The sequence below is a fragment of the Canis aureus genome, chromosome 22 (genome assembly GCF_053574225.1).
Source record: "Canis aureus isolate CA01 chromosome 22, VMU_Caureus_v.1.0, whole genome shotgun sequence".
In the NCBI taxonomy this organism is placed as follows: Eukaryota; Metazoa; Chordata; class Mammalia; order Carnivora; family Canidae; genus Canis; species Canis aureus.
In genome coordinates, this window is record NC_135632.1 from 7,651,386 (window position 1) to 7,723,474 (window position 72,089).

Sequence of the window (72,089 nt, forward strand, 5' to 3'; positions counted from 1 at the left end):
GGAGGGCAAAGTGAAGGCTTTGGAAATGGCTTTGGGTTGGTGTCTTCCACACACAAAAAGAGCAGGTTTTCCTGCCCTTGAACAGCCTCACTCCTGGGTGTTCTTAAAAGGAGGATACTGTCTGGCACCTCAGCTGATGCCCTAAGCATAAACCCCTGCAGTAAATGCGCCAAGAATTTCCATCATGTTCCATGGAACTTAATTTTTCTCTTTTTAGGCTAATGGCTTAGGCTTAAGGCACAAATTTGGAAAAAAAGGAAGTCTACAAGGAATTAAAACAACAAGTCAAGTTCACAGCCCTATTATGACCTGGTTTAATCCAAGAGTAGCATTTAGTCTACCTAGAATAATAAATGGGCAGCAATGCCCTGGAACCACTCCTTTGTAAATATTATTTCTCACAACTGGTTTTTGAATAAGAATGGATCCACAGGCATATATCCACAGCCTGTAATCTCCAGCACAAACCTACCTGGAGCACAAAAGTCTGCATGGCTGATAAGGGCAGGTACCTGCTTTCACAACCAACTAGCAACAGAGGAGGGCTAAGTGCTCCTTATGCAAATTCAGAGGCATAACAAAGACAAATGCCTGATGGATAAACCTCCATTGACTGGTGGAGATGAGCCCCCAAGAAGAGGTAATCATTCTTTCCATTGTATTCCCTTAGCACTTTGTCTATCTCTGTGATTGTATGTGCAACCCAGATTTATGTAATGCTATTGCTGGTTATGAGCCTACTCATTTTGTAGCCCCAGACCATGTTATTTTTCATATAACAGACTTATGTGTGTTTTTAGCAATAGTTAGAGGGAAAAAATTCTTCTAGTGAACAGCGGGTGGTGGTTTGCTTAGGTAATAATTGGAAGGGCAGCTTTGCACAAAGAAATCAGTGACAACTTACTTCATGCTATTTTCAATTATAATTACTTGAAATAAGCATTATTTGAACTCTTACCATTTGAAGACTGGAATACTAGATGCCATGGTCTAGGCACTCGAGGACCAAGGGTCACAGCACATAGCTAAGAAAGGAAACCAGAACATTTACAAACACTTTTTTGCGAAGGGGGTGAAGCCTACGTTGGGCAAAAAGGGACTCTTTAATTACAATGCTTTTATATTGAATCCATGTTTGATAAAAAGGGTTAAGGTCTATGACTTGTTCTATAATTGGAGGCATTAATAAATGAAAAGAATTGGTAAATAGGTTACTTGCTGTGAAATCTTAAAATGTACCTGTGAGGGCTCCCTGGGTGGCGCAGCGGTTTGGCGCCTGCCTTTGGCCCAGGGCGCGATCCCGGAGACCCGGGATCGAATCCCACATCGGGCTCCCGGTGCATGGAGCCTGCTTCTCCCTCTGCCTGTGTCTCTGCCTCTCTCTCTCTCTGTGACTATCATAAATAAATAAAAAAATTAAAAAAAATGTACCTGTGAAATATATTCTTCATTTATAAATCAAAGCTACCACTTGTGCATTGTTGGCTTAGAGTAGAAACACAGAAACACAACTTGCTGTTTCTTAATGCTATAGACACTAAGGAGGCATTCCCATCTCCTTTGGGGTTTTGTAACACATGGAAAAAAACATCACACAAATTACACACTTAGTTACAAGAATACCAGAAAAATGAAATGAACAAGACATATAGGGAGAACAAAATGCTTATTTATTGTCACAGAAAATTAAAGAAGTAAGAGGTGGGATGTCAGTTGGGGAAGCATGAAATTCTGGGCAAAGAGGATCAGATTTCATATGCTAAGGAACAGAAACTGATGGTGCTTCTTAAATATTTTTCATTGTTAGATTATAAAATTTTTGAGTAATAACTGTCTTTGAGGTTTACATTTATTCACTTAAACACTATGGTACTATGGAGGATCAAAAAATAAATACAAAATAATCCTTGCTCCTCTAGGGCTCATGGTCTACTAGAGAAGAAGTGATGTTTATATAAAAAGCTGTAATAGAAGGTGGACTGTTTTAAATCCCATGGCAGAAATATAGATCAAGTTCCAGGGATTCTGATATGAAGGATTATCTCCAGCTGTAAGGTATCAAGAAAGGCTTCATAGGGGAGGTGACATTTGAGCTGGATGCTAAGGGATCAGCAGCACTTTGACACAGGGAGATGGAAAGAAGAACATTCTAGGGAAGAGAAACAGTGAGGCTAAATTGTTGGTGGCAGAAAAGAGAAACATATGTATAGAGAATAGAAAACAATCCGGTTTTTCTGGTCCATAAGTGTTCATTTAGTGGAAAAATAAGAGATAAAGTTTGAGAACATGAGTTGAGGTCAGATTCTAGAGAGTCTGTTAGGTTTAAATGAAGGCAGTTTAACTTTATTTGGCAGATAATGAGGAGCTACCGATGGTCTCTTGAGTACCTGCTGGATGCTGAACATATGTTTCCCGAGTGGAAGAGGTATCCGATGATAGGAACCGTGCTATCACTCCGCGCCCTCCGAAGCGCCTAACACAGTGTTCGCATGGAATAAGTGTTCAGTGATCTCTTTAAACCGTCTGTAGAGAAATTTATCAACAGGGAAGCCATCTGAGAAAGTTATTAAGAATGTCCGACACCTTAGAGGGAACCACCAAGGGATGGACCAGATGAGGTTGGCTGGCCCTCGGTATTCATATCCACCCCTTTTGCGCACAGGGGCTGGAAGGGTAGCAAGTGGGCTTCTCAGGCTCTCTTCTGCTAGGGTCTAAAATGCCTCCTATGGGATTTAGAAGGTGAAATGCCAGTGGACGTCATTTTTATTTCTACAGCAGTGGGAGGTTCTGGCAGAAATGAGTTTTTGCTGTGGACAGACTTCCCATCCCACTGTCTAGTGACCAGCTTCATGAATGTGGGGCAACTGTGAAATTGGCAGCAGTTCCTTGACCTCGGGGTGTTGACAGTGATTTCCTAACCTCTGGCTCACAGATACCAGGTTATATACTGGGTGACAGGAGCAGCATGCTCTTTCCATCTAGCAGGGCACCATCACATTTCCGTAGCTCTTCCAGTGATGTTGTAGCATCCAATTCCTTGTATTGAATTCCTTTCTACTCGAAATACCTAAAATGGTTTCTGTTTCCTGCAGTGACCACCAACGGGAACAGGGGACAAGGAAACTTGCAAAGCAGAGAGACATAGTCTTTCAAGGACAACTCCTTATGGGATGGAAGGAAAGAAATTCAAGTCAGAGGTCCTTTTGCACTACCAAGGGGCATCCATGTGCCTTTTTGTCTGTGTAGGCCCCTGTTCTGGGCCTTCTCTTACATCTATCCTAAAAAACACACACTTCACCTGATTACAAAAATAATGTGTATTCCTTGTCAAAAAGCTTGGGAAACATGCAAACTTAGAAAGGAGGACATAAAAATCACCTGTCATTGTACTCGAGCTACTTCTTGAATCAATACGGGTGAGATTCAGCTTTTACAAAAAATTCACTCTAGCAGTAGCTTAAGTAAAGTAGACGCATATTTCTTTCTCTCTCACATAAATAAATTCATGGGTAAGCAATCTGGGGATGGTCTGGGGGCTCCATGACCACCAGGAACCAGAGCTTTTTTCTCTTGTCCTTACTCTTTTTTTGGTACGTTCCCACTTAATTGTCCAAGCTGAATGCTCTAGCTTGCCCTCTCATATCTGCATTTCAGGCAGCAGGAAGGGAGAAGGAAGATTAAGAGCCTGCTCTTTAAGGAAACCATATGTGACATTTTGCTCGTGTTCCTTTGTTCCCAATGGTCACATCTACTTGAAGAGGAAGGTGTGAAATGTAATCTTTATTCTGTGCAGCTGTGTACTCAGCTAAAAATGGGGAGGTGGGGGGTAGGGTGGGGAGGTTCCATCTTAGGGGAGGAGGCAAAAAAGGATATGGGAGGACACTTAGCACTCCAGGTCACATCGCCATAACTATCCCCTCTCCCTCCTAAAAGCTTGCTGTTTTCCTTCTCTTTTATTCTCAGGTCCCAGCACCACCCCCATCCCATGTGATAATCTTGATCCTACTGATGTCATGTTTTTTGTCACTTTGCCCCACTTTGCCAGGATCATTTTGCTTGGAGTACTTCTCTTAGCATTAGCTACTTTACTTTTAAGATTCTTTCTCTATCAGCTTACCCCTGACCACCTGACTCCCCCCCACCCCCATCTTTATGACTCCCTGAAAATGTAACACTCACTGGGCCCCTCAGGCCAAGCTTCCATAATGCCTCTTGTAAAGTCACCTTGACCTGGCTTCTAGATCCTTGTTCAAGAAGGGCTTCAGACTGTATTGCCCTTCTCCTGACCCACCATTCTAGTTTTCTCTCTAAAAGTCCAGTAGTTCCTGAAAACAACATCTTCCTTGAAACTTCTCTGGACTAACTACAGCTCTTTTTATAGTTTGCGCAAAGCTCCAACCAATGTCCCTTATGTGCCTTACCAGGGCTATCAATTATGTTCTGTAGTGTAAACTGCATCGCTTCTGGTTTTCAGCCAGTATTCTTTCGGGGCTCTTTGTAGTTTGTGAGTTTTCTCCAACCATATTTTTCTTTTCTTTTCTTTCTTTCTTTCTTTCTTTCTTTCTTTCTTTCTTTCTTTCTTTCTTTCTTTCTTTTTTTTTTTTCTCCCACTTTCGCATTAAAACCTGCTCAGGGACTGAAGTCCTCTGACCACAGAAATATATGAAAACAGACACTTGATTCATACATTATAGTTGATGAAGTTTCTCTCTTGGCTCCCTTTAGGCTAAGCCAGTCTCAATGAACATCTTCCTGCATCTTCTGGGACTGTCATGGCTCTCAGCTGTAACACCTTGGGCTCCTCAAAGCTTGAGGCTCTGAGATGCAGTGGTAGTCACTCAACCTCAGGGCGACTCCATAGAGAAATTCCCTGCTGTGAAAGCTCCCATTGCCTCAATAAGGTGGGGATGCTTTCCCAAGGAAGTTGAGGATTCTCTTCAATATAATTCAATATTTAATCTCTATGAGCATATCAGGACAAGGGAAGGGGAGTCTTCTGGGCCTTCAGCAATTATAATAGTCTAGGTTATGTTCCTGTAAGCTGGCAAATCATAGGGGCTTTAAACCAAAAAGTTGACTTCTTGCTCATGCTACTTACCTCCTATGGGTTGGCAGGAGGAGTCTGACAAATATAGGTACTTGAAGACTCAGGCTGATGGTGAAGCTACCATCTCAAATGTTGGCGGTCCCCATTCCAAAGAGGCAAGAAAGCTCTGGAGGGTTTTGCATTGGTAATTCAATACTCCAGTCTGGAAGAGATCCTTATCACTTCCACTCTTTGGCTAGAATTAGTCACATGGTCCTATCCAACCACAAGGAGACCCAGAAATGCATTCCGCCTTGTGCTTGCTTGAAAGGGCAGAGAACTGGAAACATATAGAGAACAGCATTAATAGTATCTACAGAACCTAAGACAAGTCAAGCCAATTGTGATAATTAACATTCGTAGGTCTCTGTTTGGCCCAGACCAACTTGAGGCAATTGCGATCTGTATTTCTAAACCTCAATCCAAGGAAATAACTCTCAAGATTTTTCTCCTAATTACTCCACATCCCTCTCAAACTGTTCCTACTTTAAGGTAAAATGTTTTAAGAACCGTGGTGCAAACTCCCAGGACTGTCTCAGTTTCCTTGTTAACATCCTTGGCACTTGGGCTCTCCTTGAGCTCCCCACCCCCACCACCAAGCCCAGCTTCTCCCCTCCCTCCCTCCTCCCCTGTCACCCTGGGAGTTGCTTGCATGCATCTCTGTTTCAGTGGATGGCAGCAATACACAAGGGCACCTCACTGTTGGACAGGAACTGCCTTCTGGCTGCCAAGGACAAATGCAGACACACAAAGCAGTATCAAGCAAGACTTCACATCAAAGGGAACCCTGCCTGGGCTTGCCAAGAGCAGGGCTGCCTCTGGGCCTCTCCCTTCAGCCTTGTTAGTATTCTTAGGGCCCCAGGGGCCCATGGTGTTCCTGCGAGGCCCCTTCATTTACCCAGCACTCCTGTTCACTCTGACACCTGAAGCTCAGGCTCTCCCTGAGTCTGGCCTTGACTGCCTGAACAGAGCAGACTGCCAAGTGTTTAACAGTGTTGGGTGATTAGGAAGGAAAATTCATAGAAATATTTACCCCATAAACTCCATTTGAGTAGGAGAATAGAATACTCCACTTCTTCGGTGCAACAACACATAGGAAGTTCAGAAGTTCCTGCCTCAGGCCTCAGGGGAAAAAAAGCCCATGAAGGAAAAGCTCACCTCCTGAGGAAGCAAGGATGCTTTAGGAACAGAGGTTGGGGAACATTCAAACCAAGGCTGAAATGTAGACCGGTTGTCCTAGGCATTTAGACCTGGTGAAGAAATTGAAGATCCAGACAAACTTGGAGGTTTTTTTTTTTTTTTTTTTTTTTAAGATTTTCTTTATTTACTCATGAGAGACAGACACATAGGCAGAGGGAGAAGCAGGCTCCCCATGGAGAGCCCAATGTGGGACTGGATCCCAGGACCCCAAGATAACAACCTGAGTCAAAGGCAGAGGCTCAACCCCTGAGCCATCCAGGAGTCCCTGGAGTTCTTCTTTAAAATCAACATAATTCACATTCTGTTGCTTTAAGGAAAAGACAAAGTCTTTGTTTTAAAAGAAGAATGAGGGGAAATAATGGAGAAAGGGACAACAGTGACAGAGAAAGGGATAAAAACTTTTAGAGAACAAAAAAAATAAAAGAAAAAAAAAACTTTTAGAGAACAGTTAAGGCTTTCTGTTCTGGATGCTAAAGAACTCTTTTGGAAAGATACATTAATCGTCAAAACACAATGGAAGTTTTAAAGTCACCTATTGTGAGAGCTGGAAGAGGAACTTAAGGACTGTCTTTTCTGAATGATGTTTTTGAATTAAGAAAATCAGAGGGGGATCTCAAGAGGTTTTTTCATAATCACACGGCTGGTTAGTGGCAAAGCTGTGGTCAGAGCCGACTCGCAGGCACGGGGAAGAGAGCAGTGCTGGGCATGGCCTGTGATCAGAGTACACAGGTCTACAACTCCATCAAGTACAGTATTTTTAACTCAGTGGCTTCAACTCTTTGACTAAGATCTTCCACTGTGGCCAACCCTACCACCCTGTTCCAACAGCTTCCCAGAACAGTAGTAATTAGAGCAAGAAAAATAATGGATAGGGCCCAGAGAAAATGTCACATTTCTAGAAGTGGGAGGAGGTGGAGATAGTGCATTTACATAATTTCCAACTTTCAGAGCACTTCATGTGACCATAGGTCCACGGAGAGAGCTCGGGCATTCCACGATGGGGAAAAAAGCTGCGTCTTTTATCAACCTCCCATTGAAAGGGAGCATTTCCTTCATTACAAATGTAGGCAACAAACCACAACAGTTTTTGCAGTACTTGGACTTTGTCACTAATAGAAGGAATAAGTATTCTCATATTATATTAGTTGTGGTAGATATCTTGAAATATCTTTACTCTCATTACCACTCTGCAGTTATGGTAGTTAGATCTCCCACTAGATCTTGTGATTTAGTGTTTAATAAATATAAGCACATATATTACCATGCCACAGATTCTTGTAAATATTTTGATAACAAAATTTCAATGTAATTAGATTCCTTTATAATTATGCATTTTCTTGTATGCAGTTAAAGGTATTATTCTGAGACGGGATCTGTAGCCTCCGCCTGACTGTCAAAGGGGTAATTGGCACAAAGATTAGGAACCCCTGACATGTGAGGGGTGAACAAGTGTCAGGTTGCTGTTGGATACCCGTGACACTTGGTCTCATGTCCCCGTTCCATCACCCTGTGGGCTCGGAGTGACAGAGATGCTCACTTGTCATACTGGGCTGGAGAATTGCCAGTGTCTCCTGCCACAGACTGTGTTTGTAATTTCAGGGCACACCAGCCTTTGAAAGCTGGTATGACTGTATTATAAAATGTGACAGGAGAGAATTCATTGTGGCATTATTATTAAAATTAAGGCTGATGGGGATTTTGTGACATTTATTTTAAGAGGGTGTATTCCCATGTCCCATGGAAGTTGACTTTTCTCAGGGAACTGGCAGTCCAAGGTCTACTTACAAGGAAGCTAGTTTTTTTTTTTTTTTTTCAAAGATAGCTAAGCTGGTTTGGCACGGCAAGTAAATACTGAGAGAGAAAATGAAATTTTAAAATATCAAGGAGCCACTTTCCACCTCTCAAATATGTAAAGAATTTTAAAGATGATAATTCTCAGGATTGGTGGAGTGTAACGAAATGGGTATTTTCATAATGCTCCCACAAGACCAAGAGTTGGCATTACTTTCCGAGATGGCAGTTTGAGACCTATGTTTTAAGTGTTTGTCACCCAGTAATTTCCCTTCTAGGAATTTATCCCACGGACAGAATTATAAAGATATTCTTACAAATAATATTTTGATGGATAGCCTTGAAACAGTAAAAAATTGGAAACAACACGAATGCCAACAATATGAGGTTGGGGAAATAAACCACGCTACATCTGTAGGACAGCTATGATGTAGCAAATTAAAAAAAGAGTCATTCCAAGAATATTTAAAGATATGGAAAAATGCATAAATATAACATTAGGCTTAAAATGCAAGGCATAAAACTGGAGGGGTAAAATAACCCTTTTTTCTTTAGTTTGAAAAATATTCTTCGTATCTCTTTGCGATCTTACATATATATATGATCATATACACACACACACACACACACACACACACACACAGAACATGTACATGTTTTAAAAAACCAGCAGGAAATGTGTCAAAGTGTTAGTACTGGCAGTCTTTGGGTAGCAATATTTTGATTATTTGTATTTACTTCTTTCTACTTTTTTGTATAATCTAACATTAGCTGAAGCAGTAAGACATTGTTTCTAAAAAGATGAGCTGGTGCCACATGAGCCCTGATCCACGTTTGCAGTGCCTTCTTGTCGTCCCAGACAAAAGTTTGTTTTGCTGGTTGCTACCGAGTGTTATTTTTCTCCTAACCTTTGCTCTCTTTCTCCACCATTGGCTTCCAGATGTCTGCTTTAACCAAGTTCAGGGCTCTCGACTCCCGTCCTTCTCTCCCCTAGCTTGGACAGAAAATTCAGAAACGACACCAAGGCTGCCAGTCTGATAGAGTCTGCCCCAACACAAGTGTCAGTCAGAAACCCCTTGGCATAATGAAAAATCACACGACGGGGAATTTGAAGCTTTCGTAAACAACACTGAGGATTGAGCTTAAGATCGGTGAGACTTTGGGGAGGCATCTGTCCCTCTACCCTCTCCACCTGGGACTGCATCTGCCCTAGTGCTTTGTGAACCTCACGGCCTAGGAGGGAGAGGACAAAACAATTCTTGCAGAACCACTTCACTTTTTGGTGCTGTTTGGTTGAAAGTGATAGATTTTCAACTTCCAGGAGAAACTACATTCAGCATGTAATCTATATAAATAGGCTGGAAAAAAACCCAAAAAACAAAAACCACGTAAGACAAACATTTGCATACATATGAAACTATGCATATTTCTTTTTTAATTTTACCTGGGAAGTGAGAATTATGACGGTGGTTTTTCATATGCAAATATTTGTCTGAAGGTTCTACTGTTTGCCATGCCATTTAGAATTTTGAAAACACTAGAGCCTATATTCCACTCCTTCCTTCTTTCTTAAACTTGGATCAATTTTCTCCTGGGTGAAGTTTAAAATAATAAAAACCGAGACACCATTTGCTCAATGCCTCCTGTTGCATAGCAATCTAAACAAACAAGCCCCTTTCCTCTGTTAAGAACTTCCAATAAAACACATCACAAAGGTTGTGTTTTAAAAAGACGATTTCCAAGCCTCCTTTAAAAAAAAAAAAAAAAAAGAGGCCAAAGATTGCAGGCAAAAAAACTCAATTGGCTTTTTCAGTGAGTCACTTCACTTCTCATGCTACTGAAGGGATTTGAGAACGTTTTTTGATTGTGGTGAGGCCAGAGGGGCTGAGCTGGATACATGAATATCAAGCCAACCAAAGCAGAGAAAACACCAAGAAATCATCATCACCCTCAAGTCTTCAGGATCTTCTGTGTGCCAGGCTCTGGGTCATGTCAGTTATCTAAGCCCGTAACAAACCTTCTATGTTGGGGGTCTTCCATTTGCACCCCTAGGTCGCCTCTCGACTCTTCTCCACCCTGTCCTCTGCCCAGGAACGATGACCTATATGCACTGAACAGAGGGCTCCCTTGCCCAGGGCACTGGCAGGAGAGAGGAGGGAGGAGGGAAGACGGGGTATTTATTTTCCTGGCTACCTCCCTGCTGGTTACGGCAGGTTGGCTGTGTGGCTCCATCCAGAGTCACAGCTCCTGCCAAGCAGCCCTGTGCTTCCAGCTCCCCTCCCTGAATCCAGGAACCGCACCTCCCTCCCTGCCCCCTTGGGGCTTGCATCCCCAAGAGCTGCAGAGGTTGATTCTGTCCCTGACGGCAGAGTCCAGCCCCACTGAGACCTCTGGGAAGGGCCTCTCTGTTCATGTTTTTCAGGCACCCTTGTGTCTAGGTCATTGGTTTGCTGTTTATCTGTTTTCCCTGCCGCCACCCTCAAGGAGACCGGTGATAGTTGTGGTGAAGAGGGCTGCACTGGGCCCTCACTGACTCTCACTCTCCAGCTTATTATTCCAGCAGAGCAAACCTTTCACAGGCACCACCGAGGCACCCGGTTCACCCCCAGTGGAAAAGTGTGCAAAAACCTGCCATCTTTAGACTCTCCAGAGCCCTTGGCTTTGGTCAACCAGTTTGGGCTCTGTCTCTGAGAGATGGTGCAATTTTCTCCTTCCACAGGATTGCTCACTTGGTCAGCGGGCCTTTGCTACCCTTCCAAAATCACACTCATCCCTCAGGACCATCTTCCAACCCCACCTTTTCCAGTCAGCCTTCCTTTCCCTGACGTTCCATTTGGAAGTGAACTCTCACAGCAACGCCTTCCTGTGTGATACGTTGGGGCTCAATCAGCTGCCTCCTTGCTACACATCTTCCAGTGTCCTGGAAACATTAATTAAATTTGGAATTCTTTGTCTTTTCAAACTCATGGGCTTTGGCACCCAGGGGTTTTGGCCTGAACTGTGAGCTCTGTCAACACTGGAAACTCATACAAGTTATTCACCTAGCAGAGTCTTCCTTACTCAAAAATGAAAGGGTAATAGTAAGAGCTGCCTTCTACTATAGTGGGAGCATTATGTGTACATATATAAAACTCTTATTCCGGGGTATGGCAGTCACATATTAATTTACTTCTCTTTTTTTCCCCTTTTTCTTCCAACTAGGGCTCACAACTAGCTAAAATTCATTGAGTGCCTATGACGTGCCCTGTACTATTCTAAGCATTTTACACACATTATTTTTTTTTCACACATTAATTTATATACAGCAACCCTCTGTCCTATTATTCTCCCGACCTTACAGATGGAAAAACTGAAGTTACAAAGGGGTTAAGACCCTCGTCCAGGGCACGCCCAGGGTGTAAGATGGGAGCATTGATTCACAACTAGGTCGCAGGTTTTAGGAGGCAAAGATCTGTTTTATTGCAAATTTCTTGCTGTCTTTTCACGGGGCCTAGCACCATGTCTAATATAGAATACAGTCGGTGTTCCGTAAGTGTTGATTTCATCCCAAGAGCCAGAAGCAGTTAAGCTAGTGTCGCCATGGGTAGGGGGCTAGAAACACACTTGGTCAAAGCAGCAGCTGCTTGCACAAAGCGGGGGGTCCCGTGTGCAGCTGGGAAAGGCTGGGATGCCAGGTTCTGGCAACTGAGGAATGTGGCTGCTGCTGGAAGTCGGAGAGTGGCCAGCCAGGGGCCGGGCAACAAAGAACCTGAGTCAGGTTGGGGGGGGGGTGGGCAACACCAGGGGAAGGTCTCCCCAGTGAAGGCTGAGCTCCTCTCTCAGCAGTCCTCCCGGGCTCGGAGGAGACAGCAAATCTCCCTCCATCCTGTGGGTCATACCACTGGAGCATCTTTAAAAATACTTAGCCCCACACTGATGAGCCCTTTCCTGCTGCTTTCCTACCTGAGCCAACAGCCTCAGAGCTTTCTGGGATTTCTGTTAAAAGCTACTCAGATCCCAGGACTCGTTCTCCACCAACACAGTCGTTGCTCCCGCCAAGCATGGGACATATGGCTGAGCATGTGGGAGGGGGGGCAGATTAGCCAGGAGTGCTGGCGAGCGGCACATGCTTTCATTAGGATGGATGTGTCACAGTAAATCATCTTGTAAATGTTCCCTCCCTTCCCTCTGCATAGCGAAACATAAAGGAAGATGAATTACCCAAAGCACCATAATGCGGTTGGAATATGCCAAAGCTTGTGCCTGAGACACTTACTGACATTTCCTTAAATATCTTTTTAATATCTTGGCCAGGTCAGGCATACCAATGGCATTACAGAGCTTGCAAATCAATGCCCCAGCTGTTTTGGTTTTTTAATAAAACTGAATGTGATCTCTTTAAAATGATTGCCTTCCGCACCCCTCACCCCCCCTAGCTTTTACAGGGCTTTCAGAGAGCAGGACTGTGGGAGCCCTGAAGTCAGGAGTTGGCTCTGAAAGAGTAGTTGTTCCTTTTGGGGTGGGGTGGGGGGAGCAGAAATCAACCATTTGCTGGATCATTGTCGTCATCTGTTCCTAGTCCCCTGCCTCACAAATCCCATCTACACGATTCACAAGACCAATGTGTGGTTCGCTGCTGTCTCTAAAGAGTGAATTTACCAAAAATCTCGCTGAGAAAGATCTAAAAGGTTTCAGCTTCTAAAAATCACGTTGGTTTCTCCATCTGGGCTCGGTCCAAATGATTTATTCATAATTTTATTAGAGATCTTTTTCTAGGGCAATTCTTTGTATCAGCATAATGAGAATGGAAAGAGCCCCTACTAAGAATCCAACCATATGCATGTGACTTTTGCCCCCTGAAAAAAAATACAATATGTAAAACTGTCATCAACGGGTCACCATCTTGGCCGCTGGATAGCCTCAGTCCCCAGTTACAACAGGAATTCCTCATGCAAATAAGGACATGGTCCTGTCAAATGTGAGGCCCCAGTAGGAGGAGAAATCCAATATAAGTGCCTATAAATCAGAGTTTTATAATGATATTAGTTGACTGCTACTTATGGGAGTCATAAATGTGACACCACAATAAACAGGCAAGTTTCTTGAGGATGTATCCGAGGACTCTTTTACTGGCTTTGAGGAACTGCAGTACCTGCATCAGGAAAGTCTCCTTTGCTGTTGCAGTTTATTGCTTTTATTTGCTGTAGTTTGTACAAAATGTCTAAATGTCCTTCCTTCCAATATTTTGCCTGGGCTATATTAGTGCAAGTTTGTGTTTTCCCTGGGCCTCCAGAACCACAAGCCAAATTAAGACAAATGGGGAGTTGGAGCCTCAGCTGGGCCCCCCGAGAGGCCTCCTCCCACTGCCTTCCCCTGCGCTGACTTTTCACAAACCAGCTTCGAAGCAACTGAAATTTCCCTTTTTGAATTTTTTTTTTTTTCCCCTGACCACAGGCAAAGTCCTGTCTCCTCAGTTCTCTGAAAGTTATCCATTCCTGAATTTTACCCCTAACCACAGTGGAGGAAAGGGAATGGCTGAGGTTAGGAAATATGGAAAGAATGTTAACAATTTACCACTAAAATATACATTAAGAATATTTTCAGCAAGTATAATCTCCACGTTGAACTTCTAAATCTAGAATTCTCTTGTCATGTGACCTTCTTCGCATTGATGTGTGCCCCTTACGGCCTCAGTTGATCTCTTCCTGAATGAACCCTCTGTAGAAGGTAGAGCTGATTAAAAATAGACAAATTCAGCCTCCAAGTTTTCCTCCCTATTCAACACTTGGCTGCACCGGTTATAAACATTCAAGTGGTTAGGTTAAAAGAGTTGTCTCTTGCAGGAGCCGGAGTGTAAGTATCATCAGAGATTTTAATGGGTGTAAAAACAGAAGTGAAAATCCACACCCAAGATAGGGCCTTCCATTGAACACAGCTATTTCTGTTCATAGAAATTCAGAGTCATAAGGCCTTTTGCCTTAAGACAGTCACAAAATGTCACTGTGAGAAGGGGACTTAGAGATCCTTTCATTCATTGCCACATTTTACAGAAGACACAATGGGCACCAGTGGCTCCGTATCATTTAATCCTAATGACCCCAGAATGTGGCATCCTGGGTTTGCAGATGGCAAACGAGGCCGGGAAAGGTGAAGTAACTTGCCCAAGTTGGAAGGGTAGAGGGAGGATCGCAGGTCCCTAATTCAAACGTCAGGCTTAGACAGCCTCCAAGGACTTGCACCCTTGTGTCCCACAGCTGGCCTCCATGCCCCGCTCTGGGGCAAGGGGGTGGCTGCGAGCTGCCTGGCTGCTTTATCAAGACTCCTTCCGTGTGGCCCGTGTCCCCCTCCTGCTGTTCCCAGGTCTGCCCGGAGTGGCTGTCAGGATCCGAGATGAATCAGCCTCCGTCCCAAGGGCCAGAGCCGGTGCCTCCGCAGACATGCATGCTGGGCTGCATCTGTCTCTAATGGCATTTCCAGATTTCTGCCTCTTGGGGAGCCCCCCCTCCTTTGGCAGCTTTGCATGTCCGTGAATCTAATGTGGATAGCGTGCTCCTCAGCTGTTCCAGGCTGGCAAGAAAGCAGGGGTGTCTGTGGCCAGGTTACCTCTGAGGCCAGATGCACCATGGAGGAGAGGGCCTCAGACAGGGTTTGGGTGTCTGGGTCGGTCTTTGCAGGCCTGAGGCTACCTTGGGAATGCAACGTGTTGATGAAGACCCTGGACGTGCCCACCACTCACCTCTTTAGTTACTAAGCACTTCATATATTATTTTGTCCTAAGTGAGTTTTCCTTAGAAGTGTTTTTTCCTTCCCCCTGCCCCCTGCCCCCTTTTTTATAACAACATAGGACAGTAACTTGAAAGTCATTGTCTTGTTCAACTTTGTTTCTCTGTCAGCTTGCATAGGGCATTCGACTTTGGAGACCAACAAATGGTTATTAAATGCAAAAAAAAAAAAAAAAGAAAAGAAAAGAAAGAAAGAAAAACCTGTCTCCCTCTTCTACTGTTTGATGTGTGTAGCAGGATTTTGGTATTTCTTGGCCACCTACAACCACTCTAGAGCCCAGCAGACCCACTTTTCTTTTAGAGAATTCTCCCTCACAGTGTGAGATCTTAGTTGTAAGTTCAAGCACCCACTCCTCACTCTGGGAGCTGAGGGCGGAGGTCCCTATCTCATAGGGTGATAACGAATGTTTCATGAGTTAATTCAGAAGAGCATCTCAGTAATGATGAGCTCTTCTATTGGCATTCCTCTCCTTCATCTTGATCCGGTTGGCCTTCTCAGTTTTGTTATGATTATTAGATTACTATTCCTGTGTCCGCCAGCAGTCTGAACTTGGCCACTCAGACTCTTTTCTCCTGGCACACTGAACGCTGTGTGATCAACACAGGACAGGAGGTATGGTCGTATTTTTTTTTTTAATTGTAAAATATAACAACACTTCGGGAGAGGGTATAAAACTACAGGAAAGATTTATAAATAATTGAAAGTGAGTGCCACTGTCATGATTATTGGCCTCCTAAAGCCTCCTATGTGCCCCTCACTGATTAACATTCCTTTCCTCATTTGGGGACAACTTCATGGGTGTGTGAGCTGGGCAGTCACATGGGACTCCATGCTTAGACGTGTCTGAGGCTTGGTTTAATGTTCTGTAGTTGCCGTCTCGAAACTCTACAGTCTTTGAACAAATGATGCTGCTTTTTGCACGAGGTGCTATAAATTAGGTAGCTGATCCTATCTTTACCTCTTGAAGGAACTATTATCCTAACTTTTGTGAAGATGATTTTCTTGCTTTCCTCTGTCATTTCACCAACTATGTGAACCTCTAGAGCTCTTTCATCCCAGTGTACGCTCAGACATGCTGTCCTGCTATAAGGCCTACCGGTCCTATGATTCCTGTTTCAAAGCCCCCAGAGATGCCCTGTTTCCTTTCATTATTCTCCCAATACATTTTACGTGGTTTAGATTTGCCAGGGTAGGGACGCCTGGGTGGCTCAGTGGCTGAACTTCTGCCTTTGACTCAGGGCATGATCTCGGAGTCCTGGGATCGAGTCCCATGTCGAGCTCCCTGCATGGAACTTACTTCTATAGATTTGATATTTATTTAAAAATCCAGCTGATACTCTGCTTGACAGATTCAAGTTTCACTTTCTTCTAGAAAATAAGAAATTGTGAAAGCATTTACCCATATTTAGGAAAATATCATCTTCAGGACAGGCCATGAAGCCCAAAGTACCTGCCAAAGACACTTCACTTTTTTCATTTTTGGAAAAATTACTTCAGTTTGCTGATGGATCATTAATGTCTTGGAGAACTTGTTCTTGCAACATGTGGCTGAGATAGGACTCCAAATCTCTGGTGATATGTGCGTCTCTAGCCCCCCCACCCCCATCACTCTCAGTGATTTGTGCAGGGAAAGGCACGTGACCTAAAAAGAACCAATAATAATCTTCTCCAGGAGTGTTCTGTGTGACCTATCAGGGAAGTTGATCTCTGGTCTTTGGAGATCCTGGAAAGATAGATGCTTAGGGCTGCCAAGGTGTGGAATCTGAGGCCAACACACAAAAGATGGTGAGCAGACACCACGAAGCAGTAAAAGCTATGAGGTCCTTGGGGGTTGGTAGTTGATTGTGGCAGAGCAATTCTGGCAGAGCAATTCTGCCAGAGCAGAGCAATTCTGGCTGCCAGGCTGCTCTGAGCCTCTGGGGTTGCTGTGGTGTCTACAGGAACACTTAGGTGCTCCACGAAGCTGTCAGGATGGTTTCCTCTGCTTCCTTACTTCCTGGTATGTCCTAAAATAAGCTTCTAACACCTCTAGCCTCGGCATTGGCGCCTATAATGAGATGTGTTTACAAACCCTGGACCTGGTCATTTGACTGGAGACCCTGAAAAGAAGCCTTCTGCAGACTCCCTTTGTGTGGCCAACCCCAGTGCTTACTAACTAGAGTGGGTCTTTTTGCTCAGGGCCTGCAGCTGAGGGAGGGGAGAACAGCTCAAAGCCAGCAACGTCCTGATTCAGGGCAGCTAGCAAGAGTGGCCCACAACACAGGGCCACTGACCTGAGGAGTCCTGAATTTTCTCTTCATCTCTAGCATACTTAGGTGATTCGAACCCCTTCACCTGGGTTAAGGCTGGCCTCCCTGCTTGCAGTTTGGTTCCCTTTAACTCCACAGAGAAGCCAGAGCAGAGCTTATACAATCAATGTTAGAGTGGCTACCCATTGCTCTCAGGATATGGCCCTACATTCTTAGTATGATATTGAGATTGTTTATGATCTTGGCCCTTACTCCCCCAGCTTTGTTCCCACTACACTTTTCCCACCTCCACCCCATAGCTTATATTCTCTGCTCCAGAGCCTCTCTCTCTTCCCTAAATCAACTCTTTTGCCTTCTCATCACTTTTTGTTGTAGGCTCCACACCATGCATGAAGGAAACCAATGCAGGGCTCAAACTCACAACCTTGACATCAAGACCTGAGCTGAGATCAAGAGTGGGACATTCAACCAAAGGAGCCACCCAGGTGCCCCTGCCTTCTCTCCTTTTACACAAGTTTCCTTGCTTCTTCCCTCTGCTTTCTCCTACTCTTCTTGAAAATTTTAGCTGAAATGTCTCTTCCTCCAGATTTTCCCTGAGCCCCAAAGACTGGGGTTCATAATCATGCACTGTGTAGAGTTTTTTGTTTTAATTAGAATGACCCTTTAACTTGTCTGTCCCTAAGTAGACTGTAAGTTCTTGAGGGTGACGGGCTTACAGTTGGTGCACAAATGCATGTACAAGATTAGAAGGAACATGGAACACTTCTGTTCTTGCAGAGCCAAAGCCCAAGGTTATGGTGTGGGTAAAGGGAGATCAGAGGATTTCACTAGCAGCTGGGACAAAATGTGGGCAAGAGTCCCAACCACTGGTTTAATAAGATTACTAGAAACCATGAATTACCTGGTCAACTACCACCTGAATCAGTTTCATTTAAGGCAATCCAGAAATCCCATCCATCTTCTTTTCTTGAGTATTTTGACTGGCAGAGACTAATTGCCCTTCCCAGCCAGTTGATACTTAAATGACAAATTGCTTATTTCATCATTTCTAATAAAAGCCAAAGACAAGCAAAAACAAAACAAGACAAAACAAAACAAAACAAAACGTAACAAAAATCACAAACTAGGATGCCTAGTGAGCTATCTAGAATCCTGGCTTGGGAGCCCATTATTGAAATTGGCTGGTAGAAGGATGAAGTGCAAATGCTTAAGCAGATTCCTTCTATTTTAGCAGAATTTAAAGAAAGAAGAAAACCACCTCTCGTCTGGCCAAAATGGGAAGAGTTGATATGTGGATGACAGTATATTTTGATCACAAAGGAATGATGGTTTGATTTTGCCTTTTAAAAGATTTGGGGCACCTGTGTAGCTCAGTCAGGTGACTGACTCCTCATCAGCTCCGATCATGATCTCAGACCTCAGGATCATGAGATTGAGCCCCGTGTTGGGCCCCGAGCTCAGTGCAGCCCCTCTCTCATTTGTGCGCATAAATAAATAAATAAATAAATAAATAAATAAATAAATTTTTAAAAGGAAATTTATTTAAGATGTATTTATTTATTCATGAGAGAGGGGGGCAGAGACACAGGCAGAGGGAGAAGCAGGCTCCCCAGAGGGAGACTGATACGGGACTCGAGCCAGGACCCCAGATCACGCCTCGAGCCAAGGGCAGATGCCCAACTGCTAAGCCACCCAGGCCTTTCTTTGGAAGGCCCTGATATAAGCAAGCAGATGCTGGAAGGCAACATCTTGTGGTTGAGAGAGCACTAAATGGACAATAAGATCCTGATTAAGTCACCTGACTTCTCAGAGCCCCAGTTTCTTTATCTGTAAAATGGGAATAATGAGGACAACCGAGCTTTCCTGTCTGCTGAGAGAAGTCTCAGGAGAGAGTGTTTTAAAAACTTAAGAACTGCTTCATAAAAGCCAGAGCCCTCTGTAAATGCACAGCAGCTTTAACTGCCTATCACGGCCAACATGAGAAACAAAGCCAAGAAACTGAGTCAGTAAGCATTAGATTTGGAAAAGTGTTTCAGAACAAAAGTCATGACATCATACTTCATGGGGAAGCAAAGAAATCACATGTTGTTTGTTCAAATTAATTGTGCTATATGATTTTGGGGCATCCCAGGCAGTTTTATACAATATCATGTTGTGTTTAATGCTCTTTGTTCATCAATTTAAATCAATTAGTTGCGGCAAGAGTCACAGGAACTGAGGCTCCTCTTTCTGTTCTGAGGCTCCTCTTTCTGTTCAGCACAGAGAGGGGACACCAAAGGAATGTTCAAGAATGTATTTTTGTCTGGGTCTCAAGTAGAGATGGCCATTGGTACCAGTTAGGGCTGGACTGAGGATAATCACAGGACATGCACAGAGCTACACCCCTTCGCCATAGCAGACATCAGCATTCAAACACAGCATCTTTCCCTCCTTAAGCCTAGAGATGGCCTCAGAACCCTTCCTCAGTGGGAACTTGATCAGATCAGGGTGAAATCCATCCGTCGTGCCTGCTCTAGATCAGAAGCACAACTCTTCATAATCAAAGTGCGAAACAGGTATTAGGTGATGCCCAAATTCCATATTGAGAAAATTAAAGCAACAACTTACGGGTTTGTGACTTATTCTTTCATTTTCAGACCACTTATTGGTTGCACTTAATTCTAGGGAAAGCAAACAAGTTCGCAGGGTTCAACCAAAATGCCTGGGTTGTGATTCCACAGAAGTTCCCCTCCCTTCATCCAGCCATACAGGATATTTGATCCTTCTAGTGCCATTAGCTGTTGGCTTCAAACAACTGTGAAGAAGAGGAGGAAACCTGACACTTGAGCTGGATAATGTTTATACAGATGCAGCTTCTTCCTTGGCATATTTGGTTAGGAAGAGCTCAATGAGCTAGAGGCTGAATCTCAGGAATGTGTAAATAAAGTGACATTGACACAGACCTTTAGGAACACTTACAAGCCCCATTCTAACCCCACTTAGAGCAGAAGTTCTTAATCTTTATTGGGCATGAACCCCTTTGGCAGTCTGGTGAAGTTAATGGACCCATCTCAGAATATGGATCTTTAAATAAAACTTCTAAAAGAAAATACATTGGGTTATAAAGAAATCTGATTATATTGAAATACAGTTATTGGGATATTCTTTTAAATCTGTGAAATAATAGGGGTGTCTGGGTGGCTCAGTGGTTGAGAGTCTGCCTTTGGCTCAGGTTGTGATCCTGGGGTCCTGGGATGGAGTCCAACATCAGTCTCCCCAAAGGGAGCCTGCTTCTCCCTCTGCCTAGGTCTCTGCCTATGTTTCTGTATCTCTCGTGAATAAATCTTTTTAAAAAAAATCTCATATAATAACATATATGCTTCTTTATTAAACATGAAATAACTAGGTCTTACTGCAGGTTGAATAACTACCATAATTCTGGAGTAGAGATGAGGGCAAATATTTTGAGATATCTGGGACAAGTGTCATGGTCTATAAAATTATCTGTGATTTCTACTGGTGACTAAATCACAGGTACTGACTGATAATACTACGTGGTTTGGGACCACATTTAAAGGAGAAAAGTTATCATATTTCAGAAAGAGTTTACTACAAATAAAGATGGATTTTTGTTCCTCACATCCAACTAATTCACGAGCCCTCTGAATTGTGTCCTAGGATCCCAGTGACAAACCTCCCACTTAGGCAAGTTTGGCCTTGGGGATCTCAGGGCCTGGGAGGGGCAGCAGTCTTTACCTCTAGTACTTCACTTAGAGAATCCTTCATGCAAAAGGAAACAGTTCTATGCGGATTGATTTGCTTTGGTGTGTGACTGCCAGGCTCTTCTCAAAAAGAGAATCTTCTGGACTTCCAGAGCTTTGCCCCAACCCCACAAGGGTCACACACAGCTTAAACACATTCTCTGGCATAGAAACTGTGTGGGTGTGCGGAAGTGGGGGCTTAAGCAGGTTAAGTGACCTGACCTCCAGAACGAAACAATGAGCAAAGCCCTCAAACCCTGCAGCCTCTGAGTTCCAGAGGCAGGATAAAGTTCTGTGACTTATGGTCATTTTCTATCCCTGGCAGGTTGAGACCCTAAAGACGTAGATGACCCTCTAAGCCCACGTGGTGTTGGTGCAAAGTGCTCTAACGGTAGATCATTGAAGCATTGTAGTGCTAGATACTTCTGTTTTGTGATTGGTTTTATACTAGATCCAGTGAAATCATGGATGTATGGGTGAGCTGGGGAACTGGGGAAGAGAAGACAGTTTAGAAAATATTACCTCTTGGTACAATAGCCTCTGACACAGTTATAATTTAAATTCATGTTAGAATTTAGATGATATTCCTTTTTTAAAAAAAGATTTTATTTATTCATGAGAGAAACACACAGAGGAGAGAGAGAGAGGCAGAGACAAAGGCAGAGAGAGAAGCAGGCTCCCCACGGGGAGCCTGATGTGGGACTTGATCCCAGGACCCTCGGATCAGGCCCTGAGCTAAAGGCAGCTGCTCAACCACTGAGCCACCCCGGCGTTCCTAGATGACAGTCTTTATGTCAGCATTAAAGTTGATTAACAATTTATTTTTATTGCAATATCACCTTTTTAATTTATCCATAGGTGACCACAAAGAGGCTCACTTGAATTAAATAATTAAGTAATTCATAAAATAATTAATAAAAATAACTCCCGAGAGTAAATCAAATAAACCATCTTTTTCCAACAATAGGGAAGCCCGCCAACAAGTCCAGTACGCCTAATATACCACTTTACTATGACTCTCTATGTGGGTATTATTCCTGAGGCCAGTTGCAGAGAGGATTTTCTGGGGCACCTCACTTTCTCCTGGACTTACGCAATTGCGAGGAGTGAAGGGAATGAGCAAAGACCACTCTCTAGGACTTCTTGGAAGATCTTTGTCTTTTGATTCAGTTGCTTTTTATCCCACTGGAAAAAAAAAATTACCCAAGTAATACATGCTCATGTAAAAATGTAAATAACGCACGAGTGAATTAAACAAAAGTTAGTCCCTTTTCCTTTGTCATCCTCCAACCTCTCAGCTTCTGGGGAGGAGGGTGTTTCTTTCTAGAACGTTTTTCTATGGGTTTGTATATGTGTAGGTACATAAATACACAGAAAATCCACAAATGCAAATAAAATACATACCACTTTACATAAAGGGCACATGTTATAATTATATGCATTTTTCTTTTACTTGCTTTTTAAATTAACAGTGTTTGTCAGATATCCGTGTTTGCACGAGTAGATCTATCTTATCCTTTGTAATGACTGCAGACTGCCCATAGATAGCTTGGTGCACCATATTTGAACTATTTCTCTACACGTGGACATTCATGTCGTTTGCAGGTTGGGTTTCTGTTGGTTTTCTTACTAGTGGGAACCGTACTCCAACATTATCCTACCTCCTTTAAGCCACTAAAAACCATCCTTCAGTGTGTCCTTGCTCTCTCTCTCTGCAGGAATCAGAGCCGGGTGGGAAGCAAAAGCAGAGGATGCAATCATTTTTCTTCCCCGTTGATTTCTTCCCTTCCAGCTACCACCTGACTTCCATGCAATGAGCACAAGGAGAGCTCCCCCTGCTGGGAATGCCCTTCCCTTCCTCCCTCTCACCTGGGTGACTGTTCTCACCCCGCAGCCTGACCTCACATTTATCTTCCCAGGCCCTGCCCCACCCCCGTTGTAAGTCAAGGGCCCCCCCTCCCAGCACCCATGGCTCTTTCTGCATCCCAGATCATTGTAGCGTCACCTGCCTTACACCGGGCCCGTGGGGAGAGGGAAGGGACCCCACTGTGTTCACCATGTGTCCCCAGCTTCTAGTACCTCGAGCATGTTGCCCCTTGACACACTGGTGACCCCAGGGAAGGGCCTCCAGGTGCTCGCAGCTCCTCCCACCATGTACACTTGGTCGCGTTACTTTTAAATCTGTGTCGAAGCCAATAACACTAGATTATGAATCATTTGGATAGCATCGGAGATGGAACAAGGTGTACAGCCTAAGAATAGTGTCGCAGAAAGTTAAAATAACACACATGTCGCCGGCTTGGGCCAGTCCCTGGCCTGGCCTTCCCCACACTCCTCACAGCCACGGGGATCACTCTGATCTTGGCAGCAGGCTCCAACAGACTGAAAAAGAGCAATACCTGTTCTGCAGTTTCTATTTTTAACTTCTATTAGCATTTTTTCCCGGGGCCCGGCCTGCTATCAGGCAGGTGGCTCTGATAGAACCGGTTGGGTCATTCTCTTTCCAGTTGCAGCCCTGCCCAAGCTGCCGGGGTCCGAAGGGCTTCCCCACACCACGTTCCTAACTATGTAAGGCAGAGGAGGACCGTGTGAGACCCTGGGGTGCCCAGGTGGCTCAGTGGTTGGGTGTCTGCCTTCAGCTCAGCTCGTGATCCCGGGGTCCTGGGATCGAGTCCCTCATCAGGGAGCCAGCCTGCTTCTCCCTCTGCCTCTCTCTGTCTCTCATGAATAAATAAACAAAAGCTTTTTTTTTTTTTTTTTTAAAGTATAAGCTCCTTGCCCCCGCTGTGAGCCTGCTGGGCCCAGAGGGGCCTGCATGTCTCCAGCCTGCTTGACCCGGGAGGGCAGAGCAGGCAAAGAGCGGAGGCAGAGAGCACGGACGGGCTGGAGAGGGAGTCCATCTGAGCCACCAAGTGGGTCAGACCCCAGAGCTGAGGCTGGCATTTTGAGTTCTAAAACCCTAGGCTGTGTGGTGAGTAGGAGAGCCAGAGTGGTGTGGGGTGGAGGCCGGGAGGACAGCATCCCACGTGAAACAGCGCAGGCCAGCACCACCCTTCTACCCCATTGCAGCTCCCTAACTCCACCCACATAGGAGTTCTGGGGTGACTGGCGACTGGCCACGATTTCCCACTGTGGCTTACACAGCTGGCCAGGAGTAAACCCTGTTATCAGGACGGTGGCCCCAACAGTGGGGGAGGAGGAGGAGGCGTGAGCCGAGGAGGTGGTGGAAGGAGCCGTGTGGCCTGCATCTTCCTTCTCTCCTTCCTTCAACAGAGAAGCAAACTGGTGCCCAGAAGCAGGTCAGGCCCCAGGCACTCGGCTGGTAAACCAGTGAGAAACCTCCACGCTAGTCTCTGCTCTTTCCTATGTCCCACATTTTTGTGAAGGTAGAACGGGCACCTGCCCCCCTTCTGGGATACCCTACGTCTAGGGGACGGATGTACTGCGGCTAACACGCCTCCGGCACCGCACTCGCCAATGCCTCGTGTTACAGGAGTTTTACTCTTTGACCTCCAGCTGGGTTCTCCAAGGGCAAATGTCCCCGGGAGAAGCAACAGAATCTCATTTAATTTTATTAAATCTCTTCTGTGAAGCAGATTGAGCTAAGTGAGTTGTAGACTAAATAAAGCCCCGGGGGGAGAGATGAGAGTGTGTGTTCCAACGCTCCAGAGGGAATACAGATGCCCAAGGGAAGAGATGCTTCTAGACTCACATTTTGCCCAGAGACTGGTCTGACATCGGGGACTCTCCCCCTGGGAGAGTGTGATGGTCACTCTGGCCACGGAGCGTAATACGGAGTCACCATAGTTGGTGTCTTGGGCTGGCCCCACCTGCGACTGTCAACTCCCGCTGACCCAGATGCTTCCTGGCAGCCCACGGGAAGGGGAGTCCTTGCTGATCAGCACACTCGTCCTCTGAAGTGGAAGATGGCCAAGGAGATGGGTCAGCAGCTCTGCTTGATGGCAGAAGGTCGGGGAGTCGCCTTTGAGCAAGGTGTATGTCGAGCCCGTAGCTCATTTCTGGGCTCCTGAAGTCACCTGCCCGTTCTCAGGCAGCCAAGGAGGAGCCCCTTCTCCTCCCTCACAGGTGGACATACAAGGTCATTGCTTTGCTCCAAAAGCAGGGGCGCCTCCAAACCCTGACAACTGCCCCCATTCTGGTGTCTCTACAGTTAACAGTTATTTTAGGTTCCTTCTAAGCTTTGTCAAGTCTCCATGTTTCTCCTTAAGTTAGGGAAGCCCAGGATGGACAATAAGGAATATGGTTCTATTGCTGCTGGGCATGCTGGGAGGATTGTTTAGAGAGTCTGGCCCCCTCTTTTTTCTTCGAGTCCCTTGTGAGGATGAATAAAAGAGTAATGTATCCAAAGCTCTCTGAGCTCCTTGGGGAGAGGGATTATGAATGCCCAGATTCTGTGGTTATCCAGGGCATTTAATAATATACTAACAGCTAGACTTTCCCCTCCTTGACAGAATTTGATTACATGAGTCTCCCAAAGGTCTCCTCTGAAATAGAATTTTCTAAAAGTCAACAAAAGTGGAAAACATTGCAGTCTTCCAATAATGACTGACCCCAGGCAAGGTTCTGCTAAGTCTGGGGGAGGGGCTGCATTTCCTATGGGACAGGCAAGATTCTTCCTCTCTGGAAAGTCTGGAAGACTGGAGCCGTAATGGAAAACACAAGAGCAAGTTTGACTACTGAGACTTAATAAGGCCTGACATTTCTATGCCTAATCCTCATATATATTCCATTATGGTGATTTCTCAGGACAGACCACTCAGACGAGGCCCTCTTTATGTATGTGGGGGGCAGGGGGGAAGGGGGAGGACACAAGGCAAGTGGTGAGGGAGGAGAAACTATAATCGCTATAAAAATGAGAACAATGACCCATAATCCCAACAAAATTTCTGGAAAAGCCAGCCCTGACTTCCCTCTTTCTCAAAACATTCTCCCTTTACATTATATGCCAGCCTTCCGCAACATCCTAAACTGTTCACACATGCTTAAAATACGATATCCAATGGGAAGCTCAACATCTTAGAAATAGAGACACGAAATAACATCATGAAAAGCTGGGGGAAGGAAGGCTTGGGAAGTCCACTCTTTCTAAAATATCTGAGCCTCCTCGGCCTGGACAGGGGAGGAGTTCAGAAGCCAGCTGTGCAGCTTCTCTCTGCAGCTGCTCAGACATCCTTTAGTGGCTCTGGAGGTAAAAGTAAATAAATAAATTAAATAAACCGGCTAACTGGCTTCACAAAAACTCAGCAGCTCCCATCCGTGACTGTTGGGACGCACAGAGAATCGGGATCGTATCCACACCTGCCCAATCAATGAAAGATTACACGTCTCTTGTAAAGGTTGCAGTACCATCTACCCTCGAACAGAATGAGTAATTTTGTGCTATTTTTGGATGGCGTGGTTCTTTAAAACAAAATGATAAATTAAAGTGGCCTCGGTAATGCAGCAAAAATGTTAAGCTGTTTTAAGGCAAATGGAAAATGTGGTCTTCGTGTACAAAGAAGGAGTCAGCAGATGGAAAGGTTTGGAGTCGGCTCTCCACTGAGTTCAAAAGAATTTCAGCCAGTCGGTCTGGTATTAAACTCTGGAAACTATGCTGTGCCCAGAGTTGTGCCTGGGCAAGAGGCGCTATTAAAGAGATTTTTTTCTTTCTTCTGAGATTCCCTGAGGGTAGGCACATCGTCTGTTTTTTTCCATGATAACACGACCCTGACTTGCCTAGCCACCTTAACATCCCACCTTCTACAGTTTTCCCAGAATACTCAAATGCCTGGTTTTGGTCACGGGAGGCATGCATCACCTCTTCCCATGCTCTCCAAATCCAGGCCCTATTTGTCTATGGTTCCCTTAGCTAAATCCTCCATCCCACACAACTCCAAAGGTCCAACATAAATCCCCTATCATTCCTTAATGACTTTGGCCTTTGCTAGCTCCTCCTTCTTTCCTCTCCTATTGCACTTAGGGTTCGACCACAAGGGGGGACTTAGCTGAGCAGCCACGAGAGGGGAACATCCAGGAAAGGCCTGAGCAAAGGCAAAGTGTGTGTGCTGCAGTGATGCTGGAGGTGGGAGAGAACAGGAGAAAATGAGAGGAGCAGGAAGGAGGAAGAAGATAGATCCCAGTTTAAATCCAGGTCCCTCCATGCCCAAGCTGGGTAATTAGGGGCAAATGATGTCCCGGAGCCTTGGGTTCCTCTGTAAGACACATAAATCATTTCAAGTTAAACCCATCGAACCCAAATCAAAGAGGTGCACTGGGGTGAGGAGGGTATGAATATGAAGTGAAGGGAGTTTCAGGAAAGCTTTTTGAATTAGGGGCTCCTCAGCGATCCCCTCTGCAACATCGAGTTCTTTTTTTGTTGCTGTATCAGTTTAAGCCTGGAGAGGTGTATGTATGTGTGGGTATCTGGCTCCCTCACTAGGCTGTATGCTCCCTGGACAGGCATGTGGGATTTCCCTCACTGTCGTATCCCCAGGGCCAAGCCCAGCGCCTCAATAACTATGTGTGGGATAAACAAATGAGTCCACCCCCAATGAGCTAGTATGTTAAAAAGCGCTTTAGAAAGAGTGTTCTGGGCAATGGTGTGCTGTGTAGATGAGAGAGAAGAGGTGCTCAGAACCTTCTGAACTTGAGAAATGTCCAGCATTTGCTGTTGCATTTTATTTCTTGCCAATGAGGGCACCCCTCTCCTCAGTCCTAGTAATGGTTTCTGCTCTCTATACTTACCCCCAAGGATCTTCCAAGGGACCCCTCCATGCAGAATTAACTTCACCGTGTTTGGTGTATCTTAACCATGTGATGTATCTTAACAACAAGATTTAGTGTGTGCCTGGTATGTGCTAGACACTATCCTAAGGACTTGACATAGTGTATCAGAGTTCTCCAGAGAAACAGAAACAATAGAATATAGTATAGTTCTAGTTCAAGTTAGGTCTGAAGGCAGGACAAGACTGATGTCCCAGCTTGAAGACGGGCAGAAAGAGAGAGAGAGAAGAGAGAGATCTTCAATGGAGAGGAGGAGATCCACCCCACATTAGGGAAAGCCATCTATCTGCTTTACACAGTTTACTGATTCAAATGTTAATCTCTTCCAGAATGCCCTCAGACACACCCAGAATAACGTTTGACCAAATACCTGGGTACCCTGTGGCTCAGTCAACTTGATTAATAAATTAGCCATTATATATATGTTAACTCAATTAATCCTCACAACAATCTGCTGAAGTAGTAGGACTATTATCCTCATTATTTGAGGGAGTCAGGATTTCAGCCCAGTTGACATTAGCGCCAACAGGTTTAACTAGTACTGGGTACCACCAGGCTTCACCCTCCCTTGGAAAACCATCCTCGGGCTTTCCTTCACACTTGCAAGTGACTTTCATTTCATTTTACCAAACAAGATAACTTAGCAGCATCAAATAAAAATTTAAAAATAGTTTATTATTTTTATCTGTTCCTTTCTGTTCCTCACTCACTTTTACATGTAATTTCAAAAAGAGCCTGGTTTGGGATCCCTGGGTGGCGCAGCGGTTTGGCGCCTGCCTTTGACCCAGGGCGCGATCCTGGAGACCCGGGATCGAATCCCACGTCGGGCTCCCGGTGCATGGAGCCTGCTTCTCCCTCTGCCTGTGTCTCTGCCTCTCTCTCTCTCTCACTGTGTGCCTATCATAAATAAATTAAAAAAAAAAAAAATTAAAAAAAAAAAAAAAAGAGCCTGGTTTGCCTCAATTTTATCCACAAAGTTAGAAGTGATCTGGCATAGAGTGTCGCCCTTTGCCCTGGTGGCTCAGTGGTTTAGTGTCGCCTTCAGCCCAGGGCGTGATCCTGGAGACCTGGGATCGAGTCCCGCGTCGGGCTCCCAGCAAGGAGCCTGCTTCTCCCTCTGCCTATGCCTCTGCTTCTCTCTTTCTGTGTCTTTCATGAGTAAATAAATTAAAAAAAAAAAAAAGGCTGTTGCCCTTATTTGGCTCTGGTTTGTCATGCGTGATACTAATGATAATAAAATAACACAAAATTATTATTAGTTGTATTAAATTATTATTTACTGACTACTTAATATATAACATGCTCTTGGTTTGTGGTTCAATTTCCTGAACATGAGCCAAAAAAAGTGAATCTGTTAGTTATCACAGAAGACATTTACACTAAATTCTCTTCAGATCAAGGGAATACAAGATATCAAATGTTGGATCTGAGCAATAGGAATACAGGTAATTTTGGGGGCACCTGGGTGGCTCAGTTGGTTAAGCATCCAACTCTTTTTTTTTTTAATTTTATTTATTTATTCATGAGAGAGAGAGAGAGAGAGAGACAGGCAGAGGGAGAAGCAGGTTCCGTGTAGGAAGCCTGATGTGGGACTCGACCCTGGGTCTCCAGGATCACACCCCGGGCTGAAGGCAGTGCTAAACCGCTGGACCACTGGGGCTGCCCAAGCATCCAACTCTTGAGATCAGTTCAGGTCATGATTTCCAGGGTGTGAGATCCAGCCCTGTGATGGGCTTAGTACTGGGCATGGAGCCTGATGAAGATTCTCTCCCTCTGCGCCTCCTCTCCATTCTTTAAAAAAAAAAAAAAAAAAAGAATACAGGTAATTTTCTTTTGGTCTCTCTTTTCTGCCCACCCCCCCCTTTTTTTTTAACATATCATAATGGAAAATTTTATAATTTACCTTATTTTGTTAATGTTGTGCAATTACAGCACTAATTAAAACAAGATAAAACTGGGCCAGGCTGTTTAAGAACCACTTCCAGTGGCTGCAGGAGCATCAGGGCTGCTCCATATTCCCCCCTCCACTTCCAAAGAGCCTTTAGCAGCCTTCCTTATCAGACCTCAGGCCACAACAGAGACAGAACAAATGGTCCCAACATCGACATCCCAATTTATTGATTTCCTCCATGATAGTTATTTAGTGATAGGCCAAAGAACAGAACCCGGGTATCCGGATCCCACTCTCTCATCTGCTAATTATATCCCAAATGAGCCAGCTTCCTGAAGTTTTCTTTTTCTAAGAAGTTTTCCTCAGATGCATTTTCCTGCTTTGTGTTGGGTTCCTGGGTTCATGGCTATAGGAACATAACTGTGGTGATTAGGTGCAAGGGTAGCAAAAACACGGTGTGCCCTCACCCCCTCACCCATGGCTGACATCATTCATGGGTCTGAGAACTCTCTTCCCTGAGCTCAGCTTTTCTTCAGATCCTTCTCAACCCAGCGTCCAGGCAGCCACCACAAAGAGCCACCTCCAGGGATGAGCCTACTTGCTCTGCCTGGACAGGGCATGGGTTCTTTCTCTTCCTTAAACTCGGCCTTGGCTCTGTACCAGTCATGGCTATCAACTTGCACTTCTTTCTCACTCTGCTTGAGAGAACAGATTTTGAAAATGAGTATTCAGGCTAGAAGCTACTTTCATCCCAAAGCCTGTTCCTGAGACAGGAGAGCTAGGGAGTCGCATCCAACCGGTTTATTTTGCCCACTTAGAAAGCCCTTAAATGACCAGGTCAAGCTCACACGGCTGGATTCAGGGCCCAACAGAAACAGCCCCCAGGCAAACCGACTCTTCATCCAGTGCTCTTCAGCACTGCCTATCTGACTCTGGCCTTTATCAGACAGAACAGAGAAAATGTTCCTGGGATCTGACATGTGTAAACACTCCTCCATCACCCTGGCCATGGCCGCTTGCCAAGACAGGATTGAGGCCAGATTTAGTGGGTCCTTCAGCCCGGTGACCTGATGGAAACAATCCCCTGATATAGAACAGAGAGAGCCAGAGAAAAATGTGCTGTCCTACAAAGAACAAAGCCTGCGATGATTCATTCTCCTGATCCTGGTGATTTACCACTGGATGCTGGTCACTCATATGGCTGTCAGCAACTTTGCAGGAATTCTAATCTGAATGCTTGTCCTGGACACATAATTCCCTAGTTATTTCCTCATAGTTCCCAAATGTTCAGAGGTTTCCTGGGAATGCTTTCCTACTTGTCCTCCTAGTACTTTGCAAGAGAGCTTTTGAAAATGCCAAACAGTCTGGTGGCCTTGGGTAACTTCCTTAGCTTCCCTGGACCTTAGCTTTCTCATCCTTAAAAATCAGGAATTGGACGAGCTGGCCCTAAAGTCTTATGACAAGACATACTTGAAGAAATCCTTTTAAACAGGAAACATTTGAGTTTTCTCTATCTTGAAACTTGGCCAGTTACCTACCTGTTAATGGGACCAGGTGGATAGGGTGGGCCAGAGCCTGGCTATGGGCATAGCCTCTGGGGAGGGACCCACCCACCATGTCCCCACTCCACTGTCTTTGGTTTCCTGCTGTGCCACAGGGGATCACTAAAGCTCAAGGCACTAATGATTTATCTCTTGCCAAATTTAGTAAACACTTAGAAAGTGAAAGAAAAGTGAATTATATAAGCACCATGAAGATATTAAGAAAAATCAACATAGCAGGATATGTGTATATACAAAGCGATACGTATATAAGTAAACAAAAATTATGCCATTTTTATTTTTATTTTTTTAAATTTTTATTTATTTATGATAGTCACAGAGAGAGAGAGAGAGAGAGAGAGAGAGAGAGAGAGGCAGAGGGAGAAGCAGGCTCCATGCACCGGGAGCCCGACGTGGGACTCGATCCCGGGTCTCCAGGATCGCGCCCTGGGCCAAAGGCAGGCGCCAAACCGCTGCGCCACCCAGGGATCCCAATTATGCCATTTTTAAAGGGACAAATTCTAGGTGTTTTTTCCCCCCAGGTGTATTAATTCACATCATGTTTTAACTACTTTTTGTTAACCACTTCTCCATTAATGGATATTTAGTTTGCTTCTAGGTGTTGCTATTTCAAAAAAATATATATATTGTACTAAGTAATCTTGTCCATATATTTGACCATTTCTTTAAGAGAGATACATCTAAAAAGCAACAGCTGTTGGGCTTACAGAAATGCACACTTTACATTTGAAAAACTCTGCCAAATTGTCCTTCAATATGGAAATACCATTGGGAATACTCATTTCCCCATAACCTCCTTGGTCTTCCACTGTTCTTTTATATTTGCATTTTCTTTATAACCAGCAAGGGTGAGCACATTTACATGTTCTTTTGGTCATACAGGCTTCTTTCATCCATTGCCTATCTATACCTTTTATTTTTCACTTAAGTTGCCTTTTTTCTTATCAATTTGTAGGAATGTTAAAAAGGTTTTTAATGAGCTCATGTACTCATCACCCAGCTTTGATATTATCAACTCATGGCCCATATATTCTCTCATCCACTCTACCCCATGCATCGATTATTTTGAAGCAAATCCCCAACATCATACCAATTCATCTGTTAATATTTTAAATATTAAAATATTAAATCTAAAATAGTGAATCTAAAAAGTCAAAACTCCTAAAAATATCCACAGTATTATCACAGCCAAAAAGAAAAATAATTTCCTGGGGGCACCTGGGTGGCTCAGTCAGTTGGGCGTCTGCCTTCAACTCAGGTCATGATCCCAGGTTCCCGGGTTTGAGTCCCACATCAGGCTCTCAGCTCAGTGGGGAGCCTGGTTCTCCCTCTCTCTCTGCTGCTCCCCCTGCTTGTGTTCTCTTGCATGCTCTTGGCCAAATAAATATATAAAATCTTAAAAAAAAAAAGAAAGAAAAGGAATTTCCTTAATATCAAACATCCAGTGTTCATATTTCCTTCACCAGCTCTTGAAAATTACCTCAATGTTATCAAATATCCAGGAAGTTTCCTCCGTTGTCGCATAAATCTTTTTCAACAATTCATTTGAATCTAGATCCAACAATTAATCTGAATCTAGATCCAACAATTCATTTGAATCTATATCCAAATAACCTGACTTCAGGTCAGGTTATTTTTCCTTGGAGTTTTCCACAGCCTGGATTTTGCTGATTGCATCTGATGGTGTTATTTGACACGTCCCTGGATCCTGTGTGTTTCTTGAACACTTATATCTAAGGCTTGCTTAGATTTAAGATTGATGTTTTGACAAGAATACCTTATAGGTGTGTTGTGTATTTCCTTTTTTAATTTTTAAAGATTTTATTTATTCATTCATGAGAAACACACAGAATGAGAGGCAGAGACACAGGCGGAGGGAGAAGCAGGCTCCTCACAAGGAGCCCCATGTGGGACTTGATCCCTGGACCTGGGATCACACCCTGAGCTGAAGGCAGACACTCAATCGCTAAGCCACCCAGGAGTCCCATGTTGTGTATTTCCAACGAGGCCACATGACTCTGGTTGTCTTTATGAGGTTAGCAGTCATTCCTGATCACATTGGTCTGGGTCCACCCAGGAAACTGAAATCACACAGCCGCGGGGGTAATAGAATTGTTCACTATGATAGGAGAGTAACAATAAAGAGGTATGGTATATAGTATTCAGTATCTAAGTAACTCAGGGAGAAACGAGCTTGGAAGGGGGGGGCGGGTTCCCTGAAGACAGAGGCTCCAACTTAGTTGGAACAGGTCTGGCTGTAGCACAGTCGATGAAGGCAGCTAAGTTCACTAGGCTTCTTGGCCAGACCTAGACCATAGTCACCAGGCAAGCAAGAAAGAACTCATGGATGCAGGCAAGCATGGGTGCAGGGTGCTCCTATGGCTGGACGGCCTGATGTGCAGCATTCACATCGGGAGGACAGGAGAGAATGAGGTCTCAGGTACAAGGCAGCTGATGCTGGAAAACAGTGCCCAGGAGGAGATGGGGCTCCACTGCCACCAAGAGGCCTGGAGCGCACCGTGTCCACATCACAGGTGCAGAGGCGAAGGTGGTGCCTGGGCCCAGGCTAGGACTCTAAGGTCTCTGAGGGACTGTGCATCCTAAGCACGTGGGTAGGGCAGGGCAGGCACTGTTGAGAGGCTATGCAGCCAGAGCAAGGAAAATAACGTGAACACCCACTGAGAAAAGCCCCCTTTCTCCAGCAAGGTCCCTCCTGTGCCCTCTACTGACAAAGCTCAACATTGCATGCATCATAAGAAACGCTTCAGGAGCCCAGTCCGTTATTACGGAGCAGGTACTGAAGGGTGGCTAGAGGAGGTTATACGTTGATGACTGACACAATGATCGGTAGCTACGTCCTCTATTGCCTTAGGGGTCACGAAATGGCTCAATTTTAATTCTCGCTATCTTCATTTACTAGCTGGAATGCTCCCAGAGGGAGAAACTTTTTAGCTCTCCTGGGTTGTCCTGAGGCACAGCATGTACAAGAACCCGGCTCTTTCTCCACCACTACCGTTTCTCCCCTTGTCACATAGTCTAGGTCCTTAGGGTCCCAGTTTTCTCTGCTCATTCACCTGGGCCAACGCGCACTCCACCTCTGGCTCCCTTGCATCCCCTTCTCTCTCTGGTCCAAGGCCTGACTTCAGGTCAAAGCTCTTTTCATAACACCTCCTGAATCCTGACTCTGCCAATCAATCCATGGAATAGAACAAACAGGAAGTGGAACTTTTCATGCACAAACCACGGAATTGTCGCAAACACCTGATGACATGGGTGCCCTCATCCAGGCTTGGGGTTCCTGAGGCTTAGAGAAGACAGCATGTCCAGGTCCCCCACTTAATGGGCAGAGCTGGGGCCAGCCTTAGGTCTGCTTAACTCAGTCTGGAGAGCTCGCCAGCCTTGGAAAGCTCCCAGCCTCCCGCTCACGTCTCTCCAGGTAACCTCAAATGCACCTGTCTCCTGACTTCTCACCAGTTCTCCCGTTGCTTCCGAACTTCCAGCTCATGAAAAATGTTCTTGCAGGATCATCACTAGAAATGCTCTTCCAGGATCACCTCCTCCAGCACCCAACCTCCTCCAGTCTCTCTAGCTTTCAAGATGCCGTCTGACCTCCACCGTCCTCCTCCCCCCCCCCCAGAAGGGAATGAGGATAGAGGTGAGAACTTCTCTTCCCCAAAGGCGGTTATGCGACTCAGGGGATTGTGAAGAAGGAAATAAACACCACCAAACTTGGCACCGGCATGAAGAGCAGCTCTCTTCATTCTCCACTCTCAGGAAACCACGGGCCAGCTGGGAAGTCCTGGCCATGCCAGCTGCGTAGGGAGCACTGAAAATCCGGCTGCAGTCCTTTCCCTCTCTTCCTTCTCCGGTTCACTTTTCTTCCTCAACAGCACACCTGCCACTTTTCCTTTTCTCCTGAGTCATCTCCTCCACCCCACGGTTATCGCTCCCACATCCTGGTCTTCCTTAGCCCTCTCCCCTGCATTCCTTCCTTTTGGGCCATGGCCCCCTGTCTTCCTCTCTTTCCTTCCTCCTACCCAAGCTTTACTGGCAAAATCAAGCAAAATAACAAAAGAATGGGGAATAAGTAAACAGCTGCCTACCCTCACTTGGAAGTCCCTGGAAGCGGCTTCCTTCACCTCCATTGATAGAGTGTCTGTGTGTTTCAAAGTGGTTGGCCGTCATTCAAGGCCAGTCACAGTGGCCATGGAGTCATTGTGTTGAGATGAAGGTAAATCCAGGCGGTTTCTATTTTTAGATGCAATTGTGTTTCTGGAAAAGGCTGCACATAATAGGAAATCCTGAGTGTGAAGACTGTTTCCTGCCAGTTGAAGCATTGTGGTCTTTGGCTGTTCTGACAATAGCAGAAGTCTTCAAGTAAGTGCACAAAAAGGTGCAGGGGCAGGGTGAGAAAGGAACCCAGGCGCGATGGGCAGAGGAGAAGCAGTTGGGTGTGGAAGATTGGGGAAAGTGGGAATTGCTGGGGGAGGTGATTTAAAACTCTTAAGTGAAAGCAAATAAGTTACAGAATCCTTCCAGAGGATGAAACAAAAAAAAAAAAAAAAGGTGGTTTACCTTATAAATATATCTGTGGAAGTAGGGTCAGCTAGGGCAAGGCATTGTCTGCTCCGTATGTACCGTCATAAAAATGGTCTATGATGAAGTGTCTACCCTACGGATGCTGCTCCATGGTGATAACGGGGACAGTCACAGCGACAAAGGGGTTGGTGACGATGGGGTTGTTGAAAGTTGGCTTATTCAGGCCTAAGAAACGGAAGACCCTTTCTGATGGGGTTTCTGGATAGTTCTGAAGCAGGGCTTCTCATCCTTAAATACGGATACAAATCACCTGGGATCTCATTAGAAACAGATGCGGATTCAGTGCTTGGGATGAGCCCGAGGTTCTGCATTTCTAACAATTCCCAGGTCAGTTCTGCTCGGTGATCGCTATGTCCACCTTGTTTGGGACCAGGAGAACATGCATGGAAATGCATCTTCAGAGAGTTGAGTCAGGGTTAGGGGGTCGGAAATAAGGTAGAACTTGATTTGCCCCCCCACCCCCTTTGAATCAGGACTCGCATCCCAGTGAAGGTATGGTAGGCACCTTCTTTGCCGGATAAGGAGCCCACTAGTTGGGGGGACTGACCCCACCATCGCTGAGCAGCTCCGCAGGGGCGGCCCTGTGCAGGCCAAGACTGGCTGAAGGAGGGTTTACTTTAGACTTGGGCTCTAGTCATGGGGGGGGGGGGGTGGGAGTGGGGAGGGGAGGCATTTGCCTGTCGGAGGCAAGGTGGAAGTAATTCCCATCAACCCTCCGAAGGGCTTGCTCAGGACTGCCGGGCCGCGGTGCACCTGCGGGCCAGGTCGGGGCAGCCAGCACGGGACCCTCTCGGCCCACGTAGGAGCAAGTAAGCAGACGCTGGTGTCAGCTGCCAAGTGAGGGATCGCGCGCCCTCACCCAGTTCCTAGAGGGCGGTCGTCAGGGCCTGAGCACACGAGGGCCCCTGCCCCATGCAACGTCCAGTATACTCGGTAGCTCCTCCCCTATGAAGGTTCCTGTGCCCCTTGACCCCGGTGATGACACACCGAGGAAAGAACTCCTAGAGCTCCCCAGGCCCTGAGCTGGAGACCTGCAACAAGGGACCCCAAGTGCCACCATGGCCCCGGATCGAAGGGACCACGACGGAACCACGAGCTCAGTGGCCCGAGTCAGGCTCCAAATGAGCCCTGGGGCCCCACGTGGACCGTTCCTTCTTCGTTCCAGTTGTTCCTGGAGCTGGGTTCTGGGGCCTGGCAACAACAACAACAACAACAACAACTAAAGGCAATTAGGCCGCTCTCCTGAGAGCCACAGACGCTTACTTTATACCAAGTGCCAGCGCAGGTTCCCACTCGGGTCCGATATGCTAATAAAGGAAAGGGGGGGTAGTGCTTCATCCTGATTGGTCAGAAAGGCTGCATCCTGATTGGTTGGAGAGGCTGCATCTGATTGCTTGGGAAAGCTGCATCCTGATTGGTTGGGACGGCGGCATCCTGATTGGTTGAGAAGGCTGCATCCTGATTGGTTGGGAGGGGTGCATCCTGATTGGCTGGACAGGCAGCATCCCGATTGCTCGGGAAGGCTGCACCCTGATTGGCTGGAGACGCTGCACCCTGATTGGTCGACATTGGCAGGCAACCCGGGCAGCTCATTGGTGCCTTCAGGAGCCCCGGGTCTTGTTTTAAGCCCGGCCTGCGCATGGGGAACCCCTCTCGCCGCAGCCTGCGTGGTTCTGCAAGGCGGGCTCGTAGGCGGCTGGCATTGTTAGGTGGCGGTGTGGGGGTGTGGGGGTGACTGGACGTGATGGACTTCGGTGTCCTTGCGTGTTAGCAGGTCAAAATGCAGATCTTTGTGAAAACCCTAACTGGCAAGACCATCACCCTGGAGGTGGAGCCCAGTGATACCATTGAAAACGTGAAGGTCGAGATCCAGGATAAAGAGGGCATCCCCCCACCCCCCCCGACCAGCAGAGGCTCATCTTTGCAGGCCAGCAGCTGGAAGAGGGCCGCACTCTTTCTGATTACAACATCCAGAAAGAGTCAACTCTCCACCTGGTTCTTCGCCTGAGGGGTGGCTCTTAATTCTTCAATCTTGAATTCTTAGTGCCCAATGATGGCATTGCTCGGCCTCTAGCCATTTGCCCCAATTTAAGTTTAGAAATTACCAGTTTCAGTAAGAGCTGAATCACTGGTTTTCTCAATAGCTGTTCAAAATGTTAATAAAAGTTTTGTTGCATGGTAGCATAAAAAAAAAATTAGAGAAGGGGAAGGGATGGGGGGACTGGGGAGCGGGAGGGGGAGGGGGAAGGAAAAAAAAGAAACCCTCTGATTTGAACACGCGGCATTTGCAGACTCTTGGTTTGTGCGGAACTTGCATGACGACGGCCCAGTTTCGAGCCACTAACGCGAAGCGTTGACCCCAGCGCCGGCACGAGAGGCGCAGTCCCTCGGGGTACACGCAGGGTGGGGTAGTGGCCGGCAGGCAGGCCTGCCCAGGGGCCCGAGGTGGAGTCCGGGGGGGGCCGGCCCCCGCTTCCCAGGCCTAAGACTCGACCCTAGTGGTTGATGGAGCTGCAGGAGCAAACGCTGAGGTACCTGGCCTGGGGGAGGCCCTCGTGTCCTCCCCAGGTAACAGGTGTCTGCTCTCCTCGCCAGAGCAGGGGCGCTGTTGCTCCCAGGCCCGTCCCCCCACGTTTCCCATCGCAGGGGCCCTCAGCTCCGCCTAGGAGGCCGCCAAGGCTGTGGCTGCAGCTCCTCTGGTTGTTGCAACGGCCTGCGGCCCATCCTAGGCCTGGTTTGCCTCGGGACTGGCCTCCAGCTGCAGTAGGTGGGGGTGTAGGGACCGGCCTCCAGCTGCAGTGGCTGGGGGTGTAAAGATGCGGCCTGAGAAGCCTCTGGCTTTCTTCTAGGTTGGTGGTTGGTGACCTGAGTCTGCAGGGTTTTTTCAACCACGAACCAACTCCGGAGTCTCCTGCCGCAGTACCTCTGACGCACAGTGCCAGGGCTATTGCAGAAGCTGCTGCGTCCCCTTCCAGCAGGCTCCATCACTCACTGCACATCAGTCTTACCAAGCTTATTCACAAGCTGAGAGGAGGCTCTTCTAGAATCTCGAAAGCCCCGCATAAGACTAACGGCAGGCATCCTTTACCATCGGGCTGGTGGTGGTTAGTTCCACAACTCCGTTGCAAGGGTCTGCTTCCCAGGAGAACTTCCAGCACCAACTGTCTTCGGTTGAGTTTTTCCTTCCCAGACCCGAGGATTTGGGTGCAAGTAGTGTATTTGTGAGGGGATCCCAGGAAGCACTGGTAGAGATAGGGAAGGGCAGGAAGCCAATGAACGGTATCTAAGCAAGAGCCTTCTGGGGGGACACTGGGCCCTAATCCCACTGGGAAACACTCCAGAACATTCCTCAGTTACTTGCTGCCCAAGGCATGAGAAAGTTGTAGTTACGCACCCACGCCTCCCCTGTCCTTGCCGGAGGGATGCATCTGGGGGCACTAACTCATCGGCATCCAGAAACCGCCCTGCGCACAAAGAAAAATCAGGTGTTTACAAAAACAGCTGTTGGTATTTAGAGATGGGGGCCAAGGAGATGCGGGCTGGGCATGTCAGCCTCTGCTACAAACTTGCATCAGAACTGAGCAAGGGTTAAGGGTTACCCCACTCTGGTAGCAATAGCGATATCCCCGAAATTTGACCCAGCCCAAATGGGGATGGTGCTTGGAAAGTCTTGGGGGAAGAGAGACCTGGTCGAGCCCGCGTGATCTTGGTGCTGGACCCACTGGGTAACACGATGCTCAGGAGTTCCAGTTAGGGTCCAGCACCCTGCCCTGCTGTGTGGGGTGAGTCACCGGGCCGGATCCCACTGAGCCTTCGCACTGGGATGCCAGGAGAGGGGTTCCTCTGACAGACTAGCTGCCGCACCTTGCCACCGGGCCCTCCAGCTACCATTGCCTTGCCCGGTTAGGAAAACCCTTTCAACAGTGACTCCTTGGGTAAGGATTTCAGGCACAAGCTGTAGGAGAGTATTCTGAGAAACCCAGCTTTTTGAAGGGCCAAATTATATTGAAAATAATAGCAGCATCTATCCGGCATCTGCGTGGGGTTTTCAGAGCACGTTCCCGTGTTACAGCTCAGCTGACCCTCACAGCGAGGCAGTGGAGAAAAATGAGGGGATACGTTTGTCCTCATTTCACAGATGAAAAAAATTTGAGCCTCAATGAGGCTAAGTGACTGTTTGTTTCAGGATTTTTTTTCCCCTCCATCGGGGCTTGTGGTTCTTGGTCACACCGCTTGGAAGAATGAAGAAGTCAACCAGACGCACTGGTGGGCAGCAAAGCAAAATCTATTGAGTGACAGTACAAAGCTCCCGAGGAGGGAGGGGACCCGAGAGGTTTACCACCAGAGTTCCTAACTCTAGGGGTTTCTATGGGCTCGTTGGCGGCCTGTTTTAATTTGGTTAACCCTCCCTGCACCTGTCACCCAGCAGGTTTTCATCACATGGGGAAGGATGGAGGGCTCCTTCCAGGGTGCTGTAAACCCCTTTTAAGGGTGCTCTCCTCTTAGGGCACAGCCCCGTTGGCCCTTTCTTCCGACTCTCCTGCATATTTCAAAGGTCACAAAGCTCGTGGTGGAGGAGCGGCCCAACCTCACATCTGGCTCTGTGACTCTCCTTGCTTGCTCCTAGGCCAGGCTTTCCTGTAAACTGTGTCTCCCGTGAGCCGTAAGAGAGGGCCTTGGTAGCAGGATCGTATCTGGTTCGCTCTGGCGTCCCCAGTGCTGGTGTATCCTGATGGCTTAATATCTGGAGGCAAAACAAATGAATTTTAACCCCCCCCCCGCCCAAGACCTGTAAAGAGACGCAGGAGCCTTTGTCACTCCTCTGTTTCCCTTCCCAGCTACATTTGCACACAGCACACACACACACTTCTCTGGTTCTCAGGTTCTCACCTAACCTCACACTCTGACCCCTAGGAATGTCAACCCTGCAGACCTTGCTCCCCCACCCAAGCTTTATTAATGCATAATTGACATATCAAATTGTAAAATATTTGGTGTGCTGCTACATTTAAAAAACGTTCCCTCCATCTAGTTAATGAACACCTCCCTCACCTCACGTGTGTAGGTATGTGGGTAGGTATGTATCTTCGTGTGAGAATGTTTAAGTTCTGCTCTCAGCAAATTTGCAATCACACAGAGCTCGGGGTATGCTCTTTTTGATACAACTTGGAAACCTTGAGGCCCACAGAAGCACCGAGACACCATGAGGGGGTCAGAGGAGACCCAAACCGCTCTCTGGGACTGTGCTTAGAGTTAGAAGATGGGACCTGGCCTGGCTGGCCCCTCCAGGCCCGTGCAGCGCCCCCCGCCCCCCCCAGGCCCTTGCAGCCCTCCGCCTCCAGGCCGGTGCAGCACCCCCCAAGCCCGGGGCCTCTGCAGAGGAGAGGGCCGCTCGGCGGTGTGCAGTGACCCCCGACGGCCACAGGAGGGAGCCCGTGGCGCAGGGAGTCGCGCTTAAAAGAGCCGCCGCGGCGGGAATGACCCCCCAGAGGAGGGACTGAACCCACAAAAGGAATCTGGATGGAAAACCAAAGTGGGAGAAGGCGGGGAGGCCTAGCAGGGTGGGGGGAGTGGGACAGAGAGAACATGCGAGGAAAACAGACCTACAGAGTTCAACCTGGGAGGGGGGGGAGCGTGTCAAAGGTTTAAAGATGTTTTATATATAAAAAAAAATGCATCACTGGGGCACTTGCATCTTTTACTTTGCAGGATTGTGATTTTTTCTTTCCTCCAAAGACGCATACGTTGTTTTCTAAATTAACAGGGCATAAATAAGCATGCTTAAAACAAATGGGAGACCCAGAACCAGCAGTGAGCAAAATGATGGAAAACATCCCAAAGATGCTCTGGGGGTCCCGGAAACCTCAGTGGCCGGCTGGGAGTTTTGCTTGGTCACGAGGCGCTGGCCCTCCTGCACCTGCGCTCGTTCCCACCCTCTCTTTTTATTTCATTGCTTCTCTTCTGGATTGGCCTTGCCGTGGAGCCCACCACCTCTGGCCTGAAAGTAGTGGAAATTACCAGCAGATCATGTTGACGTTTTGCAGTGATTCTTGGTAACTGAAGCTGTTGTCATTTCCACTTTTTTTTTTTTTTTTTAAATAAAGATAAACTCCAAATGACCGATGCCTTTCGACTGTTAGAGATTCGTTAGAAACAATAGTAAAGCTATTTCAGGTGCCTCTTGGAAGCCCCCGTTTAGAGAGATTGTTTTGCATATGCTAAGAGGCACAGCTGGGAGCGACGATGATTTTCATTAAACATCTTAGACCTTTTATATCCAGTTGACACTCTTCCTGCAAACCACGGGAACCTATAGTGTTGTGGCAGGCCTCAAAGCATTTGGCTTAAGAAATTGCCCTCAGAGTCAATTTGGGGAAATTAAAAAAAAAAAAAATTATGTCATGCTTCTTTGGGACTCCAGATGTTATTAGCCATCTTAAAAAGTGTTTTATGCATGTGAATTTAGCCTCAAGTGACTCAAAGCTTTTCTGGAAATCAATCCCCTTCCGAAGATAAGGACTCCCAACCCCCATAAGGGGCTGCCATTCTGGGACCAGGAGGGAGGAGTAAAGGGAATCTAGCCTTGGTGTTGGGGCTGCAGCTCTTGGATGAGAGAGGAGGTTGGATGAGCTACTTGTCCCATGTTCTTGTCATGCTCTGTTAGCCTCTCCCTGGTCCCTGCACAGCTGAGAGAAGCCTGGGGGCGGAGGGCAGACTCTACACACCCTCCACTCCTCCAAAGTTGGGTCTGAACTGGTACGGGCCCTGGAGAAGTGGACTGGACTCCTACTGTCCTAATGCTTCCCAACCATTTGTATATCACAAATACATAAGGAGGGCTAATTTTTTTTTAATTTATTTATTCATGATAGTCACAGAGAGAGAGAGAGAAAGGCAGAGACACAGGCAGAGGGAGAAGCAGGCTCCATGCACCGGGAGCCCAATGTAGGACTCGATCCCAGGTCTCCAGGATCGCGCCCTGGGCCAAAGGCAGGCACCAAACCGCTGCGCCACCCAGGGATCCCTAATTTTTTATTTTTTTTTTATAAAAAGCCAGAATTAAAGGGTGTCTGGAGGCATCCCCTTATATTACATAAGTATTGAATTTGAAACTCAAAGAAAATCTTTTAACACTTTTAATGAGAAGCTTTCATCAACAGACTTTTTAAATTGGATTTTTATGCTTAAGATGGCTCCTTGCAACGATTCCTCAAGGCTTTAATAATAACCTCTTCAGAGTTTTGACAGTCCCCGTCACTGGCTTTGTTTGCTATGGATGGTGATAAAATGTTTAAGGCCGGCTTTACAACCATTCAAAAATCTGCAACGTTTGAAATAACAAAAGAGAACCCAACTGCTCTTCCTCTTCTTTCATTGACAAAGGAAATGTTGGCATTTCCAGTAGACTATGAATTCAGTGGAATGTTTTGAGATCAAATATTTCAAAATAAGGTCTCTAATTTCCAGAGGCACACATGTCATGGGGGTGCTCACCTTGCTGCAAATGGCCAGAGGTATCCTAGGGATATGAAGACAGAGATTAGGGAGCTGTGAAGCCTAGAAGCTGGGGCTTTGTGTCTCATTTTCTCCACTGCCCACCCCATGGGCTTCATTCTTGCTTCTTGGGTCCCTCATCCAGATAGGCACCGGTGGTCTCTGTAGGAGATGTAGCTGCCCAGGTAGGAGGGTGCCTCCTTCACTGCCTTCAGCTCAACCATGCACAGCAACCAACACAGATTTCATTAGTGATGTCCCAGCTTCTCAAGCCTGGAGGCCTAAGAAGATCGGGGTCTTAGGGCACAGAGTAACCCACTCAGAGCACCCCACTACAAACCACTGTTGGGGAAACACTCTTCCACATTGAACTCAAGGAATCTTCACCTCACATCCAGCCTAGCCAGCTCCTCAGGGAGCAGAGCAGAAGGAAATCGCAGGCCATGGCCCTACTAGTATCAGAGTGCCCTCAGCTGACTTCGCACCCAGAGCCCAGCTCTCTTGGAGCTCACCAGGGTTAGCCATAGCCGCAGGAAGACGTTTTACGGTTCCCATCCTTGAGTATCCGTTAGATGCGACCAATCACCTTGCTGTTCAAAGTGGAATATCTAAGAGTTCTAGATGTGGTTGGAACAATTGTGTCCTTCGAATAAATGTACATCACTCAAAGTGACTATTTTGAAAGGCACGACACTTATTTGAATATTAAGCTGCTCACGTTGGCATAAGCTACCTCTTCCTATCCTTCTACGTAGTCCTCTTTCATCCATAGATCAAGAATTCTGCGTTTCTGAAGCCCTGTTCCAATGCTTCGGTGAGTCAGCGTGAAGTCAGCTCTGTGAGGGGGCCTCTCCTAATATTAATCAGTTGTAGCTGTGTGCCTCTCATATGTTTGTAGCCTGTCACTAAGTCATAAATCACCCCGCAAGTTAGCCAGCTTAAAATAACAAACATTTACTACCTCATAGTTTCTTGGTGTCAGGAATCAAGTGGGGCGCAGCTGGGTGCCTCTGGCTTTAGATGCCTCATGAGGTTGTGGTCACTCTGTTGGCTGGGGACCACGGTCTCATCTGATGCCTTGGCTCAGGGAAGATCAGCTTCTAAGCTCACTTATATGGCTGTTGGGAGGATTCAGTTCTTTGTAGGCTATTAAGGACTCGGTTCCTGACTGGCTTTTGGTTGGAGACTTCCCCAGTTCCTTGCCATAGGACTCTTCCCGTAGTGCACTTTTTCAACATGGCACCATGTTGCTTCAGAGTGAGCAGGTAGAGAGAGGAAAACGGCCCTAAGACAGAAGCCACTAGATTTGCAACCTAATCTTGGGAGTGATGTTCCATCACTTTAGCCATAATCTGTTTCCCTAAGTCCAGCCCATACTCAAGGGGAGGAAATTAAACAGGGGCATGAAGAACAGGAGGCAGAGGTCAATGCTGGTCATCATAGAAGCTACCACCACCTTCCCCCAAACATCCACACTTGCCCCCTCTCTCTAAGGCTCTGAGCTATATGCCGGATTCTCCATCCTTTTGGGATAGGAGCATTGCTTGGTTCTCGTTAGCTTCTCCATATCCATTCATTCACTCCTTCATTCCACAAGTATATAGTGAGGCCTACTACGTGCCAGATTCCATGCTAGGCACTGCAGTTGGGGGAGGAGTGGATGAGAGGCACCAAGCTTTTTTCCTTCTGATCTCTTGCCTAGAATCCTCAGAGGCCAGCTGGTGCCTGGAGAGCCCACATGGATTAGCCAGGTCGGAGATACTGGGCACCTGTCTGCTGGTGGGGCTCCTTCCTGAGGCTCCCTCTCCCTGGGCACCATGCTCCTCCACCAAGCCTGGTCCCTGTCCCTTCCTTCTGGCAGCCAGACTTTGTTTCTCCATCCTGGGCCTTCCTAGGTCAGCCCATCCTCCTGCCTTCCAGGACTGGCTCAGTTTCCTCATAGGGTCATGACTTGTAGAGCAAACTGAGTTAATAGAAAAAAAATTCTCAGCAGTAGCGGGCCACAGTACACATGTAAGCTCTGTCCTTCCCCCCGATTGTTAGTATCCTGCACACTTGTTCAGGCAGCTACAGAATTGGCCACGTTGCCACCAGAATCAAACCCACGCAGGTGTGTGAACGGGAACATGGGTAGAAAGGTTATGTTCCTTCATCTTCATCATCACTTTACGCATCTGATGGATCATTATGGAGACCTGGACATCGTCTCACCAACCCCGGTTCTTCCCCCACCCCCCGGGCCTGCTGGGTGCAAAGGCTGTGGGGTGACTCCGGGCAGGGGGTGGGGGCTCATGGCTCTCCTCCCACCTGGGGGGCCGTCTTCCTCCTGTGCTGGGGCTCCCGGGCTGCAGGCCGGAGGATGCGGGCCAACACGTCCTCTCCAGCTCACAGGAAGGAGTGGCCTGGCTGCACCTGCCGTACAGTCAACGGCACACCTGCTGCTGGGCAAGAAGCTCACGGCAGCCCTCGACTGTGCTGAAGCTGGGGTCCCCCCAGCTGTTGGTGAGCTCGGAGGAAGGGAGGGAGAGGTCCCCCGACGGGTGGTTGGTCCCCGCCTGCGCCCGGCCTCTCCCCTGGAGGATGGCACCAGCAGGTAAGTGGAGGCCGGCTCCAGGCCTCGGTCAGCCGCTACCCCTCCACGCAGCAAGTGTGGCTCGGAGGTGAGGAAGTGGCCTCCTCTCTGTCGGGCTACCCCCCAGCCCTGTGTTTCTGCTCCCCAGACTTAGCGTCGGGCAGCCTGGCTCACTTCTCGTCGGGGCAAGAAGCGTTTGCCTTCTCCTCTTAGCCCCCTGGACGCCGGGGTGGCTAAGTGGCTGAGCATCTGCCTTCAGCCCAGGGCGTGATCCCGGGGTCCCGGGATCGAGTCCCACATAAGGGTCCCCACAGGGAGCCTGCTTCTCCCTCTGTGTCTCTACCTCTCTCTGTGTGTCTCATGAATTAAAAAAAAAAAAAAAAAATCTCCTCTTAGCCCCCATCTGTGGCCTGGTGAATACACAATTAAGGAAGTTGGAAGGTTTATTGCTCACCACTGAGCCAAGCTTTCCACGAGCCAGGGAGGAGTGGGAGGAGAGGTGCCTGGGGCGAACTTAGGAGTGTGGTCAGTGCAACACGGAGGTCTGTGGCCCTCTCTTCCTGGAAGCCTTCCTCCCCTTGCTCTGGCTCTACCAGCTTGCCCCCTTCTGGTATTTTCCCCTCCTCCTCCTCTCATGGTTTTCCTTCTTATCCCTGCATCCCTCACCCCCCACCCCTCTGTCACTTCTTCCATAAACTCCTCTCCTCCTCACAGGTGTCCCCTCCTTACCCCTGGATCTTCCATCTGAGAGGAAGCACGCTGCCATGTGGCAAAGGCTCTGTTCTTCCTTTTCCCACCCAGAACCCTCCCCCTTCCAGTCCCTGCCCCTCTGCTGCAACTGTCGTGGGGCTGGAACAGAATGTGGGTGGAGGTCCCTGCATCCCTGTACTATGGGGCAGGCTCCTAGAGCTTCCGTGCTGGGATAACACTCAGCACTGACTAGCAGAATGCAAAGATTTTTGTGAATGGTACAGGGTGGCCGGCTTTAGAGCGGGGTAGGTGGGTACGGAGCGGTAGATGGCTTCTCAGTTCCCTCACCTCCTGCTCTCTTCTGCATCCGGGTTCAGGTCGTCTATCGAAGATGTGTCTGTATCTCCACCTGGATCTCTAAGACTTACCTGTCGGGTGAGGGACTGATGTTCAGCAGCTATCAGTCAAACAATCTCTAGAGGATTGAAAGAACTACAAGGCAACAACAAAAAGGCAAACTACCCAATTAGAAAATGGGAAAAGGACTTGACTAGACCTTTCTCCCAAGAACATATACATACCTATGGCCAATAAGCACATGAAAAAAGACGCTCAACATTGTCAGTCATTAAGGAAATGTAGATCCAAACTATAATGAGGTGCCATTTCACATCTAGTAAGAGGACTATTGTCAAAAAAAAAAAAAAAAAAAAAAAGAGGAAGGAAGGAAGGTAACAAGTGTGGGTGAGGATATGGAGAAATCAGAACCCTCATACATTGCTAGTGGGGATGTAAAATTGCATAGAGGCCGTAGAAAACAATTTGGTGACTCCCCAAAATCTAAACATACAATTATCATATGGTCCAGCAGTTCCACTCCTACGTATATAGCCCCAAAGAATTAAAACCAGGGAGCCAGATCCAGGCAGTTCGGGGTTCATTGCAGCATTACTCACAAAAGCCAAGTGATGGGAATATCCAAGTGCCCATTAACAGAGGCGCGGGTAAGCAAATTATGGTATCTAACGGAATACTATTCAACCATAGAAAGGAAAGAAGATCTGACACATTCTACAACATAGATGACCCAGAAGATATGCTACATGAAATAAGGCAGCCACAAAAGGGCAAATATTATATGATCCTCTGATGGGTAATATCTAGAACAGGCAAATTCATAAAACAGAAAGTAGATTCGAGGTTCCCAAAGGCTGGGGAGGGACGGTGAGGAGTTAGTGCTTAACGGGCACAGTGTTTCTCCCCGGGTTGATAAAAGTTTTGGAAATGGACAGTGTAATGGTCGCACAATGTGATATATGTGATTAATGCCATGGACGCACACTCTTAAAAATGATTCAAATGGCAAATTTTATGTTATATGTATTTTACCACAATAAAAACAATTCAAAACAAAGACAAAAGCATTCCAAAGGGCAGGTACAGGAACCTGGGCTCTAGAGGTTGAATGTGGGGGGCTGTTGACTCAGAGTAGCCATGGGCCAGTGTGGTCTTGATACCTTGGACAAGTCCTGCCAGCGTTTTGGTTTTCTTACGGGGGGGGGGGGGGCAGCAGAGTGAAGTGCATGAGAGGATGGGCTTGGATTTCGACTACCTGGGTCCAACCCCCCAATTTGATCATCAGTGGGGTACCAAGCCCCCTTGCTCCATCCTCCCACCTGTGAGATGGAGAACTCCTTGGTGTTTTATGGGGATTGAACAAGTTAATTTGTGCCAAGTTATTTAAAATGGGGCCTGGCACATAAGAAGTGCTCAATAAACATTAGCTGCAAGGTAGAAGAGAAGTGGAGTGAGGTTGGAATCATTTGGAGGTTGTGAGGAATGAAATTCCTTTTTTTTTTTAATTTTTAAAAGATTTTATTTGAGGGAGAGAGATAGCAAGTGGGAAGGAGAGGGAGAAGCAGGGTTCCTGCAAGCAGGGAGCCCGACGTGAGGCTTGAACCCAGGACTCCAGGACCATGACCTGAGCCGAAGGCAGAATCACCTGACTGAATCACCCAGGTCCCCCGAATTTTTTTTTTTAATTAAAAATTGTAAAATACTAAAAACAAAACCTTTAAGGCACACTAGCATTATAATAGCTTTGCTTATTTCTTCTAAATTTTTAGGTTTGGCAAATTCAAGGTAAGTTTATTATTGAAGTTTGGATTTTCCTTTTCTTTTCTTTCTTTTTTGATCCTGCAGTGCTGTGCCCTAAGCATTTTTAAGTCAGCCTGAGTGGTAATTCCCATTGGCTATGGGAAGAGTGGCCAGAAAAACTGTATCTACCTCCAGAGGTGTTTTGAGCCCTCAATAAGATACAGGCACATGAAAAACTCCCTTTCGTGGCCTGCAATGTTGCTCAGTTCTATGAGACCCAAGGCCTCCTTCATATAACAGATATTTGTTTATTGCCAAGTACAAGCAGAAATCTGAGTGTCCCCCCACCCCCACCCCAAGCCCTGATAGGAACATACTTTGTTTAATCCCCTTCCTTAGAGTGTGGGCAGGTCCAGGGAACTTGAGGGGATGTCCTTCCCATGATTAAGTTACTAATCCATTGATTGTGAGCTAATAAAAAAGGAGATTATCCCCAGTGGACCTGATCTTTAGAAGAAAGTGAAATATTACATTCTCCAAGTTACCATACTCTGTGTGGCTCTGTGGAAGGGGCTGGTTGGCAAGGACTTGAGGGGAGCCTCCAGATACTGAGAGCAGCCCTGGCTGATGGGCTGCAAGGAAACCAGGACCACAGTCCTACAACCACAGGGAACTGAATTTTGCCAACAACTCACGCAAACCTGGGACAGGTCTTGTCCTAGCTGACCCTCCAGATGAGGAGCATCACAACTAGCAAGCACCCTCCTTGATTTCTGCTTTGTGAGGTCTTGACAGAGGACCTCTGGACCCCTGCCTGTAGAAACTGGAAAGAATGAATGTGTTTTTAAACCACTAAATTTGGGGCCCTGGGTGGCTCAGTGATTGAGCATCTGCCTTCGGCTCAGGGCATGATTGCAGGGACCCAGGATCGAGTCCCACATCGAGCTCCCTCTAGGGAACCTGCTTCTCCCTCTACCTGTGTCTCTGCCCCTCTCTCTGTGTCTCTCATGAATAAATGAATAATTGCTTTTTAAAAAGTACCTTGTAATTCCAGTTAGGCTTTATACACATATAACTATTAACAGGTCTCTCATTTATACAACCGTCCGGAGGGACATTGACAAGTTATCCAGGATGCAGAAAAATTCTGGTGTGAGATGGGAGCCCATCCCCTGAAAGCTGGATGCCCCCTTCCCAAATCATGGTGAAATACAACACCCCCCCCCCACAGATTTCTAAAATGCCCCCCAGGGGAGGGTGCTGCTGGGGCTGCAGTGCAACGTTCAAGTGCTATTATTACTTCATGGTGCTCACTTCCCGTGTCCCCCTGGATTGGTCTTTGGGATTGTCAGGTTCCAAAAAGGTACGCTGTTGAACATGTAAACCATTTCCAGTATAAGAATTGTTTTTTGTTTGTTTGGCAAGATGACAATATTGAAATTAAAAATACAAAGGCGGGGATCCCTGGGTGTCTCAGCAGTTTGGCGCTTGCCTTCAGCCCAGGGTGTGATCCTGGGGTCCTCGAGTCCCACATCGGGCTCCCTGAATGGAGCCTGCTTCTCCCTCTGCCTGGATCTCTGTCTCTCTGTGTCTCTCATAAATAAAATCTTAAAAATACAAAGGCTTCCAGTGGTGACAGCCAAGCCTAAAGCCACCACAGAGTGTCCCCCCACCTTGCGCAGTGGACAGCTTCCCAGCAGAGATGTGTACGGAGGCAAGGCTGGGAGACCCGATGGCATGTGCCAGGGTTCTGGAAGCACCTAAATTTCATGAAATTCACTGGTCAGACACAGACAGATCTAACACCTTTTTGCTCAGACAGGAAAAAAGAGCATCTTGTCGAAACCCCATCGGGCAGTGCTTCCACTGCTGAGCAAATCTTTGCCCCAGCAGTGGGGATAGCAAAGGGGTCTCCCCTCCATTTAGCACCATCGAGTAGAGAGCTACTCTCTGAATGTGGACCTTGAAAAAGGAACCCAGGGTAAGACAGGGACTTTCAGCTTTAGGACCAGTACCATGGTCTGGAAGTGCTTGGTTCTTTCTCCCTCCTAGAGTCCCACCTTCTCCCCAGGGCATAGGGTCCTCAGGTACAAAGCATACGTTTCTTACATTTCAGCATCTTTAGGATTATCTGGGTCTTGTATATCTCTTAACATTATGACATTGGGCAGTATATATATTTTTAATCTCCTATAGTACTTCGAATAATGGTTAGTCTTCTAAGTATCAGTGGCCTTTATGAGATACAACACATAGGGCAGCTCCAGAGAAGAGAGAACCTTTCCTAAACTTTGAAGCCATGGGAAATGCACTGTGAAGACATCTTAGGTTGTATCTTTTGACGGGGTTACCAGATTACAGATGGCATAAGAATAGTAAAATATTTCCTGAGCATCAAAGCATAGTGTCTTAGCTTGACTGCTGTGGTACAGCACTATACACTGGGTGGCTTAAATAATAGACCTTGATTTCTCACTGTTCTGGAAGCTATGAAGCCCAAGATCAAGGTACTGGGAGATGTGGTTCTTGGTGATGGCCCTCTTCCTGGCCACCACCTTCTCCTGTGTCCTCGCAGGGCAGGGGGGTTGATGGAAGGGGAGGGAGAGAACAAGAGGCTCCGGTCTCTTCGTATAAGGGCGTTAATCCTTTCATGAGGACCCCACACTCATGAGCTCATCTCAATCTAATTACTTCCTATCTTAGCCTGTTCCAGCTGCTATAGCAAAAACGCCATAAAAGGAGTGGCAGGAGTGGCGTATAAGTAGCAGGAATTTATTTCTCATGGTTCTGGAGGCTGGAAGGCTAAGATCAGGGCACCAGCATAATCAGGTACTGGTGAAGGCCCTTTCCTGGGCTGCAGAAAACCAACTTCTTACTGTGTCCTCACATGCGGGAAGGAGCAAGGGAGCTCTTCAGACCTCGTCTATAAGGGCACAAACCCATTCACGAGGGCTCTGCCCTCCTGACCTATTACCTCCCAAAGGCCCTACCTCCTAACACCATTACCTTGGGGGTTAGGATTTTAACCTATGAATTTGGGGGGGCACAGAGATATTCAGACCGCAGCACCTCCCAAAGACTTCATCTCCAAATAGCATCACATTGGTGGTTAAGGCTTCAACAGGTGAATGGAGGTGGGAGTGGGGAGGTACAATGTAGTCCATAGCAGCTACCATTCCCAGTGAGGTGTGACCACCTGGAGGACAGTTTTCCTAAGTCATTTCTAGTTGAACATAGCACATACAGTGTAGTGACTCATTTCTGTGTCCAGCTGATGGTTATTTTTGATGTACCACTAAACACCCAACCTTGGCTCTTTTTAGGTCAATGGTTTTCTATTAATAGTTTAGATAAACACCTGTGCGATACCTTTGTTTAGTTATTTACAGTTTATTCAAAGCAAGGAGGGCAAGTTATATTCAATGTGGGAAAACAATTCCCATGGCATGAAATCAGCAATGTAGAATTTAAAAGAAAAAAACGAAAGAAGGTTTCGTTTGGGTTCAAGGAATCAATGGCATACGTATAACCTGAGGAAGATGATGATCAGACCATTCCTTGTAGAGGAAGGTGTATTCAACATAAAGTTTGATGTGAAGCAAGAGTGTAACAGAGTCATGAAAATGGGTAGCAAAGAATTGCATTTTAGAAAGTATTCTGATCTTAAAATACAATGGTTCCACTGGACTCTGGACACAGATTCATATAAATTCATATTCTCAACCTCAGCACTACTGACACTTTGGACCAGATAATCCTTGCTGTGGGGGCTGTCCTGCGTGTTGTAGGAGACTTTATATCTATATCTATCTATCTATCATCTATCTATCTATCATCTAGAGAGCGCATGTGTACAAGGGGTGGAGGAGGTCACACAAATATGGCAATATGCTAACAATTGCTAAAAACCTAGGTGGAGTGTATTGGGTTTTTGTACTAATCTGTCTTTTCCATATGTGTGAAAATGTTGAGGGAATAAATGGTTTGGGAGAAAAATTGGTCTCATTGTTCAAATGGAGACCAAGTAATTTTGTTATTTATTTTTAGAGCCAAAAAAGATTGACCTTTTCTCCAAATAGAGCCCAAATAACTTTATTTATTTTTCTTAGCCCTTGCTCATTTGTGGAGGCATTTGGAGTTAACCATTGAGAGTACAAATTGCCCATAAGAATTTAACCTGAAAGTTTTTTTTTTTTTTTTTAAATAACCCCTTTGGGGACTGGTATGTAGTTACATAAACTGTGTCATTCACACAGGCGACTTCATGAAGACCCCCACCTCTGGAGCTGCACAGATAGGATGGCTGGTTTCTCCTAGTTTGCCCTGGATGGTTCCAGTGTTAGCATTCAATGAAAGCCCCTCGTTGGTGAGTGGCCACTCTATGTGCAGCACAGAAGGCCTGGCTGTGTGTTGCAAGGTTGAACAATGAAGAGGAGGGCAGTGTAAATCTCTGCTACTCTTTAACCTGCAATAAGACTTTGTTCTGTTAGTAGCTGGTCCTGGCTCCACGCATTCTCCCACTAGGCCACACCTCTGCCTGTCATCAGGTGCTTTCTACCCACAAAGTCTAGTCCAAAGGGTTGAGTGACATCAATGTCCATGGACACTCTATAGAGACTACGACATTGACGGTAGGTTCTGAAATAGGCAGAACAAAAGGCCAACATCACCAACGCAACATGTGAAACTTATTTTTGACATTGTCACCTTTCCATGCTATTTCCCCTCTTAGCGTTTATAAACCATGTCACTCTTCCCTCATTCTGTCTTCTCCACTCTTTGTAATCACGTAACTACTCTTTTTCCAAGGAGAAAACTGAGACCTGGAGAAATTAAGCAATTTGCCCAAGGTTCCAGATCTTGTGTGGGAAGACTCAGGGCATGAGACCAGATTTTCCTGAAAACAGAGTTCCTGCTCCTAATCACTTCATTTCTACTGTAGACTGAATGTCTGTCCCCCTAAAATTCATGTGTTGAAATCCTCACCTACGATATGATGGTGTTGGGGAAGTAGGGCCCTTGGGACATACTTAGGCAGCGGGGGGGTGGGGGGCGGGGGGGAGAAGCCCTCATGAATAGAATCAGTGCCCTTAGTAAAGAGGACCCCAGAGCTAGCTTGCTTTCTCTCCACCCTGTGTGGTTACAGCAAGAAGTCGACTGCAACCCAAAATAGAGCTCTTACTGGAACCCAACCGTGTTGGCACCCTGATCTCAGACTCTCAGCCCCCACAATCATAAGAAATAAATTTCTGTTGTTTATAAGCCACCCAGTGTATGGCAATTTGTTATGGCAGCCCAAACAGACTAAGACAATTCCCTTCCAGCTCCTCACATTCATGAGCAGCGAATTCACCTCACTGGTTCTGCATTCTCAGGAGGACTTTATCTTTTTTACAGGAATATATAAAGACAGAAACCCCTGCAGGACCCGGAGAAAGGGAAGCACACTGGTTGTGGTGGCATTTCTGACAGCACAGAGCCGTGGAACGCTCTGTGCATATCAGATGGGCATCCCACCCATGACTTGGGGTTCACAGCCTCCTAATGGTTAGAGTGGAAGAGTGGTTGAGGGCCACACTCTGGAAGGAGATAGACCACGGTTCAATACCTGGTTCTGCCCCACAAGCCATGACCTTGGATAAGACATTTAAACCTCTCTAGGCCATAGTATCCCCATGTGTAATATGGGAATAATAATAGCCCCCACATCATAAAGTTATTGTGAATTTAAACACGTTGGTTCACGTGAAGTGCTGAGAGCAGTGCCTGGCCCGTTGTGAAGGAATCTTAAGAAAAACACTCTAAGATGCCTACAATATTGAGGGAAAATCATGTGTTCCGTTTCCTCCATAAGATAAACTAACACATTTAATGCACCTTGGTGGAGCCAAGTCACACATGATTCAGACTGAGAATAGAGTCATATTTTTAACATTTAAATATGAAAAAAATTAGATTTTTAAAATGCAGTCTTCAAGTCTTTTGAAGGAATGCAAGGGTAACACAAATCCAATCCTTAATGATCTTTCTAGTATCCCCTTGTCTCTTCTTTCTGCTCTGATGAACCTCAGTCTCCCCCAGCCTCTCCACTAGCCCACCCCAAACCCTCCTCCTCATCCCCAATCCAGCAACTCTAGACATTGCTTTTGACAAGTTTTTTCCACCCCCACCATCCACCCCTCCCCCACCACCCTCCCCCCCACTACCTTCCCCCTGCCCCACTGCTCTTCTCCCTCCTCCTCTAGTTTTGCCCAACTCCCTCCTTTACTGTTCCTCCTCTGATTTTACAGCTTAAAGTCTGGGAATTATATATATATTTCTGGGAAACACACCGAAGTATGTGGGAGTGAAATAACGTGACGTTTGAGATCTGTTTTAAAATACTTCAGAAAAGAAAAAAAATGCAATAAATGTGGCAAAATCTTGACAATTGTTTAAATCTGGGTGATGGGAACGGGGTGGTTTTGGTTTTAATTATGCTCTTTTGTGGAGGTTAGAAATTTTTCACAATTAGGCAAATATTAAGGCTTAGACCAATGTGGCAGAAAGACTTGCCCAACATGGGAGGGGGAGAGGGGGAAAGCAGGAGGGAAGCCGTTGAGTCAGGCCTCATGGGGGGCTGGGGGGTGGGCAAGAGCCAGAAACCGCAGGCTATTAGGAACCCAGGCCGCCACTCTGGGGGGGGTCTCCTTCTGGGGCTACATGGTTTCTAGCCTTTCTTCACTCAGCGTAATTACCTCCTATTTTTTCTTTCCCATCTGGTGCTTTGTATCTCTTGCACCAGGCAGAAAGGGGCCACTCCCTGGGTCCCAGGTTCTCCTATCCTTGGCTCAAGGCAACTGGAAGAGACTGCTTGGCTTCCCCTGAATTCTGACTTCCAAGTTGCCAGGAAGGAGAATCTGAGTATCATTCTTTGGTCAAGGATGATTCCTGGTCCAATTACCTGTGGTCAAAGGGCCACTCAGTACAAGTGTGTTCACCGGGGGTGTGCGTGTGTGCGTAGGTGGGGGTAAGGGAATCATGCTCAAGGGAACACTCCTCAGATAGAATGAGGGCTTTCTCTTGTGAGGAACCATAGTACTGGAAAGTGAACTTCAGTTTATAAAAATAATCGGACAGTTCAAATTTTTTAAAATTCTGAAATATAATATCAAGGCCTTGCCAGACTCTGAAATGCCATCTGAATCACCGCATCAAAGGAAGGCTAGGTTAGATCCTCCAGCATTCGTAAGGGCTTTCTGTATCATTCTGAGTCTTTGCAAAAATCTGTCATTTATTTCTGAGCTGGGTGGGGATGCCCAGCTAACTAGAATATCCTATTCTCGGGCCTGCCAAATAAATAGGGGTTTACTGTCTTCCCTGGAGTCTGGAATGGTTTCGGTCAAATAGGCTCCACATTTCCATGAGTTTTAAGATGCTGAATATCAGCCAGCTCCACCCCACCAAGTGTAATTGTTGACAGCTGTGTCTTGAAAAGACTTTCTTTTGTTGCTCATCCTGCTGAGTGAGCCGAATTGCTTCATTAACATTTAGGCCATGTTACACGTTCAAGTGCTTGTGAGGTATTTGGATTTCAGATGAGGTTGTTTTTTTAAAAAAAATTCTTGTTCCAAACATGACAAGCCTCCATTTTTGTAATGAGTTTTTGTGTATATGGGTGCTACTGAAAGCTGATTTGCATCTTTGTTCGTTTGTCATGCAAAGATGTACAGCAATGATTGGTATGGGTTGACCTAGTTATTAAGGCCTTTTATATTTGTGAAGAGCAAATTCAAACCATTCCCTAGAGGAGCTGTGGATGCTGGTGTTTCACTGCCTGAGAAGACAGTGGCAATTTCAGAGGGTGCTGGGGGGGAGGGGAGCCGCTCCCCTACTAAAAATCATCGGATTCCCTAAGCCGTCCCCATAAATGTACAAATGAAGCAAAAAACGGTGAATTGCCATGAAAGTTCAGCTCCCTTCACCTACCCTTCTGGAGAGATTTATGCTTTAAGCCATTCCTCTGTAGGAATTCAAGCTTCTTTGCTTGAGGCTTCAGGACAGAAAGAATTTCATTTCTGTTTATTGCCTCTTTAATATCCATTCTTCTTTGCTAACTTCAGTGAGTATGAGGGTGACAATGTGCTTCGCTAAAACACTTACCTTCTCAGGCTCCCTTGGCAGCCTGGTGGCCTTTGTGATCCAAATCTTGCTAATGAAATGCATGGGAAAGTCACTGAATGGAAACCTCCAGAAAAACCTTTTGGAAGAGGCAGATTCGCCTGGCAGTCTCATAGGCCTTTGCCCCTTCATTGCTCTGCCGCTACTTCTTTTTACTGCCTTGAACACTGCTGCAGTGATGGGAGAGACTGCAGTTGTTCTGCATGGAGCAGGGGGGTAGAAGGAGCCCAGCCCTTGAGGGCAGCCTGGAGAAGTCGTGCTATTCCAGGATGCCTGCCTCTGGACCTCTGTCACCTGTTTAAGCCACTAAATAGGGTTTTCTGTTACTTACAGCCGAACAAATTCTATTTGAGACCCTCCATAAGGGCACAGAAAGGGGCTGGGGGGTTTTGGTGGGAGCCTATTCTGGTTATTGTTACTGCATAACAGACTGCTCCACAACCATAACTTAAAGCAACAACTATTATCTTCCTTGGTTTCGTGAGTCAGGAATCCAGGCAGCGAATCGCTCAGCTGAGCGATTATTCTGATCCATATGGCATCAACTATGGTCACTGGGTGGGACTCAGCTGGTGGATGGTCTAGTGTCTGGAGGGTTTAAGACAGCTCCACCCATATGTCTGGTGCCTTGGCAGGGAGCCTCTAAAGCAGGGCTCAGTGGCGTCTCCTGACTGCAGCACTTGGCTTCTTCAGCACAGTGGGCTCAGACCTTGCATGGTGGCTCAGGGCACCAGGAGAGAAAGAGCTCAAATGGACAGAAGTTTCTAGTTTCTCAAACCTGGCCTTGGAAATAGGCACTACATTGCTTTCGCTGTGTTATATTGGTCAAAGCTGTTCCAGAGTTTATCCAGATTATGGAGCAAGGGGACTTTAGACCTACCCCCCAACTGGAGGATTATCTAAGAATTTGTGGCCATCTTTAATCCACCACTGGGGCAATGAGCTATATAAGATTACCTGCACACAGGATCTACAAGCCTAGAATAGATGGGTATAGCTCTGAGAGTAGGCCTCATACTCACTCCCGGGGATATCTGTAGGAAATACAGATTGTCCACGAGGTGTCAGGAACTAGTCTAGGCTCGGAATATGATAAACACAACAAAGTCCCCTTCTGTTACGTTTAAGTTTTTTATTGGACATAGAAGAGGAGATAAAAGACATATTTGAAAATATACGGTAACTGTGATGGTTAATTTTGTGCATCAGCTTGACTAGGCTAAGGGATGCCCAGAGAGCCAATAAACCATTATTTCTGGATGTGTCTGGGAGGATGTTTCTGAAAGAAATTAGCATTTGAATCAGTAGACTGAGTAAAGATCATCCTCATCAATGAGCCTGGGCATTCATTATCCAATCTGTTGAGGGCCTGAACAGAACAAAAAGGATGGAGGAAGGATGAATTGGCTCCCTGCTTGAGCTGGGATATCCATCTTCTTCTACCTTTGTTCCTCGGTGCTCCTGATTTTGGGGGCTTTTAGATGTGGACTGGGCTTATGCCATGGGCTACCCTGGTTCTTAGGACTCCAGGTTTGGATTGGAGTCCCAACCAACTTTCTTGAAGGCTCCAGCTCGCAGACAGCAGATCATGGGACTTCCTACCTTCCATAATCATGTGAGACAATCCTCATAATAAACCTCTTTCTGTGTATCTGTATATGTCCTTATTGACTCTGTTTCTCTGGAGGACCCTGACTCATACAGTGACCTCGAGTGGCTGCTATGATAACGTAAGGAGCTTGGCCCACCGGTGAGGAGTCCTGGGTTTTCATCTTCAGCTCAATGCTAAGGATCTGTGTGACCATGAGAAAGTCCATTCACACCTTCAGGCTTTAACTTCATCATCAGTAAAATGATGGGACTGGATTTTATAATCTCTGAAGTCTCTCCCGCTGTAAAGTTTTATGGGTCCAGGCAATCACTATTTATGATTATGAAAAGAACTGGAGTCATGATTTCTTCCATTAATTCTTAAAAATAACATGCTTTTTCTGTTGTCAAATTCCACTGTACTTTTCTTCCACAGACTTAGTTCATTTATAGAGCAGACCTCAGAGAGAACTTGGGGTCAAGGCAATATTTTTGTGAAAATTAAATCTTCCCAGATAATTTGATTTCCCTGAGTTTCCCTGAGAACGTGTTCTTTCCAAACTTACCCTGCTGTTCTCTTTTTAAAATTATAATATAAAATGTTTCCATTGTCATTGGAACATGACAGCCGACTCAGGATGGCCAAATGTTCCAAGGTTCATTGGGTTTTGAGGCACGAGGGAATCTGAGAAATCTTCATAACAAAGTGAATGAGCAAGAGCCTCGCAGGGAGGGACTCGGGGTTCAGTGAAGACAAGTGAACCCTTCATGACTGGAAGATGAATGCCTAGAAGCCTAACACTGGACTTGGTGGTGGGAGAACAACCATAGTTACTTCTTTCAGGGAATTTATTCCTTCCTTTCCACCTCAAAGATTTGGGGCTTTATAATACGCAATATAATCCCTTAAAAATTGAGGCACGTCTAGTGAATTTACTGAACACCTGAGTGACTCCGAAAACCATGGCAAGTCTTGGGGATGTGAGACTGTCAAGGTAAAGCCAGAACTGGAGAGTAGTTCAAGCAGTAAAAACTGATTTCATTTAGGACTGTGGTGATAGGAGAAAAGAAGCCTTGTCATCGAATGGGGCTTAAGTCTGAACACAGCACGGGTGAGTGGGAATTTATTGCCAAGGAACAGAGCAGGAGTCAGTGGATTGAAAATTACTTAGAGGAAGCATCAGAGGTAAAGGGGGATCTGGCTAAACCGACCTAACAGGATTCTTGCTGTATGAAGACTACTTCATACAGAGGCCTTTGTGATTCATCAGTCACTAGTCTTTGGATTGGCTCAAGAAAGATGTAATGTGCACGGGCCAAGGTGACCAGACACCACCTGGGAAATGTAGAGGGTGAGGAACCTGAGCAGGTGTCCAGAGTGCTCAGATATGGAGAATGGGGGATCCTTGGAAAACCAACTTAACAGGGTTCCTGCTGAAAGCAGATTTTGTAAAGAAGTGTAAAAATGGGCCTAGGAAAAGCTTCAGGAGCCTCACCAAAGTTTGGTCAAGTAAAGAATCTTTGTCAAGAGGTAGAAAAACATGGGTTTCTTTCTGAGGAGCAAAAATATGTATGATTTTTGCTTTGACTTCCCGCAGTTTTCTGGGGAAATCTATTTATTTTTCTATGATTATGTTATGGACACATTATTTGACTTTCTAGCAGAGAAGAATACACCTGCAGTATACGCTTTCTACTATATTAATACAAACCACTACCGTGTAAGTTTTATAATTTGGGGAAAAAAATGTACGATCTCCCGTAACTCTATCCTTGGGATCCGTTCCAGGAGACAGCCTTATAAAGTAAGACTACTTCATACAGAGGCCTTTGTGATTCATCAGTCACTAGTCTTTGGATTGGCTCAAGAAAGATGCAATGTGCACAAAATGACACTTTATAGTGAATAATGTTATACTGAAGAATCACTAATAATAACAACATAATAATCAGATATTTATCAAAGACTACATGCCAACAACGTGCCAGACGTTCTAGAAGCTTCTCCATATATCATTTCTAATCCTCACAATAGTCCTGGAAGGTGTTACTATCTTCATCTGAAAAGGCTGAGGCTCAAGGATGTTGAGTCTTCATACTGGTGAGTAAGGGGGATGGAATTCTAGTCCATCGGTTGTGAAAGTCTAAGTTTTCTTCACTTTCATCTGTATCCAATTATCCTTTTGGTGGGAAATGCAAATATTGATAGAACACCATAGAACTGTAGAACAGTTGCAAACAAACAATTTGTATTTTGCTCACTTGGTAACAAGAGACAAGACAATGAGGCAGCAATTAACATTGCTGAAACAGGATATTTTCCCTTTAAGATTTATATGGTAAATACCCATTGTCAAGTATTTCTGGATTTTACTGAATCCAGAATTCAGTAATTGTTACCTCTCACCTCAGTAAATGTTATTCAAAAGTTCTTGGAAACCACAACATAGACTAGCTCTGTCTGTCTGGTGGGTGAGCAGTAAACATGCTCATCATTTTATCAAGTACTGCTTCTTTGGATTATTTTTATTTTTGAATTGACAGCCTCCTCTACTCGCCTTGCCTTCTGAGTGAATTCTTCTTTCTTAAATTTCTTTTTTGTTACCTTCACTTTTCTTTATTGTCTCCAAGGGCTCCCCTCCTGCCCCTTCATTTGTAAACACCTCCTCTCTAAGACTGTCTGGCTGCCTTGACTCTTGTTAATTTAAGATCATTAAAAAATAAACACCTTGAGAAAAGCATCCCTTTCAGTAATGACTGGACATAATAATGCTCCCCTGCCCTCACCCAAATTCTTGATTTATTTTTTTCCCTCTTCCTCTGTTAGGTGACTTTGTTGATATTTCATTTCAATTCAGGGTCCTTGTCATCAAGTCGTGAAGAAGTAGAGAAATAAATCACCCCAAGTGACTACTTGTTGGCATCTTCTGTAAAGATTTTGAAGAGAGTAAGATCAGTGACAAAAATGTAGTATTTTAAATTTTTTCTCATATTGAAATAAATTCACAGGAAGTTGCAAAAGTAGTATAGACAGGTCCCTTCTATACTACTTCACCCACTGTTCCCCAATGATAACAGCTAACAGCTATAGCACAAGATCAAGCAAGGTACCTTGGTACAATTTACAGGCTTTATGCATATTTCACCACTTCTATACACATCATTTGTACGTGTGTGTGCACATTCCATGCAATTTTATCATGCGTACGTTCATGTTCCAACCATGACAGTCAAGAACTATTTCATTACCACAGAGATTCCTCATGCTACTTGTTTATAGTCACATCCACCTTCCTCTCCCCTCATCTTCTAATACTTGGTAACCATTTCCATAATTTTATCATTTTGAAACGTTGCGTAAATAGACATATTGTACCTTTTGAGATTGGCTTTTTTTTACTCAGCACAATTCCATTGAGATCCTTTTTTAAAAAAATTTTTTTTAAAGATTTTATTTATTTATTCATGACAGACACAGAGGGAAAGAGAGGTAGAGACACAGGTAGAGGGAGAAGCAGGCCCCATGCAGGGAGCCCGACGTGGGACTCGATCCCAGGTCCCCAGGATCACACCCTGGGCTGAAGGCGGTGCTAAACCACTGAGCCACCTGGGTTGCCCCATTGAGATCCTTTTTAATGAAATGTCTTTTCATGTCTTTTGCCCATTTTTAAATCGAATTGTTTTTTGTTTTGTTTTGTTTCACTGTTAAGTTTTTAAATATATATGTATTCCAGATATGTCTTTTGTCAGATAATCGGATTCTCAAACATTTTCTCCCAGTCTATATCTAGTCCATTCATTTTCTTAGAGTCACAGAGCAAAATTCATAATTTCCATGGAGTTCAACTCACCAGTTTTTTTCTTTGATGGGTCATGCCTTTGGTATCATGGCTAAAAACTTCATGTAGCCCTAGATCCTGAAAATATTTCCTTTATTTTCTCCTAAATGTTTTATGGTTTTATATTTAAATCTGTGATCTATTTTGAGATAATTTTTAGAGATAGTATGAGGGTTTAGGTTAAAGTTCATTATTTTTGCCTATACATGTTCACTGTCCCAGCATCATTTATTGAAAAGAATATCCTTCCTCCTTTGAAATGCCTTTGTACCTTTTTTGGAAGTCAGTCAGCCATACTTGTGTACGGGCTGTATTTCTGAGTTATTTATTCTTTTCCATTGATCTATGTGTACATCCCTTTGCTAACTCCACACTGTCTAGATAACTGTAACTGTATACTAAGTCTAAACATCAAGTAGAGGGATTTAGTCCACTTTATTCTTTTTCTAATTTAATTTAATTTTTTTAAGAGATTTTATTTATCCATTAGAGACAGAGAGAGAGGGGCGGGGGCAGAGACACAGGTAGAGGGAGAAGCAGGCTCCACGCAGGGAGCCCGACGATGTGGGACTCGATCCCGGATCTCCAGGATCACATCCTGGGCTGAAGGTGGCACTAAACCGCTAAGCCACCAGGGCTGCCCCACTTTATTCTTCTTTTTCAAAATTGTTTTAGCTATTTCAGTTGTTCTGCTTCTCCATATAAATTTTAGAATAAATTTGCCCATATCTACGAAAATTCTTGTTGGGATTTTGATAGGAATGGGATGGAAACTATAGTTCAGTTTGGACAGAATTGATGTCTTTACCACGTTGAGTTTTTCTATCTGAACCTGGTACATTCCTCTACCTTTTAAGGGTCTTTAATTTCTTTCATAAGCATTTTGCATTTCAGCATACAAGGCCAGCACATGGTTTATTAGAGTTATACCTAATTATTTTACTTTTCTGTTCAGTGACTACAAATTGTTTTTTAAATTTTGATTTCTATATATTCACTGAAGTGTAAAGAAATAGTTGATTTTTGCATGTGGATCTTGTATTCCACTGACTTGCTCAACCCATGTATTAGTTCTAGAAGTAGTTTTGTAGATTCTGAGATATAGATTTTATTTAAATTTAAATTATGTGTGCTTTCTCTTTCACTTTCATTATATCAACTTTATCAATTTTAATCCAGAGAGTACACTAGATAGGAACATGGTCCCTGGTGTTACCAGGTATATAATTTCCTTTAGAAATACTAGCATGTAGATACAGAATCCTAAATTCTCCTCAGTGGGCATAATAAAAATTTGCTCTATACTATAATGTACTTTTTAAATCTTAAGCATAACCCCCAAGGTACATAGACTTAAAGCCAATTCTCCTTATTCTATTTTTATCTATATGATTAACTATACATACAAAGAAAAAGTATGAAAATCCACTTTTATTTCTAATAAAAGATTAGTGTTTCTATATTAAATAAAATTGTTGATAATAAGTAGCGTTTTGCTCATTAGGATGATAAATACCATGCATGTCTTATGGATTAGTCAGTGGGTGGGGAAAAATAAGACTATACAGTTCTCTCATAAATAGATTTTCTTTAAGCACACTTCTAGCTAAGTGCTTCCTAAGTAAGCGGAAAATACCCTGAATACTTTTGCTCAGCATATGAATTAAGAATAGGATGGATAATGGAAGGTAGTACATTCAGGTCTGCCTATAGATCCTGAGACCTTAAAATCCAGGACCAAACAAGGGTCAAACTAGTTAAACCAGAACTGGTCTTCTGGTGTTCCACTTTGTCTGTGGTTAGGTCATTGTAGTAAGACCTAAGTGGGCCAAACATCATACCTGTGGTGAGGAAGAATTAATAATGTTTCTATTTAATATGCTAGGCCTAAGATGAATTATTTGTTTTAGGGCTTATCTTCAAACTTATATTTTCCATTGATATCTTTGTCTTTATACTTGTTTATTTCTTCCTTTTTCTAAGCTTCTCTTTCCTTAAAATTAGTTTAAAAAAATCATAACTCTAAACTTCCAATATTTAGAAATGGGGAACTAGATAAATGAGACCAACCCGCTCACTGAGAAAAATGAGTACAAATTAAATAAATTATATATAGATATGTCTGAAAACATGAGACGACTTGTAAGGTCGAGAGTGGGAAGAAAATGAAAACCCATAAGGTAATGCTTATGCCTTGAAATTTTTGTTGATTTAGAAGAGGCAGTTGAAAGGCCAGAATGCCAATCAGTACTCTTGTTAGTTTTAAAGTCAGAGATACAAGTTGGAGTAAATGATCTATCAAGACAGAGCTTTGGTGAGTCCCATTTTGGTCTAGGATACAAAGAGCTACACCCTGGAACTAAGAGTGAACCAAGAAAAAAGTCTCTCACAATCTCTTATAAGCCTCACATAAGTAATCCAAAAATTCTAGGGACTCCAGGTGCTTGGCAGAAACAATCCAAAATGCTCTCTGGAGAAATTTAATATCATTTTGGCTTCCAAATAATTTCAACAGTTTTCTAATACAATGCCTGGCACACAAAGATAACTGAGCACACAAGAGGACAGAACAACATGAACTATAATCAGTAGAAATAATGACAGAAGAAAAGATTTATGGAAACTGCAGATATTGGAGTTATCAGAAACAAGTATTAAAATAAATGCATTCTACATTAAAGAAGGCAAAAGACAAAACTGATTATCTGGTGAAAGAACTGAAAACTTATTGGATAACCAATTAAAAAAATAGAAATTCTAGAACTAGAAAATACAGAATGCAATGAATGGGTTCAATAGTAGAATATTCATACTGGCAAAAAATTAGTGAACTGGAAATAGAGTAGAATATATGCAGAATGAAGCACAGAGATATGAATGAATATAGTACAAATAAAAAAATGCAGTGAGATCTCATTAAATTAGAGAGGAAGAGTAAAGTGGGGAAAAAGCAATTATTTGAGAAGAAAATGGCTGAGAATTTCCAAAATTGATGAAAGATATCAATCCAAAGAATCAAGAATACAAATTAATCCCAAGCAGGATAGATCCATAAACACACACACACACACACACTAACACACACACTCAGCTGAGAAAGAAAAAGAGAGAGAGAAAATCGTAGGAAGATTACTAAGAATACTCAATCTGAATGAAGTCAAGTAAAGGGACTATATGTGAAAAATGAGTGCAAAGAATAAGAGGTAAAATCCAAATATCTGTCAATTACAGTAACTATAAATAGAATAAACCTTTGAATTAAAAAACAAAGATTATTAAATTGCTTTTAAAAATAATGGGGCTATCAATTTCCAGTCCAGCTTGTAAGGAGCTTGGAAATCATTGCTCTATCCTAAAACAGGTAATAGGTGAACAAATTGAAAAATCAGCTTTCTTAGATTTGTCAAGAGAATTGAGGTAAGAGGGCAAACTACTGCCCCATAAATTAGACAGTCAAATACAGGGAATCACAATTTACTGAAGTAGAAACCTATAAGCAGAAACCTCCCTGGGAATCAGTACTGGGGTAGACCCAGTGTGAATAGGTTTGAGAGTTAACAACCCAGTCGTAGGGTGCCTCCCCATTTTTGTGAGCTTTATGTCAAAACACAGCAAGCTTCTAAGCAAGGGAAGTCACCGAAGATAAAAAAAGAGCATCATTTAATGATAAAGGAGTAAGTTTTGATCTTGGGGATCCTCAGTAGAACTTACAAAACTGAAAAGCAAAGGAAAAAAGACTGATAAAAATAGAACAGAATATTCCCCAAAGCGAATACTTAGATATAAATCTAACAAAATATGGATAAGACACATATGAGGAAAACTATAAAACTTTGATAAATGAAATATTCCATATTCATGAATAGGAAGACTCTATATTGTCAAGATGTCAGTTCTTTTCAACTTAATCTATAGAGTCAATGCTATCCCAATCAAAATCCCATCAAGTTATTTTGTGGGTATTGACAAACTGATTCTAAAGTTTACATGAGGAAGCAAAAGACTCAGAATAGCTAGCACAAGGATAAGAAGGTGAAGAACAAAGTTGAAGGACTAATATTACTCAATATCAAGACTCACTATAAAGACACAGTAGTCAAGACGAGGTGGTATTGGTGAAAGTAGATTAATAGATCACAGAAATGGAACAGAGAGCCCAGAGAGAGACCTCCACAAATATAGTCAAGGGACCTTTGACAAAGGTACAAAGACAATATAATGGAGCAAAGAGTCTTTTCAAAAAATGATGCTGAAACAACCAGATATCTATAGGCAAAAAAGTAAATCTAGACATAGACCTTACATTCTTCACAAAAATTAACTCAAAATGGATTACAGACCTGTACGTAAAATGTAAAACTATAAAACTTCTAGAAGATAACATAGGAGAAAATCAAGATGACCTTGAGTTTGATAATGATTTTTTAAATACACTACTAACATCATGATTCCTGGATGACCTAGGTTTAATGAAAATTAAAAATTTTTGCTCTGCCAAAGATCCTGTCAAAAAGAATGAGAAGACAAGTCATAGATGGGGGAGAAAAAAGATGTTTGATAAAGGGCTACAAAAGACATATCTGATAACAGATAACAGGCTTTTATCTAAAATAGATGAAGGACTCTTAAAACTCAACAATAAGAAAATGAACAACCTGATTTTCAAAATGAGTAAAATACCTGAACAGACATCTCACCAAAAAAAAAGAAATACAGATGGAAAAAATGTATATGAAAAGATGTTCAATACCACATGGCATTAGGGAATTGCAAATTTAAAAGAAATACCACTAGACACCGATTTCAAGGGCTGAAATCTGGAACACTGGCAACACCAAATGCAGTCAAAGATGTGGAGCAACAGGAACCCTGATTTACTGCTGGTGGGAATACAGAATGGCAAAGCCACTTTGGAAAACAATTTGGCAGTTTCTTACAAAACTAACATACTCTTATTATAGAACCTAGCAATCACACTCCTTGTTATTTACCCAAAGGAACTGAAAACTTATGTCTACACAAAAACCTGCACAAGATGTTTGTAGCAGCTTTATTCAAAATTGTCAAAACTTTGATGCAACCAAAATGTCCTTCAGCCAAGCCATGAAAAGATATAGAGGAGCTTTAAATGCACATTACTAAGTGAAAGAAACCCATCTGAAAAGGCTACTGGTTGTATGAATCCAACCATATGGTATTCTGGAAAAGGAAAAAACTATGGAGGTAGTAAAAGGATCAATGGTTGTCAGGGGTTTGGGTAGTGAGAGGAATGAAAAGGTGGAACATGAGAATTTGTAAGGCACTGAAACTACTCCGTGTGATTCTACAGTGCTGGGTACATATACATGTCATTATACATTTGTCAAAATCTATACAAGGTAAAACATCAAAAGTGAACACTAATGTACATTATGGACTTTGGGTGATGATGATTTGTCATGTGTGTTTACTGGTTGTAACAAATGTGACACTCTAGTGAGCGATGTTGATAATGGGGGAAGCTATGCCTCTTGTGGGGGCAGAGCGTATATGAGAATTCTGTTTTCTGCTCAGTTTTGTTGTGAAGCCAAAACTGCTCTAATAAAGTCTATTTAAAAAATTACGAAAGCATGAAAAATCAAATACCTAGAAATAAGTCCCATGAAAGAGGTCCAAGATCTCTATAGGAACATTACAAAGTATTATTGAGAGAAATTAAATAAGACCTATATAAATAATTATATATTATAATTTATTGATTTATTGATTGCATACTTAATATTATAAAGATGTTAACTCTTTCCCAGTAGCCTGCAGATTTAATGCAACCCTGTGATTATAAGTTTTATTCGGCAATACAAAGGCTTAAGAATGGCCAAGACACTTGAAGAACAAGATGAGAGGACTAGCTAGCCAGGATATATTATAAACATTCAGCAATTGGGACAATGGAAAATAATAGAACATTCCAAAACACACAAATGGACACCTGATTTAAGAGGACAGAGGACAGTGGTTCTGCAGAACAGTGGGAAGGCAATGGTCTTTCCAATAAACAGATCTAGGAGAGTTGGAGATTTACATGGAAAAAAAATTAAAAAAGATGAGTGCTACCTCCTACCAACAAAATTTCAGTTTCAGGAGAGTGAAGACTTAAATGCAAAAAACTTTTGAAAGATAATATAGGGCAATGCCTTCTTGTCCTCAAGGTGGGAAATAGTTTTAAAACAGGACACAGAAAATACAAGCCATAAAGGAAAAGATTTATACATTGAATTCCATTAGAGCATCTGTTAATCCAGAGATGCCGCAAAGAGAAAATGAAAAGACAAAGCACGAGACATGTGATAAAGGCCACTTAACCGGCATATGTAATGAACTAATGCAAATAAGAAAAAGATAGATGATGGGGAAATGGCCAATAGGTAATTCATAAAGGAGGAAATCCAAATAGAGAAGGGAGGTATGGAAAGTGCTGGACTCGCCACTAACTAGGAAAATGCAAATTAAACTACCCCAAGGTATTGGGATTATACCAATTGGGATGACAAATATGAAAATGGCTGACAACACCAAGTTTGGGAGACAAGGAGGAAAAAGAACCCACCTGTAGTCAGTGAGATCATAAATCATTATATCCCACTTTGGAAGACGGTCTGACATTATTCACTAAGGCTGAAGATACTGGAACCCCATGACCCATCAGGTACAAAAACGTGCACAAAAGCTTCAAAAAATTCACGCATGTGGAGGACCCAGTGTATATGCCTCCCCAGAGTACTCTGGGTGTTGTCAAGGCCCCATGCCCTGATTTTATAAAAACAAATGAACCTGTGTGTAGCACTGGGGTCTGCCCTTCTAGGAGGACACATTTTATGCATAGTCCCCTAAGAGCAGGATCTTAAGACCCCCTCACCTTTCTTCTCTCCCAGACAGAGGTGAAGCCCAACTTCTACTTGGCACTGAACTCCTACAAGCCAGCAGTTCTGGCTTTTAAGGTCCTTTTTTTTTTTTTTTTTAAGATTTTATTTATTTATTCATGAGAGACAGAGAGCGAGAGGCAGAGACACAGGCAGAGGGAGAAGCAGGCTCCATGCAAGGAGCCCGACGTGGGACTCGATCCCAGGTCTCCAGGGTCACGCCCTGGGCTGAAGGCAGGCGCTCAACCGCTGAGCCACCTAGGGATCCCTAAGGTCCTATTTCTTGACACAAGCCAAGGTGTGTGTGTGTGTGTGTGTGTGTGTGTGTGTGTGTGTGTGTTCACCTGATAAGTGGTTCAGGGTGCCTTTGGTCTGGTTTTGTGACACTAGATGGAGCTCCTTCTTTTCTCTGCACTCCCTGCACTCCCGAAGGCCGCCGAGCCTCCAGCGCGGGAGCTGGGCCGTCTGCACCGCCGGCTTTACAGGGACGTCAGCGTCGGCCACACACACGTCCTCACTCTGGGGGAGGGTGGAGTGCTCCCTCCCTCGGGACAGCTAAGGAGCTTAAGCGGTCTTCTGGGCGGCTTTCCTCTGCTGCCTCTAGACAAATGTGAGATCAAATCATTTCAAACCGTGGATCACTGCCTTTTCCTTGGGGACCCGAGGAAAGGAGAATCTGGGAGCCCCCTCTTCAGCAGCAACCTTGATTTTTATCCTTTGGAATAGTCAGAGTATCTCCGACGCATACAAAGAACGGGTTCAATACATGTTTATTGTCCATTGAAAAAGAACATTACATCACTGTGGAGAGGAGGGAAAGAGTGAGCAGTAGGAATGAGTAAAGGAGTCTGTAGCTACGCAGACTGCGGTGGCTCTGCTCCTGGACCCCAGACTTCCACCCCCCACCCCCACCCCCCACTTCTCCCCCAAGATGTTTGCAAATTCCTTGTGGAATAGTCTTGGCTTCATTGCCTCTGCAAGGCGACCACCCATCCTCAAGCAGATGCTCCAGGCACATCACATCCTCCGCTTTGTTTTCTCACTCAGGTTATTTGTTCCATTATTTATTGTCTGTCATTCCACTAGATTGTGAGTGCCCAGAGACCTCCTCTGTTTTGCTCAAGGCCTTATCCTCATGTCCTAGGATAGTGCCCTGCACGTGTTAGGTGCTCAGTGACTGTTTACGGCCTGGAAGGTCACTCTGATTCCAAGCTCCACCCTGATGGGTTCTGTGCCTAGGTCTTCACCCAATAATGGTCTTCACCACAATAATGTCCCTGTTCCACAGTTTGTCAAGTCATTTGCAGAACCCTAGCCCTTCCTTGGGTGCTCCTGAAAAACCTCCCACAGCAGATGTCTTTGGCATAAAAGCTTTCACTGATAATGGAAGAAACAAGGACTTATGTGGAAGTGACCAGATGGTTTAACACTGAACATCTGCATTTCACAGATGTGACTGACCCATCTTCCTCCCCATTCTGTCCCTCATGCTCTCACCCTGCCAATCTTCCTGGCATCTCAGGACTTTGCTGTCCCTTCTCTATACCTTTCTTCCTTTCCTCAATTCTCACCTTTACACATCCATGCAGAGTAATTCAACCTAGCCTGGGTCAAAGAAGTCCTCCCTTCTTTTAGCACACCCACAGGTCAGTTGGAAATACTAGGTTGTTCTCTTATGGTAGCACTGCCCTCTTCACAACTAATTTTCTCCTGTTCATCGGATTCTGTTACTCTACCCCTTCTCCCCTTCTCCCCACCAAAAAAAAAAAAAAAAAAAAGGCTAGGCTAAACACCCAGTGTCCTTCCCATTCTACAACATTTTTATCTGGAATCAAAGTGGTTTAAAAGATGACAGATGGAAGCCTTAAGAAAGGGAAATCACCCCTCCCCCCAAAGTCTGGAGCCTGAAGCCTAGTGTTGAAGTGGGGAGGAGGAGGAAAGTTTCTCTTTACTTGGCCTTGGTGACTCTCTATGTTGCATGTGGGGTAGCTGTATTTATCAGCCTATGGTCTTCTACTTGTGTGGGGGAAATTCAAAAGAATCATCACCTTGATTCTTGAATCACCTCTGCTCAACCCTAGGCCTCCTCTGACCTTTTATATGTGTTAAGTAAAGCTAGCTGCTGAAATATATAAGCTCTGATATCTCAGACACTCAAAACAATACTTTCTTTCCAGACTTATGTGGGTCTCATGGCCCTCCATGTGATCATTCAGAGGCCGGGACCTCTTCACCTTGTGATCCCTTCTTCCTCATCATCTTAGAAGCCGGCAAACGGAGAAAGAGATCATATGGAGATATGTGTGCTTTCTTGGCCCACTGGCTCTCTTTACTTTTTATAAAAAATCTTCTGCTCACATTCCATTGGTGAGAAGCAATCACACAGCCCACCTACAAGTAAGGGGTGGGAAACGTAGCCTCCTGCTGGCCAGGGGGAGCACAAATCTGTAGTGATCAACTAGCCATGTCTGTCCCCTGGCTTTAAAGTCCAAAGGAGTGAATGGGTGACGGGCACTGGGGGTTATTCTGTATGTTAGTAAATTGAACACCAATAAAAAATAAATTAAAAAAAAAAAAGTCCAAATTTCCATTTGGTGATTTGTTTCCTCTCTTGGGCCTCTCTACCTTCTTCCAGCACAATTTCTCATCTTTTCAGCCAAGGCTGTCATTCTCAATCCCTTATAAACTCCCCAAATGCTTTCCCTTTTCTTTTCTCAGACTGGTACCTAACTTAACACCTTTCTTCTCCCTGAAAAGGTTCATTTATTTGGGGGTGGGGCACCTATACATTGATTGACCTGTTTCTTGACTTTAGCTTTTCTCTTGCTGGTCAAGCCTGTGTCTCTTTGTTTCTGACTCCTCTTTGTGAATCTGCTGTCACATTGTCAGGAGCTCCCAGGACTCAGAGTCCTGAGTCCTTCTGCCCAGCCAGGAGCTACATTTCTCACCCTCCCCCACCCACCTGCCCATTTAATGTCTAGATGAGCAAAGTAATGGATTCTCACCAAAGGAATGTGAGCACAGAGTTTTGTTTTTGTTTTTTAAAGACCCAGGTTGTTAAGAAATAGGACCGTTCTCCATAATC

At 45.0% G+C, this 72,089-nt stretch overlaps 2 long non-coding RNA genes across 3 annotated transcripts; one reads left to right on the top strand and one right to left on the bottom strand.

Annotated features, from left to right (window-relative positions):
- The first annotated feature begins 467 nt into the window (after positions 1 to 467).
- Positions 468 to 41,766, top strand: LOC144293715 (uncharacterized). Its single transcript, XR_013360949.1, has 3 exons — positions 468 to 640; positions 35,323 to 35,441; positions 41,428 to 41,766. It is a non-coding gene; the product is annotated as an uncharacterized LOC144293715 (long non-coding RNA).
- LOC144293714 (uncharacterized) lies at positions 28,763 to 36,950 on the bottom strand. 2 transcript variants are annotated; one of them, XR_013360948.1, is made up of 3 exons: positions 35,640 to 36,950; positions 35,168 to 35,346; positions 28,763 to 29,402 (listed from the first exon to the last, which is right to left on the bottom strand). It is a non-coding gene; the product is annotated as an uncharacterized LOC144293714 (long non-coding RNA). The 2 variants fall into 2 exon arrangements; XR_013360947.1 differs by lacking the exon at positions 28,763 to 29,402 and adding an exon at positions 29,713 to 30,197.
- Positions 41,767 to 72,089: the final 30,323 nt, after the last annotated feature.